Genomic DNA, 72,089 nt, shown 5'->3' on the forward strand with positions numbered 1-72,089 from the left:
CAATGTCAGAAAAATTATGGCCTGTGCTTCCTTCAAGGACTTGTATTAATTTAGTTCCCTTACATAGACCTTTCATCATTTTGAGTTTATTTTTATGTATGGTGAAATAGAGCCATCCATTTTAATTCTTCTCCATGATGTTGTGCAGTTTTCCCAACACTGTTTGTTGAAGAGAGTCTTTTTCCCATTGGATATCCTTTCCTGCTCTGGAAAGATTAATTGACCATATAATTGTGGGTTCATTTTTCAGTTTTCTATTCTGTTCTATGGATCTATGTGTCTACTTTTGTGCCAGTACTATACTGTTTTGACTGCTACAGTTTTGTAATGTAACTTGAAATCTGTAATTTTGATGCCTCCGGCTTTGCTTTTCCTTTTCATGATTGCTTTGGCTATTTGAGGCCTTGTGTGGTTCTATACAAATTTTAGGATTGTTTGTTCTATGAAAACTGCTGTTGGTATTTTGATAGGGATTGCATTAAATGTGTATATTGCTTTGGGTGGTATTGGCATTTTAATAATATTTGTTCTTCCAATCCATGCGCATGGAATGTCTTTCCACTTTTTTGTGTCATCTTCAATTTCTTTTATTAGTGTTTTATAGTTTTCAGAGTACAGGTCTTTCACCTCTTTGGTTAAGTTTATTCCAATGTATCTTATTGTTTTGGTGCAATTACAAATGGGATTGATTCTTTAGTCTCTCTCTTTCTGCTGTTTCGTTATTGGTGTGTAGAAATGCAACAGATTTGTATACGCTGACTATGTATCCTACGGCTTCACTGAGTTCCTTGATCAGTTCTAGCAGTGTTTTGGTGGAGTCTTTCAGGTTTTCTATATAGTGTATCGTGTCATTTGCAAATAGCGAAAGTTAGGGACACCTTGGTGACTCAGTTAAGTATCTGACTCTTGGTTTTGGCTTAGGTCATGATCTCACAGTTCGTGCATTGGAGCCCTGTGTTGGGCTCTGCACTGACAGCACAGAGCCTGCTTAGGATTTCTCTCTCCCTCACTCTCTGCCCCTCCCCACCTTGCTCTCTCTGTCTCTCTCTCTCTCTCAAAAAAAAAATACGTAAATAAACGTAAAAATTAAATTTAATTCCTCAACCAACTAGCCAACTTCTATGTTCTTGCTATCTATATGTGACCAGTGGGTAAAGTACTAAAAAATGCAAAACATTTCTGTCATTGGAGAAATTTCTTTGGGGCAGTGCTGACATATAGCACACAATCAGTATTGCTCTTAAATGCTGATACTTCCCAAAACTTTTAGAAACCTTCAGATGTTTTAAAAGTATGCAACATTAGAGTTTTAAGAATTGTTATAACAGAACTTTGTATAGAAAAGAAGCTCAGCATGTGGTGAAGTAACCATGTATTTGTGGTTACCTTCTCTTTTCATTGCCGAAAGCCATGTTTTAATAACACAGAACTGCTATCTAGTCATATATATGCCTATTGATGTGCATACTGTTTTGATTGCCAAAATGAGACCTGATGCCCAAGGAGTATTGTTAGTTGATATTAATCATTTATAACCATTTATTGTTTAAGAGATACTTGGCTGTATAAAATTTAATGTGTTTTAAACATAAATTTAATGTTAGGGTAACAGGTTTCTGACATACATAACAAGTTTCATATTCATTCTGCTAAATGGATTAAAATGAATATTTAACCCATCAGAATAATCTGTAAACAAAGTGTGTTTAAGATACCAAGATAATTGCGATTGTAAGTAGAGAAAAGAGATAAACTATTAAACCTTAAGCGAATCTTGAAAAACCATTTATATACTTTGAGGCAAGTATTCACTAAGCAAGTATTTTTATTTCATGATGTACTTAAAGCTAATACCATGTCTAAGTGTGGGCGTGCGTCTATAAAAATAAAAACAGGGGATGCCTGGGTGGCTCAGTCAGTAAGCAACCAACCTTGATTTGAGCTCAGGTCACGATCTCATGGGTTCGTGGGTTCAGGCCTACATTGGGCTCTGCACTGACTGCAGAGCCTGCCTGGGATTCTGTCTCCCTCTCTCTCTGCCTCTCCCCCACTCAATCTCTATCTCTCTCTCAAAATAAACAAATAAATATTTATTTACTTTTTAATTAAAAAACATTTTTTTAACGTTTATTTATTTTTGAGACAGAGAGAGACAGAGCATGAACGGGGGAGGGTCAGAGAGAGGGAGACACAGAATCTGAAACAGGCTCCAGGCTCTGGGCTGTCAGCACAGAGCCTGACGTGGGGCTCGAACTCACGGACCGCGAGATCATGACACGAGCTGAATTCGACCGCTTAACCTACTGAGCCACCCAGGTGCCCCTACTTTTTACTTTTTTTTAATGTTTATTTTTGAGAGAGAGAGAGAGAGAAAGAGAGAGAATGTGAACAGAAGAGGGGCAGAAAGAGAGGAGACATAGAATCCCAAGCAGGCTCCAGGCTCTTGAGCTGTCAGCACAGAGCCTGATATGGGGCTCGAACCCATGAACGCAAGATCATGACCTGAGCCGAAGTTGGACGCTTAACCGACTGAGCCACCCAGGTGCCCCAAAATGAATATTTAAAAAACAAAGAAACAAAAAGCAGGGAAAGGAGGTAAATTTTGATAAAAATGACTCAAATTTTGGATCATAGCAAATGTCTGAACATCCCCAAGGGGTTCTTATTTACCGAGAAAATAAGATTTGAAAATATGTTAATAAACTGTTCACATTCAGACCATTAGGTGTTTGAAACACTCATTCTTCTTTGTAAGGTGTTGTTATAGATCAAGTTAAAGCAATATTTGTCCTAAGTTATTTATATGAATATCATTTGAAGGATCCCTAGTAGAAAAGTGATGACAGAGTTGAGTGTCCTTTTGTTATGAAACAAAGAAGGTAAAACAAAATAGAGTACTTTGAAGCATTGAAACTTCATTTTAAGAATATAGTCCTTCTTGCTCTGGTAGTTTTTAAATCTGAAGTAGCTGTTAATAAGGTCATCCTAAACCTGATACAAACTTTAATGTTGAATGTAGCACTTATAATTTGCTTGTACTCTTATTACACATTAGAAAAACCAAAAGGGTACACTTGTATATATTTTAAACATCCAGGTTGACTATCTAGAATTTTTTAAGTGACTTTTATTTTGTTTTTATTCAAAGAGAATGTATTCTATGGTAACTTTTAAACAAAATCATGATGGGTATTTATTGAGCCATTGTATAATTTTTATTCTATTTTTAAAGCATTCATAATAATCTAGTCTCCTGTACCTATTCCCTGTCTCTGAATTAGGAACAATAGTGAACCTATTTTTTTTCCTTCCTCTGTTTTTCTTCTTTTTTTTTTTTTACATGAAGCTTAATGAACACCTACTCTGTGCCATAAATGTGGTAGATGTAGGGTCATTGGAAGTAAATCAAATGGAGATGTTCTTTACCTTGTTAGAATTTATAGCAGGTAAGCTACAAATTAAAAATTTATGATGTGGTACAGATGTAATTCTCACTTCATATTATAATATAGAGGCAAATTAAGATCATAACTAATATAAGTTACAACTGCCAGAGTAATCCACTAATACTCTCTAACTTGGATTCTCCACTATATCATTTAGTTTGCTATTATCTGCAACTAAGAAAACAACAACAAGCCAATTTGCTTTAAAAAATAAAGGGTAAAATTACCTGCATAATAAAAAGTTCAAAGGATGGGTGTGGTTCCATCAAGACTGTTACCTCTGCTTCACCCCTGCTGGCGTCCTTCATGCTCCTGGCCTCAGAGCTGCACGTCACACACCCAGAGAAGAGAGAAACTGTCTCAGAAACCCTGATCAGTCTTTATAATTCTCAGCAATCTAAATTGGATCAAATATGCACCAGTTATGGTGTCAATCCCAACAAAATTCAGGGCACAACAGCAAAGCAGGGAGTTTGACAAGGGTACTCTGTTAACTAGAAGTTAACAAGGGTACTCTGGCAGAAGAAAGAGGTAATGGAAGGTGGGGGAGAAAATGAGATCCGTTCTTTTAGGCATATCTTGTGCTACACTGAACGTCAAATAATACAGGCTATACTATCTCTAAACGTGGAGAAATAAAGGGCAGTACTTTTATAAAAGTCTTGGTTTTATGGTCCTTCTTTTATAGGGAAAAACAAGTGTTTATAAAGTGTTCTATTACCTTCTATCCAGAAAATCGTTCACCCTTTTTTCAACTTACTTATTTTTCCTCCTTACTTCCCAGGTGAGCATTGCATGTAGAGAAATTCTGGCATGGAACTGTTAAAATATTAACCCAAATTCAAAACCAGCTGATCCTAGTGCCTTTAATGATTGCATAGGTTGTGATATGTGGTTCAACATGCCACTCCCATATCTCTATGCAGACCCAAAATGAAGATACACAGACAGTGCCTCACGTAAGGTAAGTAAACAATTTACATTGGCTGCTTTTGATACTGCTGTTGTTGCCCTTGTTTGGTCATTTAGTGACTGCTTGACTTTGACTAACATACTTAATAACTATGTGGCTCAGTTCCTTCACCTCAAAAATTAGACATTTGAGGCCCTGTTATGTAATTCAAAAATATCGCAATCGGCATAAATGGGGATAATGTATATAAATTACATGGATAAATAATACACAAACACAATGTAGTCATATTATCTATTGATTAACAGAGCTATACAATTAACACACATTAGTAAACATGTTTTGGATATATCAAAGATTATATATTAGAAAGTAGCATAAGTAGTTAAAAAATAATTGCCTCAAATATCACTCTGATGAGGGAATGATCTATTCCCTTCAATCGGACTCAAAAAGTATTCACGTGGTAGCTCTAGATGGTTAAGGCTGGGTGAAATTCAGAATATTTCCAATGTGAAATATTCCAGTCAGGGAGCACAAAAGCACTTTTTATTACACATCAGCAAGAGCAGTAGGAGGTCAGTGCTCAGTGACGGACTGGGGCAGGGAGAATTATTCTAGTTGACAATTTGTTCCTAGGTCAGATGCCATATGGGCCTACTGACATTTGAAAATGTAGCTGTTTTTTTTCCCCCCCACATAGCTTTTTCTTTTTTGGCATCGAAGTGTTATATTCATTTCCCTAAAGAAGCAACAAGGAAATGAACTGTAACAGATACTGTTTCTGGAATGAACCCCCTCAAGTCCTAAACAATGGCCTGGGATTAGAGGAATCACTGATATTCTTAAGAGATCTCATCTCTCTGCTGAGGGAAGGAGCAGACATCATGATGGCTGTTGTAAATAACAACTTTGATTTTAATATCAAACTGCTTTGCTGAAGTGGTTTGAGTTCTTTGCAGAGATAACACACAAATTTTGACTAAATAAATCCATAGAGATAAATGTAGTTCTAAAAAATATTAAATGAAAGACCTGAGAAAAGGCTAATTTCATGTTCCTCAGATGACAGCCTTAGATCAGATGGTTAATGTGTTTAATTGATCTTTGATGAGAACCCTGAGGCATAAATCCAATTAAGACTTACATGGATATATGCACAAAAGTCAAATAAATCTACTGTATATTTTATCAACATGAGGAACTCTTCTGGAATTTTAAAATCAGAATGTAGAGACTTGAATATCTTTAGGTTACCTAATTATGAATTGATTAAAATAATTTTATAATAATGCCACTGCTTGTCACATATACAGAATGCTAGTCTATCTGGTTATAAAAGGTACAGTTATAATTAAAGTATTCTACAAAAATTCATCAGGAAGGTGATACATCCAAATTGGTCCCCTTTTTCTTCATATTTTTTTCATGACAACTGAATTATTTTCCTTTATTTTCCTTCACGTATGAATATAATACCATTAATTTATTGTTAACGAAGTGATGTCTTTAATAGAGAGAGATGAAGGGATTTAAGATTCAAAGTTGAAATACTGGACCTAATTCAATCATCTAGTAAATACCATACCAGGACCAGGTATTCAAGCCCTCCGTTTTCTCTTCTACTACATGTTACCATGCATAGAATGAGCCTAGAAATAATTTAAATCAGCTTTCTACTCAATATATGAATCCAGATTACAGTAGCTCAAAAAAAAAAAAAAAAAGACCATGTCTTCTCTGATTAAATAGAAATTAGCACACTGTCACCCATTTCATTTTTAGATAGTTCTAAATTGTTAAGTTCTTTCTAATATTAAGTTGACAGTTGCCTTTGGACAACTTTCATTCATTGCTTCTGCATTTATGATCAAGTACAGAAAAGAACACATCTTTCTTTCAAAAGATAAGTCAGCTCTTATAACACCTCCACCCCCCTCAACCTGATGTCTTCTTTTTCAAGTCAAAACAGTTCCATCAATCATTCTTTATGCATTGAATGCAGTGGGTCCTCAAGGCTCACCTGTTGAAATGAATTTAAATGAATGGAATTATTTATAAAGTTGTCACCCTGATTTCTTAAGTGGAATTCTTTAATTACCCACCTGAGATTTTGCACCTGGCGCAACAGCAAACAAAAACGAAACAAAACAAAAAAATCTCCCCTCCCCCATACATACACAGAAACATAAATCTAATACAGTTTGACTATAGTTTATCCTAAAATAATGAGGTTCTAAATGACCTTGGTTCTTGGTTTATTACTAAGGTGTATAAATGTTGTTCTTGCCTGATATCTTTGTGACCATGAATGTACATTAGCCAGATGACTTCTATTTATAGAGATGGTGTTTTGACATGAAACAGAAAGGATCCAGCTATGAAGTGAACCCAGGATCATGTCTCCCTTCAATTCACCAGCTATATTACGTTTGATACCTTTTAATATTCACTACATAAAAATGCCCTACAGTTAAAGACCATTGTAAGAGGCATATCCCACAAGGGTTTCCTGGTCTCTATTTTGCTTCTGGAAACCCAGGTTCTTATCTGACACGAACTAATAATAGAACCTAGCCAGCTTGTTTGCTTCCAGTTTAATCCCCAATTTATCCTTCATATTGAAAATAGAGTTATCTTTAGAATATGTACACCTTCTTATATTTTTGTGATAAGTAGAACTTGTATTAGGCTTACTTAAAAATAAATTGGTGAGTTTACCTAGGGCATCCAGGCCAAAGACTAGAGGGATCGTATAGCTAATGGAAAGTTGTTAAAAGTTTTAGAGCAGGAACAAAAAACACAAACATTTTGACCTCAGGAGATAATTCCAGTAGTGCCTGACAGAAAAAAAATTTACTAAAGGTAAACTGGAAGTCAATGAAATAGAAAATTTTCACTTTGTTCTTTCTATTTCTGTAGACTGGGGCAAATAATTTGAAAAAGTTAATCCTCTATTTGTTAGCCTACGAAAGAGGAGTGATTCCACTATCTTACAAAATAAAAAATATATGAATTCATGTGCTATTTCAAAAAATGTGTTATACCTTCAAAGAAAATATACCGTAAAAAATTATGATGAAAATATAACAAAATACTAATTCTTAATATCATATAAAGATAACACAGGTGGTAATTTCAACACCATGCCTTCTCAAATACTCTTTAGAATTAAAAATAATGAAAATGTAAGAATGATGTCCATATTAGTACATTGATTAAGGCATGTGATGTTTAACATGCATAACCCATAATAGGCAGTGATAGGCAGATGGGAAGTTATAGGGTCTGTACATGAATGTAATAGAAAATAACCAAGATAATGAAACATCAGCTATACAGCTTTTATAATTGCTATTCATTTATTAATCCCATCAGTTTAATTTAAAGCAACACACAACACTATAAGAAAACCAATTCATAGTTACCATGGTAAATTCAAACACAGAGAGAAAGCCAGCTGTGAATCACTATTCCAAACATTCAGTTATTAACTCAATCGGCTTCAGTTAAAGGACCAACTACTGTATTACACAGGCAATTAATAATTACAGTGAAATAGCTAAGTGTTTTGTACACTTTTTCATTATTATGTGTCAGGAAATACTTTGATAGTATTATCCACATAACATCACCCACCACAGGGTCACCAGAACTGCAAATAATTTCTTATTGCTAGAATAATGAAATATATGAATTTATAATATAAATAAAAGTAAGAATTACAAACTATTAACCTATTATATCATTAAATATATTTTCTATATAGGGATACAGCAACTGACAAAAATAATGTCTATTCTCTTACCTCTCTTAGTCACAGTGAATACTATTACATATAAACGAACCCATTATTGAAGGTGAAAAACAGCAGTAATTCAAATTTCATCACTAGATTAAGGAAGAAAAACATAAACTTGTATTAATCAGTATAAATTCATTGATTTTCTTTACTTAAAGGTGCCAATATCAACATGACCCAGAGTTATCTGCACACTCCATGCAGTGGATGCATACGTGTGTGTGTGTGTGTGTGTGTGTGTGTGTGTGTGTGCGCGCGTGCGCACGTATGTTGTCAATAAACTCAGGGAGCAGAAGAGATGAGGCAGATATTCAACATCATTAGAAGATAAACACCTTGAAGACAGGTGTTTCTGTCCATTTTTATCACTGTTTTATCCCCAGTGAGACACAAAGTAGATTCATGTAAGATAGATCTGTTTAACAAATGAAAAGAAAATGGTACCCAATCAAAAAAGTATATTCCTGGAGTAGGAGTGCTGCTTCCATTTGGGGTTTGGACTTCATCAGTGAAAATAATTTTATTTTATTTATTAAATTTTAAAAAATATTTATTTTTGAGAGAGAGACAGACAGGGCCCGAGTGGGAGAGGGGCAGAAAGAGCAGAGACACAGAACCTGAAGCAGGTTCAAGATGAATTAGATCTCGTGATCCAGTTGGAGTAGGTAGACTATTAGCTGCCTTGGGGGGCACACTAGGATCCTGATCTGAGAGAGTTGTGACGTAAGAACATGGTTCTAAAAGGGATGGTGAAGCCTGCAAAACTTGAGACTGTAAAGCTAGCCACGCATAGATCATTTTAAAAACCTGTTTTATTTAAACACTTTTAACAGCCTATGGGGAAGGGGCAGAAACAGTATGAGAATTGATTTGATGAATGAAAAGTTTGCTTTGGTGACACTGTGGATAACAAGAGAAAAGAGACTGAGGCAATCTGAAAAATTAGAAGCAAATATTTTCAGAAGCATAGATAAGCGTTTTTGATAGATAAGCCAAAAAATGTTGAAAGCTTGACTTCATTAGAAGAAGTGGAAATGCAGGAAAGATGATAACCAAGAGAGTTAATAAGCAGATATAATCAATAGTACTTGGTCATCATTGGAGGTTGGTGACAAGGAAGAGTCTGGAAGGAATAATAGTATTCACAGAATCGGGGTGAACAATAGGGGCGGTAACAGAAGAGACTAAGTTTTGGAGAAAAAAATGATATTCACTTTTGGACACTAGATATAAGTTGCTAAATTGCAAGTAAAAATTTCCATAAATCAGGTAAACGTATAGCTTTGGAACTAAAAAAAAAAGTCTGGGCTAGAGATAACATTTGAAAATGATCACCGTAAATAATAACCAAAACTATGGGAGAGATGAAGCTATACTGGAAGAGAGATGGGATGTAGAAAAATTGTTAAGAGATATTTGTTCACAAAGTGGCATGCAATTGACTTGTCCCTTCCTTCAGATTCCCTTCTTACTGTAGGATATCCTGAACAACAGGATCCTTACTACAGGAGGATATCCTTCCCTCACTATGGATTCAAATTGGAAATGGATTTGAAAAGTCAAAATGTTTGAAATGATCACTGAATTCATTTTTTTAAATGTTTGTTTAATATGAGATTCTCCATTCTCCACACAGAGTATATGAGTTAAACAGTTATAACTACAATAAAGAGAAAGTCAAAACCAAAGTAGTTTAAACAATAAAGAAATGTATCAATTCACATCACCAAAAGACTAGTTGTAGAAAAGGCTTTCTGATGCTGTGACTAGTGTTGTCATCAAGGACAAGGTGTTTTCCATTAATAGGCTTTGTTTCACCCTGGCTTCATCCTGACACTGGCTTCCCAAATGGCTCCTCATGGTGGAAGGTGGCTGCCAGTAGCAAACAAGGTATCTGCTTCCAGGCTCTCATGAGAGGGGTAAAAAGAGAAGCTTTCTCTACCTCTTTCTTATGAGTGAGTGGGTCTGTATCTCTCTCAGAAGCCTCCAACTAACCTCTGAGGAGAGGTTAGTATCATTGGCCAGCATTATACTACTTGATGGAAATTACTGCTGCACAGATCAGAACCACTGCTGGAGGTGAGGCATGAAGTCCAGTTCCCTCGGCCATATGGATATTGTGCTCATTCCATACAAAACTGAAGATCTGTTAGGAAAAGTACAAAGCAGGGTGGTTGTTTAGGGGGTCAGTATCAGTAATGCCTGCTGCAAGGTGCTTCAGTTCTACACTATAAATATTCATAATATTAATAGTTTCAGAGAAATATATCAAGAAAAGTATGAGGCACTTTATATGAATGATCACATTTAATTGTCACAACACGGTTCCAGTGACATTTTACAATTGAAGAAATGGAAGTTCTTAGACATTATGTAATTTACTTGTAGTCTAACAAAAGCAGGTCTTGATTCTAGCTGTCTGTCTCCCAAGATATTTGTCGTGACATTTCACTCAGTCTCAAGGAAAATTCTTTGTCTTTCTGCCTCATTTCCCTTTTGTTGATAAAGATACTGTTTCTTTCCAAACAATTGACCAAGTGCCGCTCCGTGACCTCAGATCTTTAGGTGTCTGAAGAGTGTCGCTCATATAAGAAAACTCTTCTTATTGTGACCTCCCTATCCTTGAGTTCCAGGAAAGAACCATAAAGTCACATATTCAAAAACAATGTAGATTCCTAGAGTCTCTTGTACACAACAGGATATATGCAGCAGTTATGCTGAGAAGCAGGAATGGAATAATTCTCTCACAGTTCCTGCTTTATAGAGGTGCTCAGAAAGAGGGACAAGGCTGAAGCTTTCTGCTGGCAATCTATTAGTATCACAAATTAGAACCAACAAGGTAAATGAAAATTTAAACTTAGGCTGCCTCACGAAAGCAAGTCTAGGTTAGCAAGGCTGCTTGGGGAGTCCAGCCTTTAAAAGTCGTAAGGTAGCCCTAAAGTGTTATTTTTCTTCATTGGCTCTGTATTAGGCAAAGTGAAGAAAATCTCTTTATATCTGGCCTGGAAAATATGAGTATAGAGCTTCTTTTATGAATCATGTCTCTTCATCAAAACTTTTTCATACTAGATCAAAGAGATCTAAGAAATGAACAGATATGCGATCAAAGCCTTTATTTGAAGATGCTTATTATATACTAATTTAATAAATGCTTCATTTCATTCTTTATATTACTTGATCAAAAGTCTATATATCAAAACTTTGGGTTAAAAATAATTTCGGTTTTGGTTACAATTTTAATCAGGGCTATTGGATAATTTAGGAAGTGATGATGGGAAAATTTCAATCATTAAGAATGTATGTGGCTGGGAAGGAAGTAAAATGCAAGGTAAACCAAAGTTAGAGAGGAAGATGATTAATCATTTTCTCTTTGAATAAGCTATTTTAATATAATTTCTTTAATATAAAAGAAATTATGTTTACTCATTTACCTTAAAATATATTTAGTACATGCAAGGAGCTATCCACAGAAGGAGAAGTGAATCCAGCCATAAAGTGGCTGAGAGTGGAACAGGGAAATAAGATTTGCATTTAAATAACTGAAATGCCATATATGTGCCATATAGAAGGTGCCATCCAAAGTGGTGGTATTGACAAGGGAAAAATATTACATGCGATTGAATAATCAGGGAAGATTTGGTGAGCAGGTAGCCCTTGGGCTGAATTTGAGGATTTAGGCTTGCAGAGAAGAAAATGACAGATCTTTGCAGAGAGAAAGGACAGCACAATAATCAAAATACAAAAGCACGGGTATGAAAAACTCCAGACTGGTAGATCAGTTTGACGAGGGGAGACTCCTGCAGATCAGTGCCTGGGTCTTCATTTCTTCTTGGAGGATGACACTGGTTTTATCTAAAATTAAAATGTTACTAGTTTGGGGCTTAAAAGGTGGTAGTATGTTCCCAATCCTTAGTGTTCCCTCCCCCAGACACATGCATAAAATCAACCCAGGCTTTTGATCTGAAGCATGAAAGATCTGTCCAGATTGGCACCGAGTCTGTCCAGATTGGCAGTGAGGCTTGGCTGGGACTAGTTGAAAGTGCGAGAATCTGGTGGGAGGGGGTAGGTGATCTGGCCATGGTGTCTCTGAAAGTGTGCTTTATCTTTCTTTTACTGGATTCTATTTGCTCTATCCAGTATTTTTAAATGTTGCATTTGAAAATAAAGATTAGTTGAAAGGACAAAAATTGCACAGCTTCATGGAGGGACCTTGAATATCCTAAGAAAGAATTGGGATTAAGAAGAAATTTGTAGGTCTATAATGTTTTTGGGAAAGGGAATGAATACAACGAGATTTCTGAAAAGGAAAGGTTTATGACTCATTTGCCTCTCATTCTTTAGTATCGAAGTATAGCCTTGCAGAAACCAGATGCTTACTAAGACTTTTCATTTTTAATTGTTAGACATATCGATGAACAAGATGAAGTGAATGAGGAAAGACCGATGACTAAAAAAAAATTAAATGTTTATTTTTTTTGAGTGAGAGAAAGAGAGAGAGAGGGGTGGAGGGGCAGAGAGATAAGGAGACACAGAATGCTTAGCAGGCTCCCGACTCTGGGCTGTCAGCACAGATTGCAACGCCAGGCTCGAATTCATGGACTGCAAGACCATGACCTGAGCTGAAGTTGGACGCTCAACCGACTGAGCCACCCAGACACCCAACTGAAAACATTATTTAAAGGGTGGAAAGGGACCAGCAGTGAACCTAACTTGGCCATGACTAGGACGGTGACCTTGGCAATAGGAAGGGGCTATGACTAGTAAATGTTTTGAAGATAGAACTGACAAGAATTGAAAACTGATACTACGTGGCAATGAGAAAGAATGAAATATGGCCCTTTGTAGCAACATGGATGGAACTGGAGAGTGTTATGCTAAGTGAAATAAGCCATACAGAGAAAGACAGATACCATCTGGTTTCACTCTTATGTGGATCCTGAGAAACTTAACAGAAACCCATGGGGAGGGGAAGGAAAAAAAAAAGAGGATAGAGTGGAAGAGAGCCAAAGCATAAGAGACTCTTAAAAACTGAGAACAAACTGAGGGTTGATGGGGGGTGGGAGGGAGGGGAGGGTGGGTGATGAGTATTGAGGAGGGCACCTTTTGGGATGAGCACTGGGTGTTGTATGGAAACCAATTTGACAATAAACTTCATATATTGAAAAAAAAACTGATAGGGGATTAGAGTCAACGAAGAGATCAATGATGATTCCTAATTGTAAACCTGAAATTTGTGAATTTGATGGTACAAAGAATACATATATAAGGAAGGCAAAAGGAATACTTTGAAGATGAAAAGTTTAGTTTTGAACATGTGTTTACAGTGACATGTATTTTATATATTTGAGAATAAGTAGTTGTACAGGTAAGCCTGACTTTTGCAGGAGGCAAAGACCAGAGATAAATAATACTAGGGAGACATCTGAGTTAAGGTAATTGAGAAAGGAGAGATTAAATAGAAGATGAGAGCCCAAGACATATTTTGAGGAATCTTTATTTAGGAGAATTTGCAGAAAATCTGGAGTTTTTATAGATATGATATCAAGAAGCTATTTTGTCCAATGACAACATTAGACATTAATGAGATAATAGGAAGCAGAAGTATAGCGACCGTCCTTGAACTCCTTCAGGTCAAGGAAAAAGAAATTGAAATTCAACTTTAAATACCAAAATGCAAGTCCACAAAAGTGCCATGTTTGGCTGGCTTATCACTCTATTCGGGATCTTGGACCCAGTAGTTTCTCCATAAATATATAAAGATATTTTAATTAAATGGATTAAATAGCTTAAAAGTCCATAATTTATGGTGGAATGGTTATTTTCTCTGTTCTTTTTTTAATTTTCTTTATAAAACTATAGGTATAGTTTGGGGCACCTGGGTGGCTCAGTTGGTTGAGTGTCTGACTTTGGCTCAGGTCATGATCTCACGGTTCTTGAGTTCCAGCCTCACGTCAGGCTCGGTGCTGACAATTCAGAGCCTGGAGCCTGCTTCAGATTCTGTCTCCTTCTCTCTCTCTCTCTCTGCTCCCTCCCCCACTTGTACTCTGTCTCTCTCTCTCTCAAAAATAAATAAACATTACAAATTTTTTTACTTAGAGGTATAATATATGCTTATAAAAATTTCAAACCAAAAAGTAGAAAGTAGATAGGAAATTACTATGAATATTTTAGATGTATATTTTAGACATTTTTATATGCTATATATATGTGTGTGTGTGTGTGTGTGTGTGTGTGTACATAATGGAATTTGCTCTTTATCCTTCACAATGTATTATGGGAAATTTATCATATTAGTACATGTACATCTACCTTATTATTTTTAATAGCTAAATATAATGTTTTGTAATATGATGTGTAATTATTACTTTTGCCACACCACTACTAACAGGCACTTAAGTAATATGCATTTTCCCCATATTTAGCAATGATGATGCATTGCATTTTCTTATGTAAATGTTTGTGCACAGGTGTGAAAGAATTTGTAAGATGGATTCCTTTTAGTTCAAGAGTGTATTAATTTCAAACTTGTTAGTTATTGCCAAATTTCCTTCAAACAGGCAATATAACCTCTTTACAAATATTCAAGCAAACATATAAAGCAATTCAACCATAACTTGTTTGCTCATTGCTATATTGACAATAAAGACTTAAGTTCTTAAGCATAATTTTTACTTTAAATATTAAAAAGAATACATTCTGTGTGAAATCTATAGCAACGAACAAGTATTTCATGTAGTGAAAACATGCGACTGTTTTTCTCCTTTGGTCCCCATATCATGATTCCACTAAATACACATGTTCATTGGAAGAATTGGGCTGACTGCAGGTGAGTTATGTAGTACAGGTGTGAGAACTCTACCAGGAACAACAAACCCACTTGGTCTAGGGGACAGTCACGTAATAAAAATATGTGAAATTGGCAAGTGTGACACAATTAGAATTCTGAACAGGAAGAATCATATACCTAATATAGCAAGGATATCCAAATTTAATTTACTCTGATAATTTAATGTAATATTATGGTAATTCTCATATAAATATATGTTTTAAAACTATGTCATAGACATATTCTAATTTAATGTTATTTAAATATACATTTTTAAAATATGCCCATCAAGAAAACACATCTGTGGGGCAGATTTTACCAAGCCCAATCTTAGTTTTGATTTAGTTCCTCATGCTGATGCTTGCGCCCAAATTGGGTCTGACTGAATAATTCATACCTTATTCCATTATCTGGAAGACCTTCACCACCAGAGAGGAGGGAGGTTCTGTAAAACTTACGTGTCTATAAAAGCGTAATGGGAACACCTCTGAAAACCTAATGAAACAGTTTTATTACAAAACATATATGTTTATTACTCTACTTAAATGAATTTCATAACCTCCCTGTAAGTTAAAATTTTATAGATCAGAAACTGAAGAGGCCCAGATAAGCAACTTGCTCCAAGTTTACATGCAAGTATGGCCTGGTAAGCCTCCACCTTAAACTGAACTGTAGATCTAGTGGCTCTAAGATACCACACAGTTATTCTGTAAGTACCCGAGCTGGTTTCTAGAGTGAAATTCTCTGGGGAAATCTCAGACCATACCTCAAGCTCCTCTGTGATGCATGTTTAGGCATCGGGAAATCAAAAGGGCCTAAGTGGTTCAGGCCGTGTCACTCTGGGACACAGATGGTTGACATATAACCTTTCAGGGTAATTTGTTGCCTCAGTAGGAGCGTTGGAGTGTTATTCAATGCTACCAGCTAGGAAAAACAAGCTGCAAATAGCAAGGACTCAACATTTAAACTGTGTATTCCTGTGGAAAGTGAGAAATAACAACCAACTCACTGGGAACACAAAAGCGACAATGTAGATCTGAGAATGTCACGGTTCTTTGGAAGGGCAGTTTTAGAATCCTGTAGCTGTGACGAGAGATTAGCATTTTTCATGGACATAAAAATCAAAGAAATTAGAACCAGCTCAGTTAAGATGCCCAACACTTACATTGTAGAAAATAACATTTAAATAACTTTAAGCATATGTCTAACATCTTATTTATATCGTCTCAACAACTGTGCCACTTCTGTTTATTCCAGCTTTACAAGTAACTTCAAGCCATTAATTCCCCAACATCTAGAAAATCAGCGTTGTTTCACATAGGAGGGTCTCACATCACTCATACTCTCCTTTCCATCCACGTGGACTTCATACCTTGCCATGTCACCAAAATAAGAGGAAACAGCAAATACCTGAAGTAAATTTAAAAAGTAGAATCAAAATTCATTTCATTGGTCTTAGACTTGTTAAGTAATTGTCTTTAGGGCCAACCTCTCTTATTTTTAAACATAATATATACTCCTTTAAAATCTGACACACAACAGAGGTATATTTAGTCACCATATGGTAACTGCTATAACAAGTCATTCCAAAATCTCAATGGCTTAATACAATAAGGTTGTATTATCCTTCTTATATCACAGCCTATGGTGAATTAGTTGGGAGAGAAAAGGCTATGCTTCATGTAGTTAGGGACCTGGGCGCTTTGTGTCTCTGTCCATATCATCCGTGGAGGCTTTTGAGTCCTCCAGTAGGTACATTATATGCAGGCAACTGACCAGCTGACCAGCTGACCAGCACGGAGGTCAACTTAGGAGATGTCTGTGCTCCAGGCCCGAAGATGGCGTACATTGCTTTTACCTGTGGCAAACCATTGGCCACAAAACCAAATCATGTGCCCTCATATAAAATTTCAAGAACAGTTAGAAATAGTTTTAAAGTATGCCAAGGAAGAAACTAGAACTTAGACCTCAGTTTGTGTTAGCCATCTCCATCACATGTAACTACTTGACTAGTATTTCTCAAAAGTCTATCTCAATATGCTTTACTTTCAACTAGCACTAATAAACATAAAAACAAAAACATTATTGAGTAAAAAGAAGGGACTCTACTCAAAAATGCACAGCTATTTTTTCTATGTCTATTGTAAAATATCTGCTAGGTTCTCTATGAAAAGCAACCTCCTTTGTATTCTTTGTTGCTCATTATTTTAATAAATAAGATAAAATACAAACTAAAAATATTTTGAAATAACTAGAGGATGGTTATGTAAATTGTGATTTACCCAAATCAAATATGATTCGATCATAATCAAATTAGCATATAGTAATATGTTATGCAAGATATTTGGGAAAAGAATAAGATGGGGAAATTATCCTGATATATTTTTGATTAGTTGATTGAGATATAACTGATATACACCACATATATTTGAAGTGTATGGATTGATTAATGTTGACATAATATGTATGCATGAAACTATCACTATAATTAAAACAACAGATAAATCCATTAGCCTCAAAAATTTTCTCTTGCTCATTTATAATCCCTACCCACTGCTGCCGATCTCCCAGTAGCCACTCATCTGCTATCTTTGTAGCTTTCATTTTACATAAATAGAATTATACAGATGTGTATTTTTTGTCTGCTTTCTTTCACTTAGCATAATCTGAGATTCATCCATATTTTAGTAGGCATCATTACTTTTTTTGTTGTTGCTAAAGAGTATTGGTGTGGATATACCACAGTTTACTTATTTTTTCACCTATTAGTGGACATCTGGGTTGTTTCCCATTCTGGGTTATTACAATAAACTGCTATCAACATTCACGTAAAAGTCCTCATGCAGATTTATGCTTTTTTTCTCCTGAGGAAATACCTAGAAGTAGAAGGTCTGGATCATATGCTAGGTGTTATGTATAACTTTTTAAATGAAAATTGCCAAATGGCTTTTCAATGTACATAATTGTAGCATTTTATATTCTCACGAGCAGGTTATGAGTTTCCAGTTTACTCACATCCTCACCAACTTTTGGTGTAACCATTCTTTTTAGTTTCAGCCATGCCAGTAAGTTTGTAGTGGTATTTCACTTTGGTTAGATTTGCATTTCCTTAATAACTAATAATTTTGGGTATCTTTCCATGTTCATATTGGCCATGCAAATGTCTTCTTAGGTGGTGTCTCTATTCAAACATCATGCCTATTTTTCCATTGAGTTTTGAGAGGTAGCCCTTTCCTCTCAGCTTTTGGTGCCAACTCTATCCTCTGTAATAAAGGAGGTGGCCTATTACCTGGGACCTTCACCCTCTGGGCCTATGTTGGCAGCAGCAGCCCTGTGGGCCTCTGAGTCACCCTAGAAATTATTATTTCTTTTTGTCAAAGGATAACACATGTCCATAGCCAAGTAGCTCTGTTGGCCCATTTCCTGCCTGTAGGGTCCCGGAATTCTGGCAGCCTTCTTTATTTCATCCCATCTCTGTCCCCTTCCATCCAAGCTGGCAGTATTTCTGATTAAGTGGTTGATTGGATATATGAGTTGCATGTCTAATCTCTACAGCAAAAGTTTGTACAGCCACTGGGGCCCAATTTCAGAGCCCACTATCTGGATAGGCTGAGAATCTTCCAAGTCATCAAGTTCTCGTTCCATTTTGCTTAACACTTCCTCTTTTAACTTATTTCTTTTCTACCACATTGGCCATAAGCAGGAAGGAGAAACCAGGCTGCATCTTCGAAACTTGTTCCTCAGCTGATTTTACCACTTGATCACTTAAAGTTCTACTTTCTATCCAATGGCAGAAAATAATGCAGCCAAAATTTTTGCTACTTCACAAAATAATATATGTCTTTCTGTGCATTTAAATATATATAGTAGATAAGTGCTATCATACTGTCTTATTCTTTCCCTTCAAAATACATTTTAAACACTGTCCTGTTTTGACTCACATATACACACATAAGCACATGCATGTATATAATTCTTTTTAATGTTTGCGTGTTAGTTTTATAATATGTAGGTTTACGTTCTTCTCCATCCCTTAATAGTTCTGTGCTCTTAGAACAAGTTACTTAGTTTTTCCCTACCCCAATTTCCCTATCTAAAAACACTGATGCTGGTAAAATATCTACCTCAAAGGTTGCTTATAAGAATTGAATTATAATCCTATGGAGCCATTAACACAATATTTGGCAGATAGTGAGCACTAAATAATTGTTACCTATCAATATTTCCAAGGTTTTAGGCCAGTGCTTATGCCCTAACCCTGTGACCAGAAATCCTGGACAAGAGCAATTCCTTTTGGCTGTTAAGAATGAGATATTTCTTGCACATACTCTCTAGGCTCTTGTTAAGTCCTCATATACGTGGCACTTTAGCCACTCAGGTGATCATAAAATTTACCATGGACGATGTGGAAAAGCAATCACATTCTGGATTACAAGGCTGTCACTTCTCACTGTCCTTGCTGTTTCCCGCTCTATCCATTGTCTGATCACATGGCACCTCTGAAACTGACAGCCTCTGACACATTGCCCAGAAACATCTTGCTGTGAAATAGCTATGCCACTTCTCAGTGGCCCTGATATTCAGGGCCTGTAATATGACATCCTTAAAGGTTTCCACCCTCAAGGCAGGAAAAAAAAATCTTCAATTCAAAATGAAATTGTATTTAATTCAGTTAATTTTATTTTTGGCGAAGGAGATAAAGATTGACAGGAGATCAGAGTGTAAGATTTGTACAATCCCAGAAGGTGGTAAACCATTGCTTTGAAGAGCAGGTTAGGGAGCAACTTATTCTCATTTAAAATTTATTACTAAAAATTTGATTAGTCATTAGATTTATCAATTTGATTCATCAATTTTCAGCCAAGTAAATTGTCAGTGAAGTGGAACTATATAGTGTGTGAACCCTAATCTGCTAATTTAATCTATAATCAAGATGTGCATTTCTTAAACCATCTCCAGTTCAAATTCTCTAGTGAGATTCTTTTGGGCAGGCATGGAAAATAACTTCATGTCAGTTAATTTTCAGTTTCCATGTATCAAATCACAATGGTGTTTAAGTTTGCAACATCAATTTTGAGAAAACAGAATTCAAGGATTCCACATCATTATATTTGTTATGCTTACACAACTGGCACTTATTTTTGAGAAATAAAATGAGATTTTGCTCTATTTTTGAAACTGGGTACAAGCCAATGTAAGCTTAAAGATGTAGCATGTTCCTTGGCTTTTCAGCCATTTTTTTAGAGAAGTTTGCTTTTGGTGGCTGCATGAACGTGTCTCCCTTTGCTCCACAGCGGCAGTTAAAAATCCATTCGAAGGTTTTAAGCAAAGTTCACTTGATTGTAGGTCAGTACCCGGTGGATAAATCACAAAATTGCTTCAAATAACGTACGTGATTTGCTTTTTCCCTGCTGAGGAGAAGCTCTAAACTGAGAGAGCATGAAGTAAGGATTGTTTCCTCACCCCTAAGGTTAATGCCCCTGTCACAGCTGAAGTCCCCGTCAAGGAAACACAGAGAAGTAGCTTAAAAATGCAACTGTTTTCATCAATCTGCCACAGGCAGCAGAAAACAAACGATTGTGGTTCCTATCTTCGCCAGTGGCAGAGCATTTGTTAAAGTACAAAGATAAGAGAAGAGAAAGGGACAAGAAATCCCTTGGCAGAGAGCATGAATGAAATATGCCACCAAAAGTGCAGGGCCTTTCAAAAATAATCTCTTGTGATCACTGAGGCCTGTTACGGTGGCAAAGTGGAATGTTTTGGTGAATGTGTTAGGTGAAAATTCCCTTCATAGCATTAGGCTATTGACCCCCTGCTTCGAGAATAATCTTTCTCAAGCACCATTTTCATCATGTCATCCCTACTCAAGGACCCTTATGGAAGAGCACCCTGGTTTCTACCATCTTAAGTCCAAACTCTTCGCCCTGGCATCCCCAGTGGCTCTCTCCAACTGATTCTTGCCTCTATTGTACCAGCAAACAAGCCCTCTCCAGTCCATTCAAATATATTGGCTTGCTTTCCTTTGCATAGTTTTTTCCAGAAACTAGCTTTTTTTTTTTCTCCTCATTCTTTTCCAGCCTTGAATGTTCTCTTTATTCTCCATGTGCATATTCCAAATACACTCGTGCATATACTTCCATTCCATGCCTGTTGAATTCTCTAAGATTAGCTTAGAAACTGGCTTCCCTCAGGATGTCTTCTCTGGCCATACTCCTATTTATTTTCATCCTGTATCACTCTCAACTCATATTTTGCACTACTTTTATTTTTAAGTTTGTTTACTTATTTTGAGATAGAGAGCACAAGAAGGGGAGGGGCTGAGAGGTAGAGAGAATCCCAAGCAGGCTCTATGTTGTCAGTACAGAGACTGATGTGGGGCTCAAATCGATGAAATGTGAAATCATGACCTGAGCCCAAACTAAGAGTCAGATGCTTAATCAACTGAGCCACCTGGGCTTGGGCTTTTATATAAATATATAAATATATATTTAAATACATAAATATATATAGATTTAAATACATAAATATATATTTAAATACATAAATATATATAGATTTAAATACATATATATTTAAATACATAAATATATATAGATTTAAATACATAAATATATATTTAAATACATAAATATATATTTAAATACATAAATATATATAGATTTAAATACATAAATATATATTTAAATACATAAATATATATATATATTTAAATACAGAAACATATATTTTATTTAAAAAAATTTTGTTTTCAATGTTTATTTATTTTTGGGACAGAGAGAGAGACAGAGCATGAACAGGCGAGGGGCAGAGAGAAAGGGAGACACAGAATCGGAAACAGGCTCCAGGCTCTGAGCCATCAGCCCAGAGCCTGACGTGGGGCTCGAACTTACGGACCGCGAGATCGTGACCTGGCTGAAGTCGGACGCTTAACCGACTGCGCCACCCAGGCGCCCCCAGAAATATATATTTTAAATATATATTCTGAACCGTGAATTCCACTTCTAAAAATTTGCTGCCCCAAACTGGAGTCAAAATATAACAATGGTAGCATGTTTCATGTTTATTTTACCAACGACTTGATCATCATTCATTTTTTTATTTATTCAATAAATCTTTATACTTATTATGTGTCAAGAATATTGCTGAATTCTGAATCCAAAAATAGTTAATTTAAGACCAGTATGTTGTACAAGTGCAGAAGTTCAGGTAAAACTTTCTGAAATAAAGCAGCCTCATCTTAACCTATATGTGACTATATTTGGGACAAACGATGAATTTCTGGGAAAGAGGAAGCAAGATCAAGAATATCATTAATATAAAGTAATAAAAAATTTTATGGGATGTCAGAATATAAATGTGATTCTTAAAAACCTCAACCCTAACTTTTTGCTAGCACAATCATTTTTTTTTTCCTCATGGGCAGGTTTGCTGAATGCAAGTTTATTTTTAAAATTTGATTCCTATAAATAAATGCCATGCCAGGTATTGCATGTTATAGAATTATTTAGAATTTACCTGGTGGTCTCAGAAACTAAATAAAGGTTATTACCTTCCATGGGTCATAGAATTTACACATGCAGTCACTTACTCAATAACCTTTTCTCATTATCTTCAACCTTTCACTAACATTTCTGGCTATTAATCACTTCCTCTTCATTAAACTCTCTCTAGCATCAAAGTACAATATTCCAAGATTCATCTCTTACCTCCCTGATAATTTAGTATCTTTTTTTCCTCGTCATTCCTTGTAAATATAGAGAATTTCCATGTTTTAGTACTTGCTCATTGCTTTTCTCTCTGTATTTTCACCCATGTATGTTCTGTGAAGACGGTACTATTCCTTTTCCTAGATCATCCTCAAGAGAAGAGAAAGCGTTCAATGAAACTGATGAGAATTTGAGACATCAAATGGGTCACAGTTATGGGATGAGGTCACCCCATTGCAGCTTTCCCTTTTGCTCAGCTCTACTGCTAGTCTTCATGGGATGAGGAGCACTGGGTAAAGTCTAGATGTTTGGAGGCAGATGTCATCCTTGTACTATTCTACCTCTGCCTTCTCTGAGAATGTAAAGAGATGGATAAGTTAATCCAACATTCATTCTTTAGGTGCTGCCATCTTGCTTTCAAGTGCTTCTGTGACTCTGTATCTTGTTCATTACCTGGATCTTTGCTGATGCTGTTCCTGAAGCGCCAAGGCTAATTTATCTACACTTGGAGGAGGCCTTTTCCTCTCTTGTTTCTCTTCTTTTGCATAGCAAACTGTCTAGGCAATCTGAGGACCAGATTCTTAGACCACCATTATATATATTATATAATATATAATGTAATACAAAAGTGCAGCTGATATTATAGTATTGAGAAATAAATACTTTAGAACAAAAAAAAGGCTTAACATGTGACAAGTCAGAGTTTCAATGTATAGACTTTTAGTCTGTATGGATGGATCCAATTATTTTTATTAACATGTCTTAATCCTTTATTTTGTTCCCTTTTAATTTGTTTTGTTATCTTCAGGCCAACTTCAAAAATAGTTAAGTCTTGTATGAGCCACAGAACATAACTATATGAGGTTTGGGGCTTAAATGTTAGTTTTATATATTTAAGGTGATAACTCTACTTTGGAAGCTATGTTGGTCAGAGTTCTCCAGAGAAACAGAACCAACAGATGTGTATGTGTGTGTGTGTGTGTGTGTGTGTGTGTGTGTGCAGAGAGAGAGAGAGAGAGAGAGAGATTGATGGATTTGATGGATTGATTTTAAGGCATTGGTTTGTGCGATTAAGGAGACTGACAGGTCAGAAATCTATAGGAAGTTCACGTAAGCTGAAGACTCAGGGAAAATCCATTTTGCAGTTCAAGTCCAAGGCAGTCTGCTGGCAAAATTTCTTCTTCTATGTTCTATTACAGTCTTCCACCTTACAGAGGGAAAGCTTCTTTACTCATATTTAAATGTTAATCTCTACCAAAAACCATCCTCCCAGAAACGTTCAGAATGTTTTACCACTCATTGGAGCATCAAGGTCCATCCAAGCTGACACATAAAATTAAAGTCAGAAGTCAAAAGACAGAAGTCAAAAGTTCATCTTTGCCTTACTTTAGACCTTCTTAAAATTTAAGGAGGGAAGTGAGTCAAAGGCTAATTTTTTAAAATTCATATGACTTGACTAGACTGGTGAATCACCATCCCCACTACTGCCAGCCCATCACAACCACCACGTACTCTAATATTGGCTCTGCATTATTCACTAAAATGTTCCTAATTCTGTTTATTTTTGAGAGGGAGGGAGGGAGAGAGAGAGAGAGAGAGAGAGAGAAAGAGAGAGAGAGAGAAACAGAGTGCGAGTGGGGAGGAGCAGAGAGGGAGGAAGACACAGAATCCGAAACAGGCTCCAGGCTCCGAGCTGTCAGCACAGAGCCTGACCTGGGACTTGAACTCATGAATCATGAGATCATGACCTGAGCTGAAGTTGGATTCTTAAATGACTGAGCCACCCAGTCACCCCTAATTCCGAATATTCAGCAAATACTAAAACCTAAGTGTCCATTGGCAAATGAATGGATAAATAAAACATGCCCCCCCACACACATACATACACACACACACAAATATTATTCAACCATAAAAAAGAAAGAAACCCTGCCTTTTGTGACAACTTAGGTGGATCTTGAGGGCATTATAGTAAGTGAAATAAGTCAGATAGGAAGACCATATTATCTCCCTTATATGTGAAATCTAAAAAAAAGAAAAAAGAAAAAAAAGATTGCTGGTTATCAGAGGTGAAGGGTGGGTATGTGTGAAATGGGTAAAGGAGGTACAAATGCTCAATTATAAAATAAGTAAGTCCTAGGGATATAATGTACAGCATAATGGCTACAGTTAATACTGCTTTATATATCTGAATATTGCTAATAGAGTAAGTTCTTATCACAAGATGAGTACAAATGCTCAATTATAAAATAAGTAAGTCCTAGGGATATAATGTACAGAATAATGGCTACAGTTAATACTGCTTTATATATTTGAATATTGCTAATAGAGTAAGTTCTCATCACAAGATAAGAAAATTATAACTATCTGTGGTGATGGATGTTAACTAAACTTACTGTGGTAATCATTTTGCAATACATACGTGTAGGAAATCATTGTGTTGTACACCTAAAATAAATATAATGTATCTCAGTAAACAGCAACAACAAATATATACTATTTATTGGGTTCTTTGCATTGGTCCTGGCCGTAGCACAGCAGCCTGTTTGTAGACCTTGCATCCTATTAAGGGCCATAGACAACAGTAATTAAATAAATGAACATTAACATATACTATATTATATATCACCTTTATAAAAACCACTATGAAGAAAAGTTAAGCAGGGTTTTGAGTAGAGAATAGTAGAGAAATTATTTTAGACAGTGTGGTGAGGGAAGCCTCTCTGTGAAGGTGATACTTCTGCTTCAAGCATGAACCTAAAGAAGTGTTGGGACGAACGAGGCAGGTATATGGGAAAAATATGTTCTATTCAGAGAACCTAGCAATTGAGAAGTCCTGAAATGGTTTAAACTTTTTATATTCTAGGAATAACAGAGGCCCATGTGACCAGAACAGAGTGAAAGATAGAGAAGAGGTAAGAAATGAGGTCAAAGGTAGTTAGCAACAGGTTGTGGTTGGGGATTTTAGGGATCTGAGACGTACATACAAACAGGTTGCTAAGATGATTTGATTAATGGACAGAGAGAAAAGGAATTTTGGACCTTACTTTATAAGCCAAAGTTTTCAAATGTAAATTCATGCCTGGACTTGTCAGATAAGGAAAATGTGTGAGGCATGTTGATGGAAACTTTGGTGACCTGGAGAATAAAGGCCTTGTCATAGGTGGGCTTCTGGTACCAAGTTCTAACTAGTTATCATCATACAGGGAATTCAGCTCACAAGTTGCGTGTTTGACACTTCTGATAAAAGGGCTTGGTATGCTAATCATTAGGAACATGTGTTTATTAAATCTCTTTTCTGTGCCAGGCATTGTAGAAGTAGCTTTCATGCATGTTATCTCATTAAATCCTATTATATTATATCATGGGTATTTTGATATGTACTTTCTTTTTTTTTTTTTTTTTCAACGTTTATTTATTTTTGGGACAGAGAGAGACAGAGCATGAACGGGGGAGGGGCAGAGAGAGAGGGAGACACAGAATCAGAAACAGGCTCCAGGCTCTGAGCCATCAGCCCAGAGCCTGACGCGGGGCTCGAACTCACGGACCGCGAGATCGTGACCTGGCTGAAGTCGGACGCTTAACCGACTGCGCCACCCAGGCGCCCCGATATGCACTTTCAAAGAACATAGCCATGATGAAGGCAGTGCCTAACTTATAAAATCTTCAGCAACCATGGCAATCAATTGGAGGTCTGGATTGACCAATGCCTTGTCATACAGTTAAGTCAGTAAGATGTGTATAAACGGGACTCATCTAGTTTGTCTGAGCCACCATGGTTTGATAGCTATCAGGTAACAGAGATATATCTTTTAGCATAAATTTCAAAGTTGCCTTCCAAGAACTAACTATATACTTTCAACTTCTCATATATGCCAAGGTTATTAAATAACTGGGAGTAAGAGGGTCGTTTCCAGATGGATTTCCTTCTTGCAAGCTATGCTATGAGCTCTACTCCTGGAAGGTAAAGGGCTAGGGATATTGATCCATCACCAAAAGCCTAGGAGGAAAGAATGGTTTCTACAGGATTAACCAAGAAAACATTTGTCTCCTGAGCCTGAATCCCATTTGGAAAATCTTACAAGTCAGAGATGGCTGAGTTGATGGCAGGAGGTAAGTAGAAGCTGCTACTGAAGTATTATCTGATTATAGAAAAGAATGCAGGGACCATTTGTATCTGTATAAATGAGTGCAGCAGCATGGATTATTCTTGATCTTGTACAAAGAGGAAGAAAATTAATATTGCTAGATATCTACTGACTAAAGGAGCACTAAAAATTGAGCTGATACTACATCATTTGTGTCAAGGGAAATGCAAGTAAAGGGGTCCCAGCAAAGGCAGATTTCGGAAGAACAAATATTCCAGGAGAGAGTCAGTTTAATCATTGGCCAGGGTCATAGAACTTGAAACTAGTTTATGACATTAGCAATCAAGGAAGAATTTCACAACTCCCTTATAGTTCTCCCCTTGTGTTCCCCAACCTAGGAAAGTGTCAGCTTCCCTCATGACAATGATGATGTATAGAACACACAAATGAGTGTTGATTATCAACAATAACATAAAGAAATATTAATGGTTAATCATCTTTAAATCAAACCACTACAGTTTAACTCATATATAACTTGTCTTTGCCTGAAATAAAAAAATATCCCAGACTTCCACAGACATTCTTTAAAGCCAGGAATTGGGAAACTTTTTGTGTAAAAGGCTAACTAGTAACTGCTTTACACTTTTCAAGCCAGATGGTCTCTGTCCCAAGTTTTCAACTCTGCCATTTTCAGTATGAATGTCTCAAAAGACAATGCATAAGTGAAGGAGAGTAGCTATGTTCCAAGAAACATTTATTTACAAAAATAGGCAATGGGCTGAATTTGTTCTGTGGGCCATGCTTTGCCAATGTTTGCCCTAAGTGGTGGAAGCAACCATATTCTTGTTATATGTGAGTTGTCTCATTATGATATCCTGTAAATAGTGAGTAGTCTGATTGCTGAGTAACCAAAAGTCATAGCTACTTAGTTTAGCAGTAACTAAAACCTTTACTTGTCCAAACTGTGCTTTTTCCCCCCTCATTTCAAGTGCAAGAATTCAAACTTTTTATTACCACTCTATTAATTTTACCTTTTCTCCATAATATTTGGTGACACGTACTACTTTCTGTGATTTCATTTACTTGACTTTTCCACTAACTAAACCTGATGTTGTTTTCTTATCCAATAAGATAAGTTGCCATTTGAATCAATAATACACCTGTAGATCAGTGTACCTTTAGATTTCTTATATAAACAATTCTAGTGGATCAGTTGATAGTCAAACATCCATGAAGCTTTATAATCTGGTAAGTAGGTTAAGGGACAGAAAGGATCATTGTATCCAATAAAATCTTGTCATGCCTTAAGATTTCAAGTTTCATTTCAAGGACTTTGTCATTAGATTTTCTAAAAACAAAGACATAAACAACAGTTGCACTTGAGGTAAAAAAAATTAAGCATAAGAAATAAATTTAATCCCTATCATTTGTAACATTGCCTGTCCTAATTTTATTAGTTTATTAGGCATTAGGTATGAGAATCTTATGAGGCATTTGTTTTTTTTTTTAATGATTTTTTTAAAGTTTATTTATTTTGAGGGAGAGAGAGGGAGAGAGAGGGAGAGCACAGATGGCGGAGGAAGAGATAGAAAGGGAGAGAGAGAGAATCCCAAGCAGGCTCCTCACTGTCAGCCCAGAGCCCAATGAGGGGCTTAAACTCACGAAACATGAAATCATGCATGACCTGAGCCAAAATCAAGAGCCAGACGCTTAACCCACTGAGTCATCCAGGCACCCCACTAATGAGGTATTTCATTAATTGATTCTCAGGATGTGACTCAAAGTAGAACTGTGTATTATATATCTTGATGGATGTAAGAGTAAAATGACTTTGGAAGTACACCAAGCAGATAACAGCAATTATGGAATCAATCATTGACAGAATATTTAAGTAAATTATTGGAATAGAAGATTATTTGATCAGAAAGTAAATTTATAGTATGATGTTATTCTTGATTGCAGAGAGATAAAAATAGATAATAAAGCAAATATAATGAAGGTTAAGTTAATTATTTAAGGGGGGGAATCTATAAGTTTGAAAGTTTTGTACTTTTTGTTGTTATTGTTTTGATATTACTAATATTTGAGTTAGAGTGAAAATGCCTTCATTTCATTCTCATAAATAGGTGTTAGGTATAAAGCCCACATTCTGGAACTTCAAAAGAGAGGGTTTTTTTCCTCCAGTACTATGTAAGATTAAAAAAAATAGTCTTCTCTCCATAAAATTTTCAGAAATATTCTGTAAAATACAACATTTCAGATGCACACCTAAATTCACATGAAATTAATGGAAAATACTCAGACTCCAAAATCAAAGAAGTTAGAAAACCAGAGTTCTCAATTGAAACTGAGGCTGTATCTGCCCCAAGAGTCTCTACAGATCTCAGAAATCTAGAATTTAGGACTGTAAAAGCCACTCAGAGTAGAACAAAAGAAGAAGAAAGTAAAGAAGAAAAAGAAAGAAAGAAAAAAGGAAAGCCATTAACATGGTGGAGAAGTAGGGTGACCTAAATTTGCCTTCTCCCTCAACATAGCTACATAAATATCAAATCATTGTGAACACCAAGGAAATTGATATGAGGACTGAAAGAACAAAGCTGCACATCTACACATAGAAACCCAACCACCTAATGGAAGGTAGGAGCTGCAGAGAGTTGATTTGGGGGAGAAAACAGCCATGGGTACTGAAGAAGGAGGGAGTCCTGACCAGAGAGAGGAACAAAAGTGAAAGGGTGAAAAAATTGTAAAAACACCCGCAGAGGATTGCACAAGAAAACTCTTCCCCAAAACCATTGATGGAGAAAGGAGAGGGGTTTAATACCACGAGTTTTTTATAAGCAGCAGAGTGCAAAGTCTGAAGTTTTAGAGGTAGAGTAGAAAGGAACAGAGAACATCACCAGAAACACCAACCCGACAGGTAACACGATGGCACTAAATTTATATCTATCAATAATCACTCCGCTGTAAATGGACTAATGCTCCAATCAAATGACATAGGGCATCAGAATGGATAAAAAAAAAAAAAAAAAAAAAAAAAAACAAGACCCATCTATATGCTGCCTACAAGAGATTCATTTTAGACCTAAAGACACCTGCAAATTGGAAGTGGATGGAGAACCATCTGTCATGCTCATGGATGTCAAAAGAAAGTTGGAGTAGCCATACTTAAACAGAAAAACTAGATTTTAAATCAAAGACTGTAAAAAGAGATGAAGAAGGGCATTACATTATAATTAAAGGGCCTATAAATCAAGGAGTTCTAACAATTGTACATATTTATGCCCCCAACTTGGAGGCCCCAAATATATAAATCAATTGATAGCAAACATAAAGAAACTCATGGACTGGGGCGCCTGGGTGGCGCAGTCGGTTAAGCGTCCGACTTCAGCCAGGTCACGATCTCGTGGTCCATGAGTTCGAGCCCCGCGTCAGGCTCTGGGCTGATGGCTCAGAGCCTGGAGCCTGTTTCTGATTCTGTGTCTCCCTCTCTCTCTGCCCCTCCCCCGTTCATGCTCTGTCTCTCTCTGTCCCAAAAACAAACAAACGTTGAAAAAAAAATTAAAAAAAAAAAAAAGAAACTTATTGACAATTACACAATAATAGTAGGGGAATTTAACACCCCACTTACAACAATGGATGGATCATCTAAGCAGAAAATCAACAAGGAAACAATGATTTTGAATGACACAGTGGACTATATGAAATTAACAGACATATTCAGGGAGCACCCTGGGTGGCTCAGGTGGTTATGTGTCCAACTTCAGCTCAGGCCATGATCTCACAGTTCATGAGTTCAAGACCCATATTAGGCTCTGTGCTGACAATTCAGAGCCAGGAGCCTGCTTTAGATTCTGTGTCTCCTTCTCTCTCTGCCCCTTTCCTGCTCTCTGTTTCTCTCTCTCTCAAAAATAAATAAACGTTAAAAAAATTTAAAAAACACATATTCACAACATTTCATCCTAAAGCAGCAGAATACACATTCTTTTTAAGTGCATGTGGAACATTTTCTAGAATCACACACTGGGTCACAAATCAGACCTCAACAAGTACAAAAAGACTGAGATGATACCATGAATATTTTCAGACCACAACACTATGAAACTCAAACCACAAGAAAAAGTTTGTAAAGACTACAAATACATGAAAGTTAAAGAACATCTTGCTAAAGAATAAATGGGTTAACCAAGAAATTAAAGAAGAAATAAAAAATTATATGGAAGCAAATGAAAATTAAAATACAACAATTAAAAACCTTTGGGATACAGCAAAGGCAGCCCTAAGAGAGAAGTATAATGCAAAACAGGTCTACTTCAAGAAGCAAGAAAAGTCTCAAATACACAAGCTAACCTTACCCATAAAGGATCTAAAAAAATAATAACAAATAAAGCTTGAAGCTAGCATAATAAGGAAAATAATGATTAGAGAAGAAATAAACAATTTAGAAACGAACAACACCACCACCACCACCAACAACAACAAAAACAGTAGAACAGATCAATAAAATTAAGAGCTGGTTCTTTAAAGAATTAATAAAATTTTTAACCCCCTAGACAAAAAGAAAAGAGAAGGACCCAAATAAATAAAAGCATGAAAGAAAGAGGAGAGATCACAACCAACACCACAGAAATACAAACAATTATAAGAGAATCTTATGAAAAAAAATATACCATCAAACTGGGCAATCTGGAAGAGATGGACAAATTACTAGAAACATATAAACCACTCAAAGTGAAACAGGAAGAAATAGGTAATTTGAACAGACCCACAACCAGCAAAGGATTTGAAACAGTAATCAAAAATCTCCCAACGAACTGAAGCCCAGGACAAGATGCATTTCCAGGGAAATTCTACCAGACGTTTAAAGAAGAGTTGATACCCATTCTTCTCAAATTATTCCAAAAAATAGAAATGAAAGTAAAACTTCCAAACTCATTCTATGAGGCCAGTATTACCTTGATTCCAAAACCAGACAAACATCCTACCAAAAAGCAGAATTACAGGCCAATATCCCTGATGAACACAGAGTCAAAATTCTCAATAAGATACTGGCAAATCAAATCCAACAGTACATTAAGATAATTATTCATCATGATCAAATGGGATTTATTTCTGGGATGCAGGGGTGGTTCAATATTTGCAAATCAACCAATGTGATATGTCACATTAATAATAGAAAAGATAAGAACCATATGATCCTCTCCAATAGATGCAGAAAAAGTATTTGACAAAATACAGCTTCCATTCTTGATAAAAATTCTCAACAAAGTAGGTATAGATGGAACATACCTCAACATCATAAAGGCCATATATGAAAGACCCACAGCTAATATCCTCAAAGAGGAAAAAATAAGAGCTTTTATTTTATGCTCAGGAACAGGACAGGGATGTCCACTCTCATTTTTACTATTTAACATAGTACTGGTGTCTTAGCCTCAGCAATCAGACAACAAAAATAAATAAAAGGCATCCAAATCTGCAAGGAAGAATCCAATTTTTACTATTTGCAGATGACATGATACTCTGTGTAGAAAACCTGAAAGCCTCCACCAAAAAATTGCTAGAACTAAGACATGAATTCAGCAAAGTGGCAGTATATAAAATCAACATACAGAAATCTGTTGCATTTCTATACACCAATAATGAAGCAGCAGAAAGAAAAATGAACAAATTGATCCCGTAAACAATTATCCCACAAACCATGATACCTAGGAATAAACTTAGCCAACTAGGTAAAAGATAGGTACCCTGGAACCTACAGAAAATGGATGAAAGACCTAAACGTAAAACAGGAAGCCATCAAAATCCTAGAGGAGAACACAGGCAGCAACCTCTTTGACCTGAGCTGGAACAACTTCTTACTATATACATCTCCAGAGACGAGAAAAACAAAGGCAAAAATGAACTTTTGGGACTTTATTATGACAACAAACCTCTGTACAGCAAAGGAAACAATCAACAAACTAAAAGGCAGCCTATGGAATGGGAGAAGATATTTGCAAATGACGTATTTGACAAAGGGTTAGTATCTAAAATCTATAAAGAACTTATCATACTCAACACCCAAAAAACAAATAATCCAGTTAAGAAATGGGCAGATAAAGAAATTGTGGTTTATATACACAATGGAATATTACGTGGCAATGAGAAAAAATGAAATATGGCCTTTTGTAGCAACGTGGATGGAACTGGAGAGTGTGATGCTAAGTGAAATAAGCCATACAGAGAAAGACAGATACCATATGTTTTCACTCTTATGTGGATCCTGAGAAACTTAACAGGAACCCATGGGGGAGGGGAAGGAAAAAAAAAAAGAGGTTAGAGTGGGAGAGAGCCAAAGCATAAGAGACTCTTAAAAACTGAGAACAAACTGAGGGTTGATGGGGGGTGGGAGGGAGGGGAGGGTGGGTGATGGGTATTGAGGAGGGCACCTTTTGGGATGAGCACTGGGTGTTGTATGGAAACCAATTTGTCAAGAAATTTCATATTAAAATAAATAAATAAATAAATAAATAAATAAAAGAAATGGGCAGAAAAAATGAATAGACACTTTTCCAAAGAAGACATCCAGATGACTAACAGACTCGTGAAAAGATGCTCAATATCATTCATCATCAGTGAAATACAAACCAAAATCATGATGAGATACCATCTCACACCAGTCAGAATGGCTAAAATTAACAACACAAGAAGCAACAGATGTTGGTGAGGATGCAGAGAAAGGGGAACTCTCTCGAACTGTTGATGGGAATGCAAACTGGTACATCCACTCTGGAGAACAGCATGGAGGGTCCTCAAAAAGTTAAAAATAGAACTATCCTATAATCCAGCAATCACACTACTAGGTATTTACCAAAAGGATGCAAAAATATAGATTCAAAGGGGTACATGCACCCTCCTGTTTATAGCAACATTATCAACAATAGCCAAACCATGGAGAGAGCCCAAATGTCCACTGATTGATAAATGGATAAAGATGTGGATTACTCAGCCATCAAAAAGAATGAAGCCTTGTCATTTGCAGTGACACGGATGGAGCATATATTATGCTAAGCCAAATACGTTAGAGAAAGACAAATACTATATGATTTCACTCATATGTGTAAATAAAAAAAAAAAAAAAAACCAAAACAGATAAACCTATGGGAAGAGGGGAAAAGAGAGAGGGCAACAAACCATAAGAGACTCTTAATAATAGAGAATAAACTGAGGGTTGATGGAGGGAAGTGGGTGGGGGATGGGATAAATGGGTGATGGACATTAAGGAGGGCACTTGTTATGATGAGTACTGGGTGTTGTATGTAAGTGATGAATCACTGAATTCTACTCCTGAACCCAATATTGTACTGTATGTTAACTAACTACATTTTTTTAAAAAATTTAGAGAGAATGAAAAGACTTAGGCCCAGGATAAATAATTGCGGATCTACACAAACCTGGGACCCTTAAAAGACTACATACAGCCAGTGAAAAGGAAGTCTGAAAATAAATCTACTTATTGCGCTAAGGAGATAACGAGGAAATAAGTCTGTGGTGATCTTCAACATGGAATAAAGTAAGTTCCTGAGAGTTAAAATTCATAATACTGCTCTTTTACAAGTTTGAGGTCTGCATTGATATTATATGTAAGGTTCAGAAAATAAGATAAATAAATAAATTGCAGTGGTCTTAAGTTCATAGCTCCCAGAGTTATGTGACGGAAGTAAAAGCCATTTTTTTTTTTTGAGAGACATACCTTCCTGCTGGGTCTCAAGGAATTTATACAGTTAAAGCCACATGAAACATAGATTCACAAACCAAATTACAGAGCACATAAGGAAATAAACCACCTTGAGTGAAAGTCATCAGAAGCAACAGTCAGTATAATTAAACTTGTAAGAATATATTTTCATTGGAAATCTCAGAAAAAGAGTATAAAACATGTATTAGATATAAACAGAAAAAGAAACTACAAATTAAGCAAGTTGTATCTGAAAAGAACAAAGAGAATTTGTAGCAGTGAAAGCTATAATTTTTTTAAATTAAAACTCAATGCATAATGAAAGTATAGGCAAACTAGCTGAAAATAGAATTAGTGAACTGGAAAATTAATTTGAAAAACTTACATAGAATATAACAAAATAAAACATACACCAATTAAGAAAATACATTATTCTCAAGTATACATAAAACAGTATGCTCTCTAAAACAATTGCTCTCTCAATAAACCCCTTTAGATACAAATAACAACAACAACAAAAGTTTAAAAAGAGCAACTGGAAATTTTAAAATACACTACAAAGAAGCAGTACTAAAAAATTTAAAAATAATTTGAATTATACTAACATTATATATCAAACCTATGAAAAAATAGCTGAAGTGAGGTATGGAAGAAACACACCTTAACCATTTGCATTGGATAAAATTATCAGGCTAAACATCTAGCTAAAGACCTTAGAGAGAAAACAATAAAATACATCTAAATAAAGCATAATAACTGAAAAAATAAAGATAAAAGCAAATATTAGGAAATATCAATAAACCATAACTTTGTTTAAAAATAAAAAAAGACTGACAGACAATATTTAACAAGAGTAATCAAGGAAAAAATGAAAAGACGTGAATAAATATTACTAATTTTTTTAAAAATATAATTACAGAGGCCTGGGTGGCTCAGTTGGTTAAGCGTCCGATTTCGGCTCATGATCTCACGGTTTGTGGGTTCAAGCCCGGCATCTGGCTCTGTGCTGACAGCTCAGAGCCTGGAGCTGTTTCGATTCTGTGTCTCCTTCTCTCTCTGTTCCTCCCCCACTCGCACTCTGTCTCTCACTGTCTCAAAAATAAATAAACATTAAAAAAATTGAAAAAAATATAATTACAGATAAGCTAGAAAATAAAATCAAACATTAGAGAAAACTCTACATCCTTAAATTTGAAAATACATAAAACAATAAATTTCCTAAAACAAAGTAGCTTATTTAATAATGACTCAAAAAGAAATAGAAAATCTGGATAAATTGTAGATCAAGAAAATTTAATCAGATTAATGTGTAGCTATAAATATGCCAATCAAATACTTTAACTATTAAACTACTGGTCTTATATTATTTTACAGACAAATTCTAAAAATTACCCCAAATACAGAAAGTCCTAATGGTGTAAATTGGATAAAAAGGAGTAATAGTCCCAAATTCTCCTTTGAGACTAGTGTGATCTTGATGATGTTTAAATAGTCAAGGACATAAGAGAAGAAAATTATAAGTATATCTAATTTGAAAAGACATACAAAAATCCAAAATGAGAATGATTAAATCCTTTCTAACTATATAGGAGACTAATGTATCAAAGTATTTATGCCAGCAATGAAAAAATTATTTTAAATTAGATAATTTGTCAATGTAATTATCCACTCTGATTGAAGGAAATAACAATATAGCCATCTCAACAGACTCAAGAAAAACATTTGATGAATTTTAACATTCATTAATAGTAATCATTAATGATAAGTAATCATAAACTTCTATTAAACTGGGAAGAGATTATAAGTCCCTTACTCTGATAAAGACAGACTACTTATAATTACAAAGCCTCATTGGCAAAATTTATAAACATTTCCTTTAGAGTCAGGAGTAGGCTGATGAGTTCCATTGTCACCATTTTAATTCTACCTGGGACTGAAATTTCTGGTGATCATGAAAATAAAAGAGGAGTAGTAAAGGAGAACAAAGATTATAAATGATAAAAATATATATAATCATTCGTGGATTATTTGTTATCCACATAAAAGGCTCAAAAGAACCTAAAAAAATATTAGAAATATAGGAATATAGCAAGATGGCCTGACACAAGTTTGGTAAAGAATCAATGGCTTTTCTATGCAATTTTCAAAAATACATAATTTTAAAATTTCACTTGTATTAGGAACAAGAATGTAAAATCCTAGCTATAAATGCAAATTATGCTTGAGATCTCCATGGAAAAAGTAACACTTTATTTAAATTAATTAAAAATGTCTAAAAGAATAGTAGAGAGATATATCACATTAATGGCAGTCCTCATTATCTTAGAAATGACAGTTTCTTCACTACAATCCAAATCAAAATTCTGATTGGGTTTTTCATGAGCTTGACAAGCTAAATTAAATGTGTGTGCGTGTCTGTGTGTGTGTGTGTGTGTGTGTGTGTGTGTGGAAGAGCAGATGGGCCAAAAATAGACAACTCAATCTTGAAAAAGAATAAAAGGAGATGAGAGTTTCCAGATTCCAAGATTTATTATCAGATACTTATAAGATACCAAGACTTATGAGTAAATCATAAGCATGCATCTATGAAAATTTGATTTATGACAGCAGAAGCATTACAGATTGAGAAGAAAGGGTGAACTATTTAGTAAAAAGTGGTGGTTAGTCAATTAGTTAATCAGATGGAAAATGAAGCACAGTTATCTTCCCCACCTTGCAACACACACACACACACACACACACACACACTCCAATTACAGATTGATTAAAAATATAAATATGAAAAAATGTGCAGAAAAATCCTACAATGGCTTTTGTTGCAAAAGGACATGTCAGGACAAAAAAAAAAAAAAAAAAAAAAGAAAAAAAAACAAACCAGTAACCATGAAAAAAAAAAAAGACAGTGAAACTTATTGCATTAAGATTAAAAACTTCTTGATAGGTGATGGTTACAAGGCAGGCACAGGGAAAATATGTTGCAATGCCTGTAAGTGACAGAGGATTGGTGCACAGACTATATGAGAACCATTTCCAGGTTAATAATAAGAAGACACAATCTAGTGGAAACATGGCAAAAATGGGTCTTGATGGAAGAGATAAACGCCAAAACACAAAATATTATAGGAAGATTGTCACTTGCACTAAAGAGAATTCAAGCTGAAACCGTAATCGTATATAATGTTATACCACATTGGCCAAAACATAATTTAATGATTCAAAAAGATAAATACATGAAAACTGTACTACTAACACAAATGTATTTGGTACAGCCTCCTCTGAGAGAAAGTGGACTGTACATTAGATGGTAAATAAAAACTGAAAATAGCCTATGATATTCCACTTCCAGGTTTATAGAGAAACTCGTCACACAAGGAGACATGCGTAGTAGCTATGTTATAACAGCCATAAAGAAGCATAGTCTGTTCATTTAATGCTATATAGAAGGGCAAGTAAATGTCCTAGAGCAACATATGTTCACATTGATGTATTTCACAAACTATATTGAATAAAAATATTATTTCATAAAGATAGTAAAAATAAAGGGATAGTAAGAATAAAGTGTGCCTGAGAAAACACGTAAACTATTTTGGTTAATGTTTCCTTCCAAAGGAAGAGAGAGTGAAATAAGAGAGGGTTACGTTGTATACTTAGGCTGGTGCATTCACTATCTTATTCATGTATTTTCTCTTGTCTGAAATTGTCCAGAGTAAAAAGTAAAAAAAAGAAGATACAATGCTTAAATATTTTAATCCTTTTTTTCCTTTACACTCATATGACCCATCAGTCTATGCCACCATTTTTTGATTTTCATCCCCAGAAAAATCTTGACTGAATTCCTTCTGGAGTACTTACTCCACTACATAGATGTTCAGTCTGTATATCTCTATCCTTCCTTTCTAATTCTTCTCTTGTTCCTGATTCACAACGCTTCTTGAGCAATTAGTGTGAAAGAGAAAGTGTTGTCTTTGCTATACAATGAACACTAAAGAGCACTGTAAAATTTTTCTCATTTGTTTCCATAAGTTTCAGAGGCTGTTTGGTATCAAGAATGGATCCAGCCTTACAGTTCTGGAAGCTGTTTGGCTCTTCAGAGAAATACGCTGAAGCCCAAAAGCTATTCTGTGAAAACATAATTAGGGAAGTCCTGTTCAATCATTCACTGTCATTAAGTGAATTAAAGCTTGTATGAACAGTACATCCTGCCCTATTTAATTGAGGAGAGTAAGTATATTCACTGACGTAAGCAACAAATGAAATTTGCATGGCGCAGTGATTTAGATGTGATATGGTTTCCTTTCAAACTATGTATGTAGGGGCACCTGGATGGCTCAGTCAATTGAGCATTTTGATTTTGGCTCAAGTCATGATCACTTGGTTGTGAGACTGAGCCCTGCGTTGGGCTCCGTGCTGAGTGTGGAGCCTGCTTGGAATTCTCTCTCCCCCCTCCCTCTCTCTCTGCATCTGTCTGTCTCTCTCACACACAAAATAAATAATAAAAAATAAACAATGTAAAAAAGATAACAAAATAAAAGATGTGTGTAAAGAGAGAAGCAATTACAAATCATGGAAGTGAAAATAGGACATAAATAGGCTAAACAGGGCGATTTGGCATTTGTATTTTTACTAGTAATCTAAAAAGGCATTAATGTGGCTACATAGGAACATTATCTAAATTACAAAGAAGAAACCTTAAACAAGCATCTGTGAGAGAGTAGGGACACTAAACTAAGGATATAATGAAGGGGAGATTATCCATCATGCGTGACTCTTAAAAGATGCCAAAAAAACCTCTCCTTTGAAATGAAGCTTTTAAAAGAATTATAAAACTTGTGTATAATACAATGACAGCATAGGGCCCAACATGGGCTTAGAGAGTACTGTCATTGTATAATCATAGTAGTACTTGGGACAACTCAGCTATGTAGTGTGTATGTAGTGGTTAGGTTGTCATAAAATTATTAAACAGCTGTTACATATGAGAAAGTAATACACTTTCATGCTTGAGAAGCAGAAGCAGAAAAGGATAAAGCATGCTGTGGCACAAGGTAGAATGACGTGGCCCAGTAGGGTAGCTAAAGGAAGCAAACCTCCCGGTTTGCTGCTGACAATACAAAAATAAGTAGATCACACTATGGGCAAAGAGGCAAAGTTACGCAGGGTGGTAGGTCCTGTAAACCAGATGTGTCTGTGACCAAAAGTGCACTCTTTTTTTTTTTTTTTAATTTTTTTTCAACGTTTATTTATTTTTGGGACAGAGAGAGACAGAGCATGAACGGGGGGAGGGGCAGAGAGAGAGGGAGACACAGAATCGGAAACAGGCTCCAGGCTCTGAGCCATCAGCCCAGAGCCTGACGCGGGGCTCGAACTCACGGACCGCGAGACCGTGACCTGGCTGAAGTCGGACGCTTAACCGACTGCGCCACCCAGGTGCCCCAAAAGTGCACTCTTAATGGCAGAACATTGGAAAAGAATATTCCCTATACATTTTAATGATTTTTTTTGTTTTTGTTTTTGTTTTTGTTTTTTTGAGAGAGAGACAGAGACAGAGAACAAGTTGGAGAGGAGCAAAGAGAGAGGGAGACACAGAATCAGAAGCAGGCTCCAAGCTCTAAGCTGTCAGCACAGAGTCTGACGCAGGTCTCCAACTCATGAACTGCGAGATCATGACCTGAGCCAAAGTCAGATGCTTAACCTACTGCACCACTCAGGCGCCTCTCCTTAGGCATTTTAACTTGAGGACCAGAAATTATTTTTCATATCTAATATGTGCATATAAAGTGTATATATATATATATATATACACACACACACACACACACATATATGTATATATATACACACATATATATGTATTTATATATATATGTACACATATATATACATACACACACATATATACGTATATGTGTATACACACAAACACACACATATATATATATATATATATATATATATATATATATATATATATATAAACTCAGATTAATAACCATGACAGAAGAAAGAAAATATGTAATTAAATTATACTTGAATTGAAGTAGTTACAAATAAGCACCTCTCATTATAGATTTTTTTGTAGAGTATAAGAGAAATAGTTACCTTTAACTCCCAAATATGGATGCCCTTGAGATCTGTGTAAATTCCCTGCGAAAGAAAAACATTTATAGAGTCATCCTAAAACACTGTAACAGAAAACAGTTAAAAATATATGTATTGAGAAGTTAAGAATATATTAATATATGTGCATTAATCGTGGTGGTCTGTGAACACATTACAAGATTTTGGAAAGTGGATTTGAATGGAAAGTGTCTTCTGTATAAGAACAGTCCCCATGTAAAAGCATAAAGACAAGAATGAGTGTAGGGTTTACAGGCAACTCTCAAGAAAGCAGCCTGACTGAGATCAAAAAAGTATTTTGTAGTCTTAGGAAATGGCGTTGGATAACTGAGTTAGATTGAGATTCCTGAGAGCTTTGAATTCCTGGATGAGGAATTTCAGTGTTATCAGACAGAAGAGAGGAAGACATCCAATTATATGAATTGACCTGATTAGAATGGTGTTTTAGGAAGCTTAACCTCTAAGTGTGTAAGGGCTATTTGAAATGGAAAATTGGAAACTCGAGAGAAATAGGAGGTATTTGCATTAACCTATATAAGAAGTGATTAGGGCCTGAGCTGCAGGTGGTAATGGGAAATGGCTAATTCTACTCACATACACAGTTATTTTTAAATTTATTCACTCATTTATTCATTCAGTTACTATATATTGAATGCTTACAATGGCCCAAGTTCTGTGCTAGCCACAAGAGATACAGCAATGACAAAGGAAGTCAACATCCCTATTCTGGAAAAATTTACAGCCAAAGACTAGGGAAGAACAAAAAATAAGTAACTTTGTATAGTGTTAAGAACTGTGAAATAATGAAGTAGGATGGTAGGATCGGAAGTAATGGAGATACTGGTTAGTTGTGATTGGATGTGTGGTTAGAAAAGGCCTCAGAAGAGGTTACATTTGAGTTGGGTCCTGAATAAAGTAAGGAAATGATCCTGAGCAAAGAACATCCTGATAAAGGAATATGAAGATGCTGAGCCAAAAGCATTCCTGGTAGGGAGATTCACTACATACAAACAGCATATTAGCTTCAAAGAATCTTTTTTAAAATTTGTTACCAACCACTTTGCCAGTTTGTTTGATTCCAAACTGTACTTATTATTGGGGCTGTTTTTCCTTAAACACCTATTGGTGTGTTAGACACTTTACATCAAAGTCCCAATCATTTTGCAAGTTCTGTCTCTTTTTTGTGTGCATAAGATAAAACATGTGAATACAAGTAAAAATGTCATTGTCTGGCATATACACTGACTCATAATAGTAAATTTGCATTAAGTAAATGAAATGCCAGGTGTTATTCTGAGAGTTCCTTGAGACTGGCTCAGTGATACATCTGCTCAGTTCCACTGGCATTGCCACTACACTGTGTCAATCATTCTCACCTCATCATGCAAAACCTCCCCAATCAGTCTCACTGTTTTCTGCTGCCTTCTGGTTTCATCTCATTTCACAACCCCTTCTGGAGTAATCACCTTGAAAAGCAGTTTTGTCTGGTTGCTTCTCTGATCAATAACTGATTCTACATTGGTTACGGAATAAAGTTAACACTTTCTTGTATGCGATTCAAGGCTCTTTTTCCAGTTGCACCCCAATCTACTTTTTGAAATTCTTATCTCCCCATTAGCCCAGCTTGAAATTTCCTACCCATTATCTGTGCACTGTGTCCTATACCATCTAAAATAATACTTCCCTCCCCCTAGTGTAAATCTAACTGATGTTACTCATATTTCAAAGCCTATGTTGTTTTAATGGTTTTTCACTGACACCACACAGCTCACAATTCTCTCTTCCTTCCCGATTTCTATAACATCTGTTGTGTGTGCTACTAATGTGAGATACCTTGAACTGTCTATTGCCTATCTATCTATCTATCTATCCCATAATGTGATATATATCACATTATACGTAGGTATTTGTTTATATTATAATTTTCTAGTTAGAATATATGCATGTATGTCAATTATATTGTGAGCTTCTAAAGGCAAGTACAATTTACTTCTTTTATTTCTATTGACAGCAGAAGAATTGTCAGCTCATAAGAAATATTCAACATGTATGTTGACTGATTAAACAGCTACATGTACATTACAAACAAGCACAATTCATGAATTTGCTAATAGATTTATTTTTACTCCAAATAGTCAGGTTTGACTTGTTCATAATACGTTTCCATTTTCCCCTCTTATCCCACACATATTTCATAAAATGTGCTTTGCATGCATTCTCTCTCTCTGTATATACATATATATGTGCACATACACATAAGCATTTGTAAGTACATATATACATACCACACATGCAGATTCTCTTTATATATAACATATATAGGATGTGAAATACATATGACACAATGTTGGCTTGACAACATAAAGTCACATTTACTACTGTTGCATAGGTGATCATTAGGGTTTTTTTTTCATTTTTAAAATGTATTTTTATACTCTATTGCTGTATGCTAAATACATATATGTTTAGAATATAACATCTTTCTGATAATTAAACTGTCATTATATAGGAAATCTTTTTATCTCTAGTCATGGTTTAGGTTAATAGTCTATTTTTTCTTTTTTTAAATTAAAGTATAGTTGACACCATTGTTAACCTTCATTCCTGAGAATTAAATAAACCAAGAGCTGCCAAATAGGACCCATTACCTATTTTTGTAAATGAAGTTTTATTGCAACACAGCCACACCATTTATTTATATATTGTCTATAGTTGCTTTCCTCCTAAGAAGAGAAGTTGGCTAAATGCGTTACGGAGTATGTGGCACACAGAGCAAAAAATATTTACCATGGCCCTTTACAGGAAGAGTTTGCAGACACTTGTTACAAAATAAAAGAAGATGCATGCTTTTGGTTTGCATCGTTCTTGAGACGCAGGTGTCAAAGATCAGTCGATATTCTTCTGTTTGGCTTTATTTGCATTTTGTACTAAGACACATTCACTCAAAGGGACATTATTTGCCAATCATTCTTTTGTTGTTCAAGGCACTCAATTTAAGATACAGTGATCTTGAAAATGTGAAAGCTATTACAAGGACATGTCAGAAGGTGTAGAAGTTGAGCTTAATTCAGTATTATTTTCTTTCAAAGTTCCTTTGATTATGCAAGGCCTAATTAGCAAGCGAAATCATAACACGAAGAATGTGTTTGCTTTGCAAAATCAAATCAATTGCACAATTTATGTTCTCTGCAGCTGCTACTTCCCATTTTTATAGAAGCAGATCCATTCCAGCTGTGGATGTGAGCAGAGCTGCCTCCAACTCATTGATAGTGGGAATATTTCATACTCATCAGTGTGACGTGATTCCAACGACCAAAGCTTGTAAGCAAATGTCTTTAAAAAAATTTACAAGCCCAGTATTTTGGAACTGAAAAATAACTAAATTGTAATATATCGTAGGTGTTTAGTAAGCCTGAGGAAATAGAGTAATATTAGAGTAATATTCTATTATGTATTAATTTCATATTACATATTACAATGTACACATTACACAATATCAACGTTCAGTCTATTAATTTGAGGGTTTGAATTCTATGAATCTTTTTATGCATCTCAAACTGACACATTAAATTATTGATTTATGACAAATTCTAAAAATATAACATTGAAAATATTTTTATTCCTTTACTTAAACAACTAAGGTGGTATATACCTCATTGTAAAGAGACAACCAGAGTCTTATTAATGAGTTAACAAGTGAACTCATTTGACATTCTCAATAAATTTCATTGACCTTATCACATTCAAGCATATATCTGTGCAATGTCTAAGGTATGGTTTTGGCTCAATGTTTACTTACCAATATCTGGTTTGCTTAATAAATCTCCGACAATTAGTCATATTCTTATTTTTCTACTTCTATCGACAATTTTATTGTTATTCCCATTATTTTGGGAATAGAGCACAGTGATTATTAAACAATCCCAGAATTGTAAGAAAGTAAATTCTTGCCACAGAAAAGTAATACATAAGAACTACATGTGGTGAAATGTAAATGGAATCGCACAGTAGCTTGGATAATAAATGTAATGTATCCCTGTGCATGGACCAAGATTCTGAAGTCACTTCCATTAACTTTTCCTATGTGTTGAGAAGCTAGACAAACGCTGAGATTTTAACCGAAGTTATTTTCATACAATAGCACGAACACATTCTGCATTTTTATGGTTAAACCCTTGGTAATTTGCATTTCATGTTTCTAAATTTTTACTTTTACTGTAGTAAGGGTAGAATTGATTTTGAAAAGGACAAAGGGATAAAAGAAGAACATACTGTCACTGTAATAACATATAATACTATTTAAAAGTCTAATAGATTTGGAATTTGTACATTAGCATGACATTTTTATTTGTTCATGTGGCAGTTACTTTTGAGCCGACATATTCGTTTAAAACTTAATTTAGGAAAGAATATTCATGTGGCATGTCTTGTAATGCCATTAGCACCAGTTGAGGAAATGTTCCTGAACTTCTCTCAGGATCTGAGTCATGCAGGAAGTGTTGTGTATATGAATAAGGGAAACATTTGATGAGGGTGTCTAGGAGTAGGAAAAATCCAATGGTTTTGATTTATATTTCATAAAGTGTATTTTTATAGTTACATCATAAAAGATAAAAACAATAAGTTTCCGGGGTGCCTGCGTGGCTCAGTTGGTTGTGTGTCCAACTTCGGCTCAGGTCATGATCTCATAGTTTGTGGGTTCAAGCCCTGCGTTGGGCTCTGTGCTCACAGCTCAGAGCCTGGAGCCTGCTTCGGATCTGTCTCCTTCTCTCTCTACCCCTCCCTACTTGTGTTCTGTCTCTCTGTCTCTCAAAAATAAATAAATGTAAAAAAAAATTTTAAATAATAAGTTTCCATGGTTGAATAATTTTTGAAAACCATTACATATTATTTTCCTTGAAAATTTAGCATTCATTTCTGTATTAGAGGCTCTGAAAAATCCTAATTCAGGGTTCCTACATTTTTTTGCTTTGTTTTGTTTTACTTTACCCTTCATTTTCTGTCTTTTTTTTTTTTTAATGACAAAATGCTTTCTTAAACTAACAGCTGTTGCCATTCTATGGAAAAAAAATGTTCCAGAAAACATTTTGGGAAAGATGGAAATAGGTCTTAAAAAAAAGAAACACATGAAAACACACATGGAGATATGAAAACCTCATAGGGTACCAGCCAGTCTCTCGCCAGATTCATTGACACAGTAGGTGCCAATTCTAGGTTCCCTCAGGCGTTCTCTGGTTAAAAAGTGACCCTGCAAAAGAAGACATTCAGAAGAAGCTGAGTGCGTAACAGTGGTTCTCAAGCTTCTTAAGATGGGTACTTTACGACTGGCAGGCACCTTTCAAGGAGTGCCTAGCTGTCCTCTACAATTCTCTTTGGGAATTTCTATCTGCTAAGAGTTACATGTTTCCCAAATGCCATATCCCTTGTTAAGCCATAACCCATAATCACATTTAACAAGAAAAAGACTATAAAACACAATTCTTTCCAAACCAGAGGGTCTTCAGCTCTTTGGCAATTACATTGAAAAAATATGGAGACCGATACATGTGTCTAATCCTGTGTTAAGGATGGAGATTAAAAAAATGATAAAGTAAAAGTCTCAAAGGAGTAACAGGTTAGTGTAAGGTATAGTCATATATGCAAATAACCACAACAAAGTATGATAAATGCTGTGGGAGTGGAAAGAGTAAAGAGTCATAGGATGCCATGGGTGAGAGGGAGAATACATTCCGCTTGCGGAAGAATGGAGAAGGTGGCCACAATTTCAAAGAATGGGTGACATTTAATCAGAAATAATTTAATAGTGAAAAATAATATAATGGAAATAATTCACCCCATGGGGGAAAATGCACTAAGAAAGCTGTTGCCTGGTCTAGAACCAAATCTTAAGCTGGGTCACAAACCACCAGAAACAACCATATCAGGTCACTTTGCTACGTATCTCTAGCTACGACCCTGAGTAGTAATAGCTACTGGTATGGCCATTTAACAAACATTTTTGAGAATTTCTTATGTGCAATGCATACTTAGTAAGTAGCAGGGATACACCCGTGAGCAAGACACAAACCTCAGGTTTAAGATTCCAACAGTAATCAGGAACACGACAGGGATGTCCACTCTCACCACTGTTGTTTAACATAGTGTTGCTGGTTCTAGCATCAACAATCAGACAACAAAAGGAAATCAAAGGCATCCAAATTGGCAAAGATGAAGTTAAGCTTTCACTTTTTGCAGATGGCATGATATTATACATGGAAAATCCGATAGACTCCACCAAAAGTCTGCTAGAACTGATACATGAATTCAGCAAAGTTGCAGGATACAAAATCAATGTACAGAAATCAGCTGCATTCTTATACACTAATAATGAAGCAACAGAAAGACAAATAAAGAAACTGATCCCGTTCACAATTGCACCAAGAAGCATAAAATACCTAGGAATAAACCTAACCAAAGATGTAAAAGATCTGTATGCTGAAAACTATAGAAAGCTTATAAAGGAAATTGAAGAAGATATAAAGAAATGGAAAAACATTCCGTGTTCATGGATTGGAAGAATAAATATTGTCAAAATGTCAATACTACCCAAAGCTATCTACACATTCAATGCAATCCCAATCAAAATTGCACCAGCATTCTTCTCGAAACTAGAACAAGCAATCCTAAAATTCATATGGAACCACAAAAGGCCCCGAATAGCCAAAGTAATTTTGAAGAAGACCAAAGCAGGAGGCATCACAATCCCAGACTTTAGCCTCTACTACAAAGCGTTAATCATCAAGACAGCATGGTATTGGCACAAAAACAAACATGTAGACCAATGGAATAGAATAGAAACCCCAGAACTAGACCCACAAACGTATGGCCAACTAATCTTTGACAAATCTTTTTTCCAATGGAAAAAAGACAGTCTCTTTAACAAATGGTGCTGGGAAAACAGTACAGCAACATGCAGAAGGATGAAACTAGACCACTTTCTTACACCATTCACAAAAACAAACTCAAAATGGATAAAGGACCTGAATGTGAGACAGGAAACCATCAAAACCCTAGAGGAGAAAGCAGGAAAAAACCTCTCTGACCTCAGCCGCAGCAATGTCTTACTTGACACATACCCAAAGGTAAGGGAATTAAAAGCAAAAATGAACTATTGGGACCTTATGAAGATAAAAAGCTTATGAACAGCAAAGAAACAATCAACAAAACTAAAAGGCAACCAACGGAATGGGAAAAGATATTTGCAAATGACACATCAGACAAAGGGCTAGTATCCAAAATCTATAAAGAGCTCACCAAACTCCACACCCGAAAAACAATCCAGTGAAGAAATGGGCAGAAGACATGAATAGACACTTCTCTAAAGAAGACAACTGGTGCTGGGAGAACTGGGCAGCAACATGCAGAAGGTTGAAACTAGACCACTTTCTCACACCATTCACAAAAATAAACTCAAAATGGATAAAGGACCTAAATGTGAGACAGGAAACCATCAAAACCTTAGAGGAGAAAGCAGGAAAAGACCTCTCTGACCTCAGCCGTAGCAATCTCTTACTCGACACATCCCCAAAGGCAAGGGAATTAAAAGCAAAAGTGAATTACTGGGACCTTATGAAGATAAAAAGCTTCTGCACAGCAAAGGAAACAACCAACAAAACTAAAAGGCAACCAACGGAATGGGAAAAGATATTCGCAAATGACATATCGGACAAAGGGCTAGTATCCAAAATCTATAAAGAGCTCACCAAACTCCACACCCGAAAAACAAATAACCCAGTGAAGAAATGGGCAGAAAACATGAATAGACACTTCTCTAAAGAAGACATCCGGATGGCCAACAGGCACATGAAAAGATGTTCAGCGTCGCTCCTTATCAGGGAAATACAAATGAAAACCACACTCAGGTATCACCTCACGCCAGTCAGAGTGGCCAAAATGAACAAATCAGGAGACTATAGATGCTGGCGAGGATGTGGAGAAACGGGAACCCTCTTGCACTGTTGGTGGGAATGCAAATTGGTGCAGCCACTCTGGAAAGCAGTGTGGAGGTTCCTCAGAAAATTAAAAATAGACCTACCCTATGACCCAGCAATAGCACTGCTAGGAATTTATCCAAGGGATACAGGAGTACTGATGCATAGGGCCACTTGTACCCCAATGTTCATAGCAGCACTCTCAACAATAGCCAAATTATGGAAAGAGCCTAAATGTCCATCAACTTATGAATGGATAAAGAAATTGTGGTTTATATACACAATGGAGTACTACGTGGCGATGAGAAAAAACGAAATATGGCCTTTTGTAGCAACGTGGATGGAACTGGAGAGTGTGATGCTAAGTGAAATAAGCCATACAGAGAAAGACAGATACCATGTGGTTTCACTCTTATGTGGATCCTGAGAAACTTAACAGGAACCCATGGGGGAGGGGAAGGAAAAAAAAAAAGAGGTTAGAGTGGGAGAGAGCCAAAGCATAAGAGACTGTTAAAAACTGAGAACAAACTGAGGGTTGATGGGGGGCAGGAGGGAGGGGAGGGTGGGTGATGGGTATTGAGGAGGGCACCTTTTGGGATGAGCACTGGGTGTTGTATGGAAACCAATTTGTCAATAAATTTCATATATATAAAAATAAATAAAAAAAAATGAAGACATCCAGATGGCCAAGAGGCACATGAAAAGATGTTCAACATCGCTCCTCATCAGGAAGTACAAATCAAAACCACACTCAGATATCACCTCACGCCAGTCAGAGTGGCCAAAATGAACAAATCAGGAGACTATAGATACTGGAGAGGATGTGGAGAAAAGGGAACCTTCTTGCACTGTTGGTGGGAATGCAAACTGGTGCAGCTACTCTGGAAAACAGTGTGGAGGTTCCTCAAAAAATTAAAAATAGACCTACCCTATGACCCAGCAATAGCACTGCTAGGAATTTATCCAAGAGATACAGGAGTGCTGATGCATAGGGGCACTTGTACCCCAATGTTTATAGCAGCACTCTCAACAATAGCCAAATTATGGAAAGAGCCTAAATGTCAATCAACTGATGAATGGATAAAGAAATTGTGGTTTATATACACAATGGAATACTATGTGGCAATGAGAAAAAATGAAATATGGCCTTTTGTAGCAACGTGGATGGAACTGGAGAGTGTTATGCTAAGTGAAATAAGTCATACAGAGAAAGACAGTTACCATATGTTTTCACTCTTATGTGGATCCTGAGAAGCTTAACAGAAGTCCATGGGGGAGGGGAAGAAAAAAAATGGGTTAGAGAGGGAGAGAACCAAAGCATAAGAGACTTAAAAACTGAGAACAGGGGCGCCTGGGTGGCGCAGTCGGTTAAGCGTCCGACTTCAGCCAGGTCACGATCTCGCGGTCCGTGAGTTCGAGCCCCGCCTCGGGCTCTGGGCTGATGGCTCAGAGCCTGGAGCCTGTTTCCGATTCTGTGTCTCCCTCTCTCTCTGCCCCTCCCCCATTCGTGCTCTGTCTCTCTCTGTCCCAAAAATAAATAAACGTTGAAAAAAAAATTAAAAAAAACTGAGAACAAACTGAGGGTTGATGGGGGGTGGGAGGAAGTGGAGGGTAGGTGATGTGCACTGAGGAGGGCACCTGTTGGGATGAGCACTGGGTGTTGAATGGAAACCAATTTGACAATAAATTTCATATTATAAATAAATAAATAAATAAATAAATAAATAAATAAAATTAAAGAGCTGGTGAATTAAAAAAACAAAGATTCCAACAGTATAATGGAAAAACATGCAAAATAGGCAATTAAAGCAAGTATTTAAAAATAAATGTTTGCAAAACACTGCCTAGGTTGGTAAATCAATTGTAAATAAATTGTATTTATGAAGAATTTATGCTGAAATAGAGTGGCAAACAAAACTTTCTGATCATTGCCCTCAGGAATTTGTAGTGTAAACTTTGATAAGGCTCTGATTCTAGTCATGTATGTATATGTGTGTATGTATGTTTATATATATACTTATATATACATATATATATGATGTACAAATGCAAAGTTACCTCCTTTGTAAAGTAATCCCATAGCAAGCCTCAAATGCTATATAAGCAATGGTACAGGTTTAAGACTTCAAAAATGGAGCATTGTAAGTATTCAATGCATATTGTGCACATGAATCCATATACTTCTGCATTACCTGTAAAGCTCTAGTTCAATCACCATTGGAGAATTTTTCTCAATGTGCCATTTATCTTTTGTATATTTTCTCGTATTACTAGATTCCTTTATTAAGAATTAGGGATTAAACAGGTAGGTAGAGAGAATTTCTTTATGTTATTGTCTCATCCCTTTAAACTTTTGTACATGTTTAAATGTTAATAATACATTCTCTTTTCTGTTTCTTTCATGAGTAAAATCTGGACTCATGTCATGGCTTAAATGCAGCCTATGCTGGCAAGCTATACATATTAAGGTAACGTAACATTTAAAATTGAGCATTTATCCTTAAACTCAGTAATATATACATGTGGATAATTCTGGGAAAAAATGAAACACACACACACTCAAATACACCATCTTTCTTCAGAGGAGCACTTGTTTCCCCTAGAAGCACAAACTGTTCAAAATGAATCTGTTACGGTTGAGTTCATCTTTGTAAAAATTCAATTTATAAACAATGACTCATTTATTCCTTTGATTCTTAACATGATAAAACTTCCCTGAGAGTTTTATTGTCACTGCGTAATTGAGACATGATATCTGTGTTGTTGGAAATCTTACTCTTAAAGTTATAGAAACAACATGTGATATGTCACGATGCATACTCTCAGGTAGCAGGAGCATTCCATGTAGATGTTAACACGTGTGGAAGATGATACATCATCCATGCCAAGTTCTTAGCAGTAAATGTAGCTGCCTTCCAGGCTGGCTAGACTGCCCTCCCCCCAACACATACACACACTTCTATTCAACAGAAATCAGAGATGATTTCTGAAAAAAATTTTTATATCATTTCTTTAAAAAAATAATGTCAATTTCTTCATAATCATCTACCTGTTAGTAAAGGAGCAAGATGTGTCACTCAAAAACTACCACAGTACTAAGAAGAGAGTATGTGATACATCTTAATTTATTTTGCTTGTACTTTGAATTTTCAAGACAGTGAAAACAATAAAGACAACTTTTTCCTGGATTCCAGTGAGAAAACGGAGATGAAATGATAGTTTATTACCAGATGGAATCATTGAAAATATAGGAAGAGAATTTGTTAAAAATTTTCATGACACTACATACTAACAAAAAGTTCTAGGTCCCAGTACTCTATACACTGCACATATATTACACACATTTGTTCAGATGCCTCTGTTAATTACTGAAATGTAAATGTAGTCCTATCTGAAGAGTCGAAGACAGCTTTTTCAGTACTGAAAACTTCATCCTTTCAAAAAGTCTGCTTCCTTATCTTTGTGATTTTTTTTCACATTAGTTTGTTATTTTTTTTCACGCTACTTTGTTATTTGATTTACCAAGCAGTGACCATCCTCTCTAGCGCCCTTCATCACATTCTTTCAGACAGTGATTTTATAAGATACAAGGATTCATGCTGAACATCAGAGACATAGCTCTAGAGCAGCTGTTGCCTCTTAAATCTCCTCTTGTTTTCTGATTGTGAAAATTCAAAGTTAAAAGTAGCCCATTGCATCTCTAAGCAATATTCTAGTAACGCATTCACAAACACACAGAATTATAGACTTCTATTTCCGTCAGGCTTCTAACTGATCTACTTTAGTACTCACTGTGATCCTGCAAGCACCTAGACCAGTACCTGGCCCATAGTTCATGCTATTATTTGTTGAACAAGGGAATTTGTGAAATGTGTAAGTGACTTTTAGATCAAGAACAAAGATGATATAAGTGCATTAATTAGGGAAGGTGATATAAAGTTAACTGATAACAGAAAGTATAACTGTTTATCTTTACATTTGTCTTCTATAACTAGAATGTTCTCAAAATGGAAAGGAAAGAACATATATTAAAAAGGAAATTAATCTTTGCACATGTCAGGATAGATCAGTCTATTCTGGAGTGAAATTAGAGCCTATAATTCCGCAGTCCAGTGTAGGTCTGGGACTCTCTTTGGCAGGAAACAGCTTTATAGGCTCTTTTCGTCTTGTGTTCCTGATATTTTAATTACATGGTGCCCAAGTTCACTATAGTAAGGAAGGGTGGCAAATTATATAGGGATTTTATAGTCAGAGTTATAAGATAAAAACAAATACATGGATGAATAGATGATAGATAGATAGATAGATAAATGGTTCAAGAGATAGGTGGATAGATAGATGATAGATGGATGGATAGATAGATAGATAAATAATGGCTCTCCACATCAGTCACATGGTTTACACAGAGCCTCGAGGGAGGCTGGGGAATTTGTCAAACAGTATGCCTAGGAAGAGGAAATGGTGTGGTAAGCACTTTGGACTGTTTTCGATACAGTACTCAAGGTAGTTAGCCACTTTAACTGAAATCAAATCCCTAGTCCAAATTAATGGAACATCGTATTATATAAGGAATTTACATGTTTAATTGTGGAATCATTATGAGTAATCACATTTACATTTTGGGAAAAAAAGAAGTGATGCCGAAAGAATTGAGGTGGGAAAAGTTTCCTCATATTTTGTTTTTAACAATTAAAAAAAATCAAAGTGTCAAACATAGATTTTCTGTGAAGCTCTAGATGAGATGATTAAACATAGTTTATGAACCTCCCAACAGTAAGAGGTGGTAGCTGGCAGGCCCACCTGAGCTCACTAAGAAATCAGCATAGGTGGTGGCATAATTATGTTTGCAAATGTGACCTGAGAAGGCTGACATGGACATGGATGGAGTGGATAAAATATTTAAGGTTAGAGAACTGAACAGGGAGACAAAACCACTGTCCAATGTTCATATGAAAAGAAAACAGGGGTGTTGGTAGACTTTAAACTCAAGGTAAGTCAACAATGTGAAAGCAGAATAAAGTGGTTAATTTGTTTTAGACTATACAGATAGATAAAATTTGCTAATAGGTAAAAAGGTAATAGATAAAATTAAAGAGTAATTAGTTGTTTATTAGCTACTATCAGGTCAAAATGTGATTCTACTTAATTTTTAACACTTGACAAAGAGGAAAAGGGCATAATCACTATGCCCTTTGATTATATTTCCTGACTCCTGCTTTCCACATTTTGTTTTCTTCTGTGGTATTGCGACAGTCTCTTAGGTAGGCTTGTTACTTCCAGCGCCAACTCTTTCCAACCTAAGCTCCACACTGGGAGCGATATTTCTAAAGTATATAATCTGATTAGGTTATTCCCTTATTTAGAGTCCTTCACTTGTTCTACTTTTCTTTTTGTAGGATAAATTTTAAATTCCTTAGAAAGATGTGCAAATTATGGAACAGTGCACTATTATTTAAACAGTAGACTATGATTACTTAGTGGTTCCAAAATAAATTTCCTCTTTTGTGATGAACATTTCTAAAGAAACAATTTAAAAAGAATGTACTAGAATCAAAATAGCCAAATAAATCACACATAGTATAAATACCTATAATTTTGTGGAACGTGATACACACACACACACACACACACACACACAAACACACACAAATTTATCACATAAATATATTTATCACTACTCACTGCGGTAAAAAAAAAAAAAAAAAAAAAAACCCACAAAAAACAATTACTTTGAATGCCCCTGGCATAGTGGTTCAAAGCATGAACTCTGGGGCAAGATAACCCGAGCTCCAAATTCAGTTCTGCATGTACTAATTGTGTAACTTTGGGCAAATTACTTAATACCACTGTGCTTCAGTTTTCACACTGTAACTAGGCAAAGAATAATATTTACCTTTGTGATTATTTTGAACATTAATAAGTATATATATTGTATGAAAAAGTACCTGATTCAAAGTATGTATTCAGTCAATGTTAACCCTATTGTTTGGACATTACGAGGCTACATTGTTTTAGTTAGTTTTGTTTTGCTTTTAAATCTGGCTCCTACTCTAGTCTATGGCTTTACCTTACTTGCCCTTCCCTACTCACATACTTTACTACAGCCTATTTGAATTACTTAACGTTACTTAACGTAGACTCTCACAAGATTTTCTCTGAAGAAACTGGGGAAGAGAGAAGTAACATGCTTTGCCCAGATTCATGGAGGCAATTACTCTGGTGTCCTTGAGGCCAACATTCATGCATCTAAACACAATGTCGCATAGCCCATATTGCCTTCACTTTAATCATAATTCCAGCTATCTAAACAGCCATCATTCTTCCTTGTCTTTATTGTGCATCTCTGACTAAAATTCCCAACAATTTCATTGTATATCTGTCTTTCACATTGGATTGTCCTTCCTATACTTGAAATGTTTTTCTCTCAAAAATTGTTTTGGAAAAGTTCTATGCAGCATTCTAGACTCTGCTCACAAGCATCCCTCTCTAAATGCAACTTCTAAATGCAGACACAATTAGTTACTATTTCCTATTAGTTACTTGTACTCCAAAAGTACTTTGTGATTTCCTTTAACAGTGTTTCAATTCCTGTTATGAGATGTCAAGGAACAGGTCACTACGGTCAAGTTTGGGGAATGCTACACACTATGACTTCTAATCCTTCGGAAAATCACAAAATATATTAACAATTTAAAGTTCACAGAAGACCTGAAGGAAACACATCAATTTTTCTTTTGTTTTCCAGATTTGAAAAGTAAACTTTGAACCATTATTTTGGTGTAATGCTTATTAAGGAAACTCTTTTGAAGATGCTGCACAGTTAGTATTTATTCCCCTAAATTGGGATTCTGTTCAATGCCTACATTGAGTGTTGTAGTGGATCTTTGCTATTTTGGGTATCCAATGTTGCAATACATTTCCTGTTTTGGAATAACTCTTAAATATTTGGGAAACAGGATTTTGCTCACCACCATGAAAACAAAAGGAGTTCTGTCATCTATTGAGGTCTGATGTCTTATTACCTATTTTTATCTGGGAATTTGATACCTGAGGGAAAATTAGAAAGGTACAGGATATTTATTGCTGCTTTTGGCAAATTCTGTGACTGCCAGTGTCCAGAAAACAGCCACAAACATCTCAGTGGCATAAAACCAAAGCATTTGCCTCTTACTTGTGAGTTACGTGTTAATTGGGGCTCTGCTGATCTAGACTGTACATGGCTGCACTTGGCTCCAAGCCATGCCTAGTGTTTAGAATTTCTCCCTATCACTTACATTCTTCTGAGACAGTGGGATACCTGGCACATGCATGTCGGAGGCACATTCCAAGTGTTTGCTATTATCATGCCCACTGACATCCCATTGGCCACAGGAAGCCACATGGCTAAGCCCAAAATCAAGAGACTAGGGAAATACATTTTTTCTACCAAGAGACCACAGCAAGGATGTGAGTGTATAATGTTATCATAATGGAATGGAGAATTGAGAGCATAATGTAATCTGCCACATGTTCTATGCATATGTTTACATGGCTGACACTTCGTTGAGCCTTAAGTTCTTTGGTTGCTGCTGTAGAGTGTTTCTCCAGTCTTCCTATTAATTTGGTGAGCATCTTGATACCCTTTACCAAACGGTGACATTTCAAATTATGTGGCATCATATGGGCATGTGTGAGAGAGTCTTTGGCCAAAAAGATGAAATCCTCAGGTGATGTCAGGAGGCAATGTCCCACCCTGTACCTTAGTAAATCCAAATCCTGATTTATGAATCTTCTCCATGATACTTACATTCTCCCATCAAACATTTATTATAGGAAAACTTGATCATTACATAGGATATAATTTTTTAGGAATATAATTTAAAAATAATGAATGTCCTTATTAGGATGTAACTATTTCAGGTTTTTATTCCAAATTCCTTCTGTGTACTATCTTTTCAACCAATATTGTCACCAAAATACTCACTTTCATAATTATGGTTGAAAGTAATGATATGTATGATTTTTTTCTCCCAGTAGGGACCAAATTTGGCAAAGGTGGGGATCTCCAAATAATTACATTGGTAAGTATGAAATAGTTGAGTTTTAGCTAGCAGTAATGATTTTTTCCACAGATGTAATATTCTTCCAGATCACTAACTGTAACTGGTACCTAGTTTGTTAATTAATATTAATTTTTAATATATAAGAGCGTACTTCCACTTGAGGGCAGACAATACATATTAGATATCAAAAGAATGCTAGTCAACAACAGAATAACACACCCAAGACCTGGAATGAAGAAAATTTCCAGTATATGTGGGAAAAACAAGTAAGCCTGATGATTAGTCAGTATGAATTTTTCTCAGTGTTCTCCCTTTTCGTTAGAAATTTGAGCATGCAGGGTAATGCACCTGCACATCTGTGACTGCTAGAGAGAATTAAGTGAAAGCACTACTGTCTATCCAAAAAGAAAATAGCATTTTAAACTACCTTGTAATGCAAGATAATGAGCTGATATGATTACAGGCTAATAGACTCCATTACAGCACACAATGCCACTCTGGGGTCAGTCTGATATTCCTCTTCTCTCACTCCAGAGGCCACTCTGCTACTATTGTCTCCCTGTTTTTACTTTTAGTGTGTAGATTTACTGCTATGTTGTGTGTTTAATTTTGTTAGAAGAAAAAAAAAACGCTTGGTAAATTCTGGTCTAAGCTGGTATTGGATGTCTGAAAAGTAAGTATAAAATCAATGCTTTGTAAGCTCCAGGAAAGAATATCGACTAGTAAGGAGATGCATCACTGAGACACACAGTCAGTGACCTACACTCATCACCAGCTGCCACAAAACAGTACTGCTTCTTCAAATTCCAGTTCTTTTTCCTGAAAGGAGTAATTTCCGTGGCAGATTCGATGTGCCATGGAAGCTGAATCAGTTAAGGTTTGGGCTTATTGAATGTAACTAAAAACCTAAATATAGCAGATGAAACAAAGTAAAGTTTATTTTTCTGTCAGGAAAGATGATTTGGAGAGTAGACCTTAATTTTCGCTTATATCTCATCATCCAGAGATTAGCCACCTGACCAATGCTCCCTGCAAGGTATTAATTTTTTAATTGGAAATATTGCCACATTCAACTAAATAGTAAAGACAAAAGGACAAATGGGTATAAGAGCACACTTAGTCACATATCAAGTCCAATAACAACAGTCCTGGAAGCGAATGGTAAGAGAATACCTCGTTAAGACAGACAAACATAACCAGCAATTGGAATACAATCTCATTTAATAAGAAGAGTAGAGTACTCCAGGTGACTGTAGAGCAGAGTACTTTGAACTGTCAAAGAATAATTATACCATACAGAGTTAAACAGGCAAAGAGGACATTATTTAAGAGGATTGCAAGAGGTCAAAGAGATGGAACTAAACTCCATTGGAACAGAAGGTGGGAAACTTGCAAGCACTCTGGTGAGCTAAGGGGAAAGTACTGAAAGGCCTTGGTTTGAGGGGAGCTCAATCAGTTTGATCAGGCCATCTGTGTTTGCCAACTGGTGCTTATGGAAGTCAGGCTTCTACCCTCCACAGAGACCGGGAGACAGCAAGCTATCTTGAGTACATTTTGAAAGGATGATTCCTCCTTCCTTCCTTCCTTCCTTCCTTCCTTCCTTCCTTCCTTCCTTCCTTCCTTTTTCTTTCTTTCTCTTTCTTCCTTCCCTCTTCCCTTCCTTCCTTTCTCTTTTCTTTCCATTTCTTCTTTCCCTCTCTCTTTCCTTCCTTCCTTCCTTCCTTCCTTCCTTCCTTCCTTCCTTCCTTCCTCTTCCTTCCTCCTACCCTTCCTTCCTTCCTTCCTTCCTTCCTTCCTTCCTTCCTTCCTTCCTTCCTTCTTTCCTTCCTTTTAGAGAGAGAGTATACAAGCAAGCAGAGCAGAGGGACAGGGAGCAGAGAGAGAACCTTAAGCAGGTCCTACACCCAACATGGAGACCAACACGGGGCTCCTGCACGACCCTGGGATTATGACCCAAGCAGAAATCAAGAGTCCTGTGTTCAACTGACTGAGCCACCCAGGCACCCCTGATTCCCAGTTTCTTGAAAAAGAATTCCTAGCTTATAAAAATGGCAACAGGCTGGGAGAAGATTTATATCTTAAAGGGTAGATACTATAAGAAAAAGAAGTATGGTGGCTTATTATAGTCGGGAAGAAACTGGTCTAAAGTTTAGTCAAGCTAAGAGGAATGGGAATGTTAAGGACCTCTTGGTTAATCTCATTAATGTTGTTCAGGAACTCTAGACTATGAGGATGACAAAAAGTAGAGTAAACTTAAGTCAGTTTTTAAAATTTTTTCTTAAATTCTCTAGTCAATATACCCCCTTGTTGCCTGAACCTCAGGGCAGACTACTCCCACATCCCTCTTTCTCCCCAGGCTTTGCTGTGTCACTACAGGTGAAATTAATTTTGTGGACCAGTCAATAAGAACTTAAAATACATGTGTTTAATGTTCTGAAAGACACATTTGAAGTCATGGTATATATTAAAATGAACAAGAAATTAGGAAACAAAAGTTGGCAGAAATTAAATAAGAAAAATGTATATGAAGAAAAAGCACTTACGCATATTGGAAATTAAAATTATATTCACTGAATTAAATATTTGATCATGCTCAATTGTAGAGAATTAGTGAACTGAAGAGAATAGTACCAGATATTCAGCACGAATGGACAGAAAAGTTAAGTGATTTGAAAGATAGCTTGAAAAGCTCAAACAATTTGAGCTTTTTGAATACAAGAATGGGGGGAGATAGTAAAGAAGCAATATTTAAGTGGCAAATACTGCACATGTTTCAAAATTAAAGACAAAGTTTCTCAGATTAAATGTTTATTGTAAGTAAGGACCAATAAACATCATAAAATCACATCTAAATATATTACATTGGAACCTGAGAACATTGGAGATACAGAGACAAATTTTGGAAAGTTAACAAAGTAAATTTAGGTTAACGGCAAATAAAACACATTAGATGATCAACAAATATAAAGAAATTAGTTTAAAAGGATGAGGGACAATAAATATAAAACTAAAATATTGTAGCTTGATAAACTATAAATTATGAGCATGAGCAAACTAAAGGTATTTTGTAGTCATACCAGATTTAAGAAAGTTTACTTAAAAAAAAGTACTTAAGGATTTTTTTTGAAAAGCAAGTAAAACCAGCAAGCAAGAATGTTGAACACATACATTAATACAATATTTTGTATATGAATTATAAAATAATGACAATTTTGTACTTAAGTATAGCTAAAGTTTTCTACTACAATTGCAAAGCTAATTTTGTTCTTTTACACTATAAAATGTAAAATAAATTTAAATGCATTACCACTTATAATTTACCATTAAACAGGAATGTTTCAAAAGGATAACAAAAATCAGAAACACAATATGTAGCTCCAAAAGCAGCAGATGAAAAGCGGGATGGAGGAGGGTGACAAAATTTTATGAAGTCACCAAAAGGCAGAACGGGTAAATACAAAATTAATCATAATATAAGTGAGTCTTAAACTCATGTATTAGAAAATTGGTAGAAATGATTAGATTAAAAATTCAATGCCATTTTACTTGTGTTCGTAGAAAAATTAAGAGAATTTATGTAAACAATTAAAACTACAGGAAAATTAAGCAAAATATTTTTAGATAAAAAACTTAAAATATAAAATTTAATAATTATTCCCTATACTTATCCTTAAAATATTAAAAATACTATTCATACAATCTTAAGTTACATTGAAATAAATATAGCAATGTATGCAAGATTGTATACGTTTTAAAACATTGAGAAACATAAAACAATACTGCACTAAATGAAAATTATAAAATGCTTATGGACAGAAAGACTCAATACTTTGAACATATCAAACTGTCCTCAATAATGTATAAATTCAATGCAACTCCAATCAAAATTCCAGTAAAGATTTTCAAAGAACAGAACAAGCTGACCCAAAAAAGCATAGATATGTACAAAAGACAAAGAACAGCTAAGGTAATTTTGAAAAATAACAAAGTGTCATTTTCTTCCTGTAAAATATCAAAATATACTATTATAATGTCATAGTAATTAAGACAAGTTAGTATAGACAAATATAGTGAAGGAACAGAATATCTCAGAAACAGACTCTCATTATATGGAAAGGTGAAAGAATGAATCACTGAAAAATAATGCCAAGGTAAATTGGTCATCCAAATGAAAAAGAAAAAAAAAAAAAACATTAGATTCTGATCGTGTTATATACATATGCACACACACACACACACACACACCACAATTTCTAACTGAACTTAAATCTTTGAGAAAATCTTGAAAGTTTTAGGAAAAAAAGAGAATATATTCATGATTTCAAGATAAGGTTTCATTTCTTTTAGAAAATGCCCCAATAATACACATCATTTTAAAAGCTGAATATTTTAATTAAAATGAAAGACTTTTATATCACAAAGAACACCCTGAATGAAAAGAGAGGCCATAAGTAGGAGAAGATATTTGAAATGCACAAAACCAGTAAAATAATAGTATCCAGAATGAATATAAATATTGTCAAATTATAAACATGCATGCTCCCAAAATAATAACATTGGGAAAGAGACAACTAAAAAATCCTGACAATCTGTAGAGCAAAAACCAATTGACCAAGAAACTGTAGAAGTATAAAAAGAAACTAAACCAAAAAGTAAACCATTGCAGTCATCCAATTGACTATGTTCAAAATGCTATGAAAAACAAGTACTAATTAGGAAATATTCATGAGAAATACCCTCATTGTGGATGGGTGTGTCCACTGGTAAGCAATTTCAAAGAGTAAATTGATAAATTAGGAAATTGAAGAAACACATATCTTCCTACTCAGCAATTCCATTTATAGGTATATTCCTGTGAGAAATTCTTGAATGTATGCGTATATAATTACAGCATGTTTATAGTAATAAAAACTGGAAACATCCAAAATATCCATTACTGGAAGATTGAATAAGTCAATTTTAATATGTTTATATATAGGGATATCAAACAGCATTTGATATGAATGAATTAGAGTTAAATATGTCAATATGAATACATTTCAAAAACATAAGATTGAACAAAAGAAACAAATTACAAAGTGGTAAGTATAATGTAATATTTATATAAAGATTGAGAATATGCCAAACAAATGTATGTCTCACTTATGGATTAATTCATATGTAAAATAGTATAAAATACTGGAGAAGTTTCTAAAATTCCATTTGAGAGGAAAAACACCATTTAAGAAAGATGATACAAAAAGCTTTAAGCATATTTATCATTATTGTGGGTTGTGCTTTGTTCCCCCAAAATCCATACTTTAAAATCTTAACTTCTAGTACCTCAGAATGTGGCCTTATAAGGAAATAGTAGAAATAGGGTTGCTGCAAATGTAATTACTTAAGAGGAGTTCATACTGAATAGGGTGGTCTTCTAATGCAATATATCTAGCATCCTTATACTGGGAAAATTCGGACACACACACACACACACACACACACACACACACAATACCATGTGAAGACTGGCTGCCATTACCTAAGGAACTACCAGAGCTAGAAGAGGGACCTGGAACAGATCCTTCCCTAGTGACTTCACAGGGAGCATGGCCCTTCCAGCACCTTGATTGCAGATTTCTGGCCTCTGGAACTGTGAGGTAACAAATTTCTGTTGTTGAAGTGACTCAGTTTGTGGTACCTTGTTAGGCAGCCCTAACAAACTAATACAGTCACTTTTTTTAATTTTTGACATTTATCTACAGCACGTACTACAAACATTTAAAAATTGATAAAAGTAAGTGATAATTATAAAGGCATGCCATATTATTCTCTATCCTCTTCTATGAACTTGAAAATGACCTGAGTTTAATAAATGAAAGTAGATTGCAATCCTCAAAAACATAATTACTAAAATAGAAAAGGTGGGGCGTCTGGGTGGCTCAGTCGGTTAAGCATCAGACTCTTCATTTCAGCTCAGTTCATGATCTCATGGTTGCGAGATTGAGCCCCGAGTTGGGCTCTGTGCAGAGCCTACTGGGATTCTGTCTCTCTCTCTGTCCCTCTCTTTCTGTCCCTCCCTGCTTGTGCTTTCTCTGTCTCAAAACAAACAAATAAATAAACTTATTAAAAAGGCATTTAACGGGGCGCCTGGGTGGCGCAGTCGGTTAAGCGTCCGACATCAGCCAGGTCACGATCTCGCGGTCCGTGAGTTCGAGCCCCGCGTCGGGCTCTGGACTGATGACTCGGAGCCTGGAGCCTGTTTCCGATTCTGTGTCTCCCTCTCTCTGCCCCTCCCCCGTTCATGCTCTGTCTCTCTCTGTCCCAAAAATAAATTAAAAAAAAAAAAGTTGAAAAAAAAAAGGCATTTAACTAAGGAAGCTATAACGTGAATATTAAGAAGTCAGTTTTATGGACAGCAAGAAATAAGTCCTAAACAGTAGTAAATACTGGAATTAGCACACCAAAAATCATTACAATTAAGAAAATTATTCTTTAACTTTAAAAAGCAAAACTCTGAAGGGGCGCCTGGGTGGCTCAGTCGGTTGGGCATCCGACTTTGGCTCAGGTCATGATCTCACATTCCGTGAGTTCAAGCCCTGCGTCGGGCTCTGTGCTGACAGCTCGGAGCCTGGAGCCTGCTTCGGATTCTGTGTCTCCCTCTCTCTGCCCCTCCCCTGCTCATGCTCTGTCTCTCTTTGTCTCAAAAAGAAATAAAAAACGTTTAAAAAAAAAAAGCAAAACTCTGAAAAATCCAATTAATAAAAAGCTTTATAAGCAGAAAACATGTTAAGAAGACATTGATATTGTCAAAATATACAGAGATGATTTTTTAAAGATTGATGATACAGTTATCAAAGTCATATACTAATATATTTAAATATATTTGGAAGGGGAATCTTTTAAAAATTAAAAGTTACCTGATATATATCCAAGAGAAAAATCCTAAAATCCTAATGTACACATGTGGAAAATATATATCATATAACTCATAAAGGAGGAAGTATACAATTTGAAAAATGACCGAAGTTCCACATCACATAAATACAAATTAAAATCATGAAATGTATTGTCACGTACCACTCTACTTCAAAGAAATCCAAACATCCAGGCATAGCAAGTGCAGGTGCTGTAATTGCATAGACCACTGCAAGAAAATGAAAGATGATAGAGGCTTTTGACATTTCCAAAGTAGAAACATCACTCTGAGCAAGTCCTCAGCATATTGTTCTGTATATGCTCCTTTACCTTTCTCTCCTACTAGACTGAGAACATCTTGAAAGCAACAATTTTGTTTTCGATTTGATATTCTTCAGCACTTAAAAAAAGAAAAAAGAAAAAATACATATGGAAATGCATAATGGTGGCAATATTATAGGTAAAAATTAAGTCTATTACATGGTTAGGAAGGAAATAATTTTGCAATATTTATCAAAATCCTTCCAAACATTCTCTTCTGCAATAAATCCATTTCTTGAAAACCAGTCTAAAGAAATAATCAGACACTTTTCCAAAGAAGACATCCAGATAGCAAACAGACACATGAAAAGATGCTCAACACTGCTTGTCATCAGGGAAATACAAATCAATACCACAATGAGATAGCACCTCACACTGGTCAGAGTGGTTAAAATTAACAACTTAGGAAACAGCAGATGTTGGCAAGGATGTGGAGAAAAGGAAACCCTCTTGCATTGTTGGTGGGAATGCAAACTGGTGCAGCCACCCTGGAAAACAGTGTGGACTTTCCTCAAAAACTTCAAAATAGAATTACCCTATGACCCAGCAAGTGCCCTCCTAGGAATTTATCCAAAGGATACAGGAGTGCTGATTCATAGGAGCACACGCACCCCGATGTTTATGGCAGCACTATCAACAATAGCCAAATTATGGAAAGAGTCCAAATGTCATCAGCTGATGAGTGGATTAAGAAGGTGTGGTGGTGGTGGTGGTGGTGTGTGTGTGTGTGTGTGTGTATATATGCAAGCAATGGAATACTACTTGGCGATCAAAAAGAATGAAATCTTACCATTTGCAACAAAGTGGATGGAACTGGAAGGTACTATGTTAAGCGAAATTAGAGAAAGACAGATACCACATGATTTCACTTATATGTGGAACTTGAGATACTTAACAGATGCTCATAGGGGAAGGGTAGGAAAAATAAAAACAGAGAGGGAAGCAAACCATAAGAGACTCATAAATACAGAGAACAAACTGAGAGTTGATGGGGGTGGTGAAAATGGGTTATGGGCATTAATAAGGCGGGCATTTGTTTGGATGAGCATTGGGTGTTATATGTAAGTGATGAATCACTGGATTCCATTCCCAAAGCCAAGACTACACTGTATGTTAACTAACTTGTGAATAAATAAAATAATAATAATAATAATAATAATAATAATAAAGAAATAATCAGAAAACATAGGATTTTATCAAATATGCTCACCTGTAATAGTAAAAAACTAGAAATCACCTAAATGTTCAGCAACTAGAGGATTATGTAAATTATATCACACATGTTATTCAATCCTTTAAATAAACCTGATCAAGAGATTTAATAAGGTAGAAAACTCACAGTACATCATGACTCAGTTTCCCCAATTTTATAAAGAGAATAATAACTATGTAAACAAAAATCAGAGAAGGGGAACACATACCAAAATATGAAGAATGCATATTGTAAAGTGGTGGACTAATGCTCCATTTTTATTCTCTTATTGATATCGTTATGCATTTTCCAATTTTTTTTAAAATCGTGTATTGTATTACAATCATGAAGCACACTTTTAAGATTTTTTTCCTTTTCATTACTGTTAACCTTTGTCTTGTTGCAAACTGGTTTGATTCAACAAGTATTAGAAAACCTACATTGTACTTGGCAAAAAAAAAAAATGTTAAGGAAAATCAATATGACAAGAACCCATGAGACAACGTGCTTGCAATCTAGTTAACATAAAGGCAAAAAGGTATCAAAAGTAATTTTAAGGGCTTATCATCTCTTGCTTGATCTATTATAACAGATTCATACATCTCTTGCCTCCTGCTATACTGCTCTTCAGTTTATCTTCTGCACTGTTGCCAGAATGCTCTGTCAGAAACACAGATTTCATCCTGCCCTTGTCTTCCTAAACTTATTTGGTTCCCCTTTGCCTGAAGCACTCGTTCTCAACCATGACTGCGCATTAGAATCACCCTGGTAAGCTTTAAAAAATGTCCGGTGCCAGCCTTTCCTCCCCACTGTGATGCTGAGTTTCTGATTTAATTATTCTTGAGTGGGGCCCAGGCAGCAACATTTTTTAAAGCTCCCTAAGATTACGTACCTTATGATGGCATATAATGATTGTGGCTATCTTTCTAGTCCCATTTCTTACCCGTTCTCTAAGCAGACTCGGGATTGTAGGCTGTCTCTTGAATATGACATACTATTTCACAACTGTGTGTTTATCTATGATTCTCCTTCTCCCTGGAATGAACTTTCTTTCCTTATGAAGTGGAATTCCCCTAGTCACCCTTGTCACTCTTTAAAATTCTATTGAAACAGTCCCTTGCTAAGTAAACCTTCTCTGATACCCTAAGGCAGTTAGATGCCCCAACCTACTTTGTTTTAAAGAAGCCCAAACACAGCCAGACCTGGAGAGATTAGGTGCTGCTGCAGGGTGACTGATTAAAGAAATAGAATGTGACAGGATTTTGACATTTTAAATGTAGAACCATCACGTGATAGAGACCTTGGTACACTATTTGGTGAATGTCCCTTTAGGCTGTCTCCTCACACTAGAGGGAAAGCTTCTTAAAGGTGAGGATTTTATCATGTTCCTCTTTTTAATTCTTAGCACTTAGTTCAATGTCAGGCAGTTTCTAGATATTCAAACAATGTTGTTGCATGTAAACATAAGAAATAACTAATCTGGTGTATGATAAATGCCAAATATATGGCACAGAACAAATATGGTAGGGATTCAAAACAGAGCAAGTTTCCTGAACCAACTTTTCACTGCATCACAGTGCATGGGAAGCTTTGGGTTCATGCAGACCAGAGTGCCTCTTGCTAGCTGTGTGTGTGAACAACTCACCTAACCTTTCTAAGCCTCCACTTCTCCAAGTGTAAGGAAAATCATCTCTGTTTCATTGGGTTGTCTATAGCCCATAATATGCCTGAGAGATACAAGTGGTGAAGGAATATTGGTTCCTACCCCTCTCCTTCATTGTTTACACTATTATAATCGATACTTTCTCAAGAAGATATTTGCTCCTAGGAAGCAGAGAGGACTTTGGTGCTATTTCATAGATAGAACAGTGCTGAGTGCAAACCATGTTCTCAATAGATCGTTTTTTAATTAAAGGAGAAATTATATAAAGCTAAAGGCTGGGTTATATTGCATATATGAAAATGTAGCAAGATGGTGAGAAGCCTACTGAAAATAAAAGAGGTGAAGCATTAACAAAGTAGAAAGTAAAGTTATTAAGGCAGGGGTGCTAGAAGTCAACTCGGTGAAGTAGATGTCTCAGGTAAGGAATTCAACAGAAGAGGGACTAGAAAGTGAACCTCAGTTTTGAAATTTTATATAATGGGGAGGCATAGAAGCATTGGAGAAGAGCATGACACGTTCTTCAGCTCAAGATTCAGAATTGTTCCCCAGATTTGAACAGAGTGAAATAGAAAAGTTGTTTGAGAATAGAAGTTGATTTTAACCATTTTGTGATTTTATTTTTTTATTTCTACTTTCTAAATGTCTTTAAATTCAAGTTAGCTACTATACTAGTATTGCTTCAGGAATAGAACCCAGTGATTCATCACTTACATATAACACCCAGTGCTCATCCCAACAAGTGCCCTCCTTAATGCCCATCACCCATTTAGCCCATCCTTCCACCCAAGACCCTTCCAGCAACCCTCCACTTGTTCTTTAAGAGTCTCTTATGATTTGCCTCCCTCTCTGTTCTTATCTAACTTTTCCTACCATTACCCTTTGTTTATCTGTTTTGTTTCTCAAATTCCATATGTAAGTGAAATCATATATTGGTCTTTCTCTGACTGACTTATTTCACTTAGCATAACATACTCCAATTCTATCCATGTTGTTGCAAATGGCAAGATTTTATTCTTTTTGATCACTGAGTAATATTCTATTGTAGATATATGTCACATCTTCTTTATTCATCAGCCGATAGACATTTGGGCTCTTTTCATAATTTGGCTATTGTTGATAGCACTGCTATAAACATTGGGATGTATAATACACCTTTGAATCAGCATTTTTGTATCCTCTGGGTAAATACCTACCCTTTCGTGCTTAGTAAATAATAAATATTATTATTGCTAATCACAGATGTGAAATAGTCCTGAAGTAGAGTAACATCAAAAGAAATAAACATGAAGCGTGGTATGCAATTATTATTACATGAGAAATCAATAGATAATTATAGAGAAAGACATAAAGAGCATGCATATTAATAAATACAATACAATCGAAAATGAAATGAAAAATTGAGAACCTGAGAATTCAGAAATTTTATATTCAGCATTATACAGGTGGTCATGCATGGTATGTCCAAATATAAAAGCCCAGTAGGCATTTGGAGAGGTGGGACCGGATGGACTCATAATTATACAATTGTTGCAGACATGATAGGTTACAAGATTAGAGCAGATGAAGACATTCTGGCTCAAAATATGAAAAGGCACTGAAAAGGCAAGGCAAGGAGAAAAAGAACAAAGAAAAAGAAGTCCAAAGTTGCCTCCTTCAGAACAAGCTTGTGTTAGGAGCCCAAGAAAAAACATACAATCTTGTATGTGAAACAATCTTGTATGTTACGTATAACTTTAATGTTTTGCTTTGTTTTGTTAACAAGGAACAAGATTCAAGGAAGTTAAGTCCTCTTTGGATCTATTTAAGGCAATCATTTTATTTTATTTTTTTTCTTCTGTTAAAATAATTTTATTGAAACCTAATTCATATAGTTCACTCTTTTAAAGTATAAAATTCAGTGGTTTTATTATATTCACAAAATTGCATATTAATCACTGATATCTAATTCTGGAACATTTTTATCACCCCCTAAATAAACTCTATACCCAATAGAATCATACCCTATGTCCCTTTTCCTCAGCTCCTACTTTCTGTCTTTTTAGATTTGCCTATTCTAGACATTTCATATCAATAGGATCATATAATATTTAGTCTTTGTGGCTTCTTTGACTTAGCATGATGTTATCAAGTTTTATCCATGTTGTAGCATGTATCAGAACATTATTCCTTTTTCATGGTTGAATAATATTCTATTGTATTGATACACACATATATATATATATATATATATATATATATATATATATATACATATATACACACACATTTTCTTTATCCATTCATCAGTTTGTGGACATTTCAATTTTTTGGTTATTATGAAGAATGCTGTTATGAATATTCCTGTGCAAATTTTTCTGTGGATGTATGTATTCATTCACCTGGGTTATATACCAAGGAGTGTAATAATTGGAGTATTTGGTAATTTTATGCTTAACATTTTGAGTAAATGCCAAACTTTTTTAAAAAATGTTCATTCATTTTTGAGAGAGAAAGAGAGACAGAGCATGAGTGGGGGGAGGGGCAGAAAGAGAGACACAGAATCCAAAGCAGGCTCCAGGCTCTGAACTGTCAGCACAGAGCCTGACGTGGGGCTCAAACTCATGAACACGAGATCATGACCTGAGCCAAAGTTGGACGCTTAACCAATTGAGCCATTCAGGCACCTGCAAACTGCTTTTCAAAGTAGCTGCACTGTCTTACATTTCCACCAGCAATATTGGAGCATTCCAATTTCTTCACATTCTCACCAAAACTTGTGTCTTTTTGATTGTGGCCATCTCCTAGTGAACATCTCCTTGTGGATTTTATTAGCATTTCCCTAATTACTAATGATGTTGAGCACCTTTGTATGTGCTCAGCGGCCACTTGTATATCTTTGAAGAAGTATCTATTCAAATCCTTTGCCCATTTTAAAATCAAGCTGTCTCTTTATTGTTGAATTCTAAGAGTTCTTTATATATTCTTCATACTAGACCCTTATCAGACATATGGTTTGCCAATATTTTCTCCCACTCTGTAGGTTGTGTTTTCATTTTCTTGATGGTGTCCTTTGAAGCCCAAAGCTTTAAATTTTGATTAAGTCCACTTTATTTTTTCGTTGATTGCTTATGCATTTGGTACCATATCTAAGAAATATTTGTCTAGTCCAAATTTATGAAGGATTACACCCAAGCTTTCACCCAAGAGCTTTATAGCTTTCATTCCTACATGTAGCCAGGGGTGTGTTTGCCTCTGAAGTGGATGCAGCATTTAGAATGTAAATATTCACTCACTTCATTTGTTAGTATGGTACTCCTACATTTAACTGTGCCTGACTTTCCCCCATCTGAAGAGTATCTGTTCTACAATCTTTGGAGAACAAATCTTCCCCCTTCGGCCAGGATTGGAGAGGGAAAGACATCCAGCTGCAGGGAGTAGGGGCGGAATTGAGGCACTACCAACTTGAGCAAACTGTTAATGAATGCTTCTCTTCGTAGCCCCTCTTCCACCATTGCCTCACAGGCACCAGGTGTGAGGTGTTACTCATTAAGATTTTCAGGTGCTAACTTCTATAGTATAAATTGGGCTGTTTTCGAGTTTTCTCTGTAATTGCTTTGGGATCCAGCGCTCTGAGGACTGGTGAGTAAGTTGGTTCTTTTCTATTTACTTTTCAACTTTAAAAAATCATGCTGTTTTATTGTTTGGAAGCAAGGAATACCATTCTTTCACTGGGAGAAGTGTCTTTATTAATTTGTCTCTTTCTTGTGTCAAAACCTCAGAAAAAGCCAAATTTAAATCATCAAATCAATAGTATTTAGTTAGTTTACTGTGCATATAAGAACAGTTCATGAACTGGAAGCTTCCAAAAATAAAAACTGATGTAAAGCTTAGGGGCATGAAGTTACAGGATGGATTATAAAGTGAAAATGAGGAAGTTGTTTTAATCTTTACATGATTATCAGTGGGGGTTTCTAGATGGCAAGGGATTGGTTAAAAGTGATTATCTCCTACCATTTTTAGGAAGATGATTTAAGCTTTTTTTTTTTATAATGGTTTGAAATATTTACAAGAAATAACTTGAGTTTTGCTTATGTTGATGAAATAAGCTCAATTTAGTTTTTACTTATATGTGTGGCTTAAATATTTTTGTCTGCTCAGGGAATTCTCAAGTCTGGTCTCCATTTTGTACTTAACACTTGAAGCAAAGTCAAGCTGTGCTACGTGATTCCCCCTCCCCCCCTTTAGTTCTGTCTACTTAATAATTGGTGTCAGTTTCTCTACCATTTTGTTACTATATCTTCTGACATTGTGGTTTCCAAAGTGGTGGTGAATCATTTAAAAAAAATTGTCTTTATGGAAATCTTAGTGTAGAGGTTGTCTTAGAAACTCCTAGTCCGAGACCGTTTTGAACCAGAAACTATTGATTTTGTTTAGAAAACTGTGTGAGCTGATGGTATGGAAAAAAAAAAAAAAAACTGAAGTCAGGGACGCTGGTTTTGGATATTCTTTTCCTGAAGAGAAAAAGCCTTTCACCACATTGAAACAAATTTTTTTTATTAATTTATTTATGAGAGACAGAGACAGAGCATGAGCTGGGAAGGGGCAGAGAGAGAGGGAGACACAGAATCTGAAACAGGCTCCAGGCTCTGAGCTGTCAGCACAGAGCCCGACATGGGGCTCAGACTCATGAACCGTGAGATCATGACCTGAGCTGAAGTCGGATGCTTAACCGACCTAGCCACCTGGGTGCCCCTCACCACATTTTTTAAAAGTGACTTTTCCCATCACCTGAGGCTTATTTCAGTATATCCAGGTAAGCACACCAAACAGGTGTTTAATGAATGTGCTTAGGCAGCTACTTTTCTGAGTGCTTCTCTTATAGCAAAACTCCTTAAAAGAAATGTCTACACGGTTTACCGTGCTCACTCCCCGGGGAATAGCACTCAACTCTATGTGTCTAAAATAGGATCAATAAGATGATGGATCCAAAACTTATAATTCTTCTTTAAGTTTGCACGTATTTAACCAACTACCACTTGGAAGCCTAGTGGGTCTGAAAAAAAAAAATCTTAATTAAATCCACCTACTTCATCTTTTCCAGACAGAAAATGTTGTTTCTGTCTCCACAAATGACTCCCATTTGCCTTGCTTCTCAGATCCAAGTCCTAAGAGCCTTTCGTTTTTTATTGAAGTATTTTAGACATAACACCATAATAGTTTCAGGTGTACAACATAATTTCATATTTGCATATATTGGGAAATAATTAACATAATAAGTCTAGCTAACATACAGCACCATATATAGCAAATGAACCCCTTTCATGTAAAACCTGGGCACTTTCGAATGGTTGCTTCTGCCCTGGGCCCTGGAGTGAGTGTGTGCCATTGAGTCTGCGCTACCTTTAAGAGGTGT

The 72,089-nt window shown here is 35.7% G+C and overlaps 1 long non-coding RNA gene across 1 annotated transcript; it reads left to right on the plus strand.

Annotated features, from left to right (window-relative positions):
- Positions 1 to 2,545: 2,545 nt before the first annotated feature.
- LOC123386655 lies at positions 2,546 to 44,517 on the plus strand. Its single transcript, XR_006600891.1, has 5 exons — positions 2,546 to 4,410; positions 25,560 to 25,608; positions 26,574 to 26,806; positions 34,163 to 34,333; positions 43,808 to 44,517. It is a non-coding gene; the product is annotated as an uncharacterized LOC123386655 (long non-coding RNA).
- The last annotated feature ends 27,572 nt before the right edge of the window (positions 44,518 to 72,089 follow it).

Source organism: Felis catus, chromosome B4 (genome assembly GCF_018350175.1).
Source record: "Felis catus isolate Fca126 chromosome B4, F.catus_Fca126_mat1.0, whole genome shotgun sequence".
In the NCBI taxonomy this organism is placed as follows: domain Eukaryota; kingdom Metazoa; phylum Chordata; class Mammalia; order Carnivora; family Felidae; genus Felis; species Felis catus.